This window comes from Bombus pascuorum, chromosome 16 (assembly GCF_905332965.1).
Source record: "Bombus pascuorum chromosome 16, iyBomPasc1.1, whole genome shotgun sequence".
NCBI lineage: Eukaryota > Metazoa > Arthropoda > Insecta > Hymenoptera > Apidae > Bombus > Bombus pascuorum.
In genome coordinates this window covers 4,721,443-4,793,531 of record NC_083503.1, presented here as the reverse complement: position 1 = coordinate 4,793,531, position 72,089 = coordinate 4,721,443, and the positions used below count along the sequence as shown (strand labels likewise).

Genomic DNA, 72,089 nt, shown 5'->3' with positions numbered 1-72,089 from the left:
GAAAAGTGATTGTATTGACGAAGCAATATTTATACTGAAGTTTGATTGGTTTTGTGTTGATATTTGGTTTTTCAGTTGACAGATCTTAATCCTAGTCAGTTCTATATACCAAAAATTGTTGAAAATTTGAAACGTCAAAAAATTTGGTTCTAATACAATACAGATATACCGGGATAGATATTGCTTGTGTGTATATCGATATTTGCAAAATAATATTCATCTACTAAGTGATTAAGTGCAAAACATTCTAACGTTATCTCTATTTTCTTTTAAATGAAATTAATCTCACAACCATATAAAACATACAAACGTTGTATATAAAGGTATGTTATCACGTGACCATCAAACGTTCTACATAGCAGAAGCTTATTTTTCACTGTGCATCAGTAAAATCTGTATTCCGCGAAGAAAAAAAAAAAAAAAAAAAAAGAAAAAGAAAGAAGCGAACAAATCCACATATACCAAATCAATAATAATGCCATTTGCCAAAAGCAACGAAGATAATGAAACATAGATGGAAAATAGTGAATTTCAAACTGTCGAAGAGGTCGCCACTTCTAAGAAAACTCTACATCTGGTCTTTAGTTTTCTCAAGCACTGAAGCCATTGACAGCGCATAGACAAAAGACTGCGTGGAAGGCAAACCACAAGCGATACGCATGCAACGTTGGCTTCAGGGTTTTCAGTCATAGGGTAACACTGCCAGCGTGCGGATCTGGGTCACCTCATATTCTATTCCAAACTCTGAACTTAATATTCAAAATAAATATATATTTTCTACCTTACAATTTATCCACGCGTTTCTTCGTATTCACATACATCCAATAACCTTAACACAAACGAATGACAATTGATCGAAAAGCGACAACGATGATTAAGAAGAACAAATTGGTTGACGCTTAAAGTACATATCAGTTTTTCTGGTCAGGATAAAGACAAGAGTGCGGTATTCTGCGCAGGTTAGCTTTTCCACCGGAAAACGGTTTTTCTAATGGAAAACGTGATCGACCCTTTGGTAAATGGCTCGAGCCAGGTGTTACTAAACGGCGTTCTCCTATCGTGTTTCCCATAGAATATAAAAGGTTTCCGATCAGAGCCATTGGGAAATCCACTTCGTATTGGCTAATACATGCACCACGCTTCGTCTAGCAGGGATTTACGAATATTTCGAGATGCATGGAAGCTTACAGGCTAGCGAGGAATGTGCATATTACTTTATATGAACGAAAGTACATATTACTTTGAAGCAGAATCTGCGATATTCGATCAAAGAGCCTTCTGCGTTGGTGTTCATTTTCGCTCTAGAATCTATGTTCTATGTTCCTTGGAGTGAAAGAGTCTTGTATTGGTTCCTACGTTAATTACGTGTTTATGCACTTAGATTGCACAATTCTAAAACGAGCAAAATCTCAAACAATAATAGTCATAATAATCGAAATCTTTAAAAGATCTGTTAATCGAGTAACACTAGAGCAAGGAAATACTGCTATCTTTGGTTTAAATCCAGTGAATTGATCACAACTTGGTGGAAAATTAACATGAGCAACGACAGATACTTTCTGATTAAAGCTTTAATAAATAAATGAAATTCGTACTTATTAAAAATAATTTTGTACGATTAAATACCGCGAGGTTACAAATTGCTGTTGCGATAAAAGACAAAGAATGACGTACATATTTGACTTTAAAAAATGGTATGTTCGGTTTAGAATAAATATCCATCTAGATTTATACACCAAACCACCTGAATTGGATATTTTTTTCAATTCTGTAAACATTACGTCAATTATTATTATTATTATTCTCCCAAACTCCTTTTTTTTCGTTTTACCACTCAATCGATAGACCAATTTCGAGAATTCTCATATGTTCAACGTTTCAAATAACATTGTACCATTTCTCTCGATTAAGACGAAAGAAAGGGACTATGTAGGATCTAAAGTGGCGTAAAACTCATTAACCGTTCGGGGTTGAAACATTCCCCATTAAATTAAATTGTCGAAAATAACATTTCCATTATCACCATAAATTCGTCAGAGATATTTCGATAGTGCTTTATCCTCCAGTCGACAGGAATATTCATGTTATCGCGAAACTTCTGAGTTCCATCCGAATTAACAAAGTGAAGCACACAGGTTAGCAGGTAAGTTCCTGCAAACTGTATTTGTGCAATACTTAGACTAAAACTGGTAGGTATATTCGGAAAGAATGACTCTAGTTCTATCAGAAGTCATGACAGGCGAACTTCTGATTATCAAGTTTCCTGTCTCAACCCCTTTATCTGCTATCCCCTGCTCGTATAATCCCTTACTGCTAAGTAAGTATCAGCTTTAACAGGAATACCGAGCAAAACCTTATTCCTCGAGTTCACCTTGTATGTGAATCCAACTTACACAAAATAAACAATGATTGTAGCCTGTAGTTTCATCATCAATGTTGCTTATACATGAGGTAATATCAAATTCCTTAATTTAGATATTGGTATATCAAGACGAGAAAGATCGAATATCTTCTCGTTCCTTTAATTAAAAATAACTTACATGTAAAAATTACTTTTAAACAGAATGTCCTAAGGCGAGAAATTACAGTTATGTCATTTTAACATTGAATAAAAATTAAGATAATTTCAATACGATTTTTTTCATTTTTCTATATAGGAATCTCATTGAAAGATTTTACACGAATTTCATAAGAATTAAATAAAACGCATTCAATATAATTTAACGTCACCGTATTAATATGTATTATATGAATTAAAATTTAAAAGAATTGGTTAGAAAAGCAAACGTTTGAACAAGTGTTCCACATTATATTCTTCTTTGTTTTAAATTGTAAATCAAAATCTCCTTATCTGTCAATATAGTTACTAGATAATAATCATTTCAAATGCGTATAACGAGATAATCAAAATAAAACATACCTAACCCCAAACTACACATTTCAGACGACAAAAGATATACAACGGCAGACTTCCACCACTTTGTCAACATACACGACACATACATATCGTATAATATGCTGCTTGTAAACTTATCGTTGCAAATATATCGAAATTCAATGTTATTTTTCATGATTGTGCTTTATAGCTCCATAAGTTTTTAATTTGGTATTGTTTCTTGTCATTGATTTATTCTAATTTTTAAATGTATTTTAATGGAATTAATTATCACGTAATCGTAATAAAGTTTAAACTTTGAAGTATAGTTTAATAGCTTGATATTGTATTCCAAGTAAGTGTCAACTCGTTTATTTAATCGCTTTTATCTAACTCTTTGACGTTCACTTTGCCAAAAGAACAAATTTTACGACCTCCTTCAAATCTTCTTGAATAGAAATACGAAGGTTCTTTAACATATTTCACATGTGAAACTTTTTAAGTCTACGGAGCTGTAACTTCAAAATATTCAACGATACTTCGTGTAATTTTATTCAAATTTATCGACCTTAAATTCTCGTGAATAACGAGAACATATATAATGGCTGCAAAAATGGAACGAAAAGCTCATTTCTTTCACGTTTCTCACAGGCTACTCCTTTTTTAAGCTTTAGTCTTTAATTATTTTAACTGGTCATTACACAATATTATCTTAGTTTAATATAAGAAAATTTCTAAATATATATAAGTGTAGTATCGATCAAGTATTAGTCACTTAATTATTTTTATTAGTTACTTTTCTCATTGTATTACAACTACTGTATATTACATTGAATATGCTTTAAAAAGGAGTCACATTAACTTTCTTATTTTTATTCGCTAGAAGGACTAAGGAAAAGAATATTTATATGTTAAAAAGTGTTGCTTATACTTGCATTAAACAATATTTAAATAAAATTAAATTGGACAATGTTCTAGCAATAGGGCATGATTCTTTTTCATGTTTAGTTTGTACTACCAGAATACCTGGTATGAAAGGATGTAACAGGAAAGAGAGGAACTAGGAGTTATTATTGAAACGAATAAACAGTACAAGCTAAGTCAAAGATTTCAAATAAAGGAAGGCGTGCTAAGAACACCGTAATATCTTTTATTGTATTTGCATCGGGAAATAACGGTATCAACTGAAATACAAAGTATTGATCGGAATATTCTGCCATAAATTAAGCGCAATAAAGTGCAACAAAGTTAAAATGGAATAAAATTAAAGTGTAATATACAAGAAAAGTTCTAGTAATTGCGGTCTATCAAAAACTTCTTAATTTACTTTTTCAATTTCACTTTGTTCGAAAATGCTCCTTTCTCTACGATCCTTCAATATCCCATGTAATCGTAGATTTTCATTCGCATTAACGACAGAACCATCGGTCTTCAATGAATAATTAATGAAAGATTATTACTGGACATCCACGTTTGTAACACTTAAAGACTGCGATCTGACGTCAGAGAAGGAGTGGGATACCCTAGTTTTGCTAAGACTGATTATTTTATTAACCAATCTGACATGTTACAAAATTATACTAGCTGGCATATATCTTGTAAGAACGCATCGCGTAAATAACGATTGCTAATTAATTCTGCACGTTAAAGTTTTGCTGAAGATTTGTATCTTATCAGGAATTTTAAATTGCAATTCTTTGTACGTTATCATTAATCATTGCAATTATTTACACACGCAATCAGAATGAAGCTAAATTAGTTATTCGGAATATTTATTCTCGACTTAAATATATAATTACATATATAAGCAATGTACGTATTGTAACACTGTAACGTAAAAACTTTGTCTTTATTTTTTTGAAAAAGATCGTGTAGTATAATTACTCTGGCTATTTAATTTATAATGGAATAAATAATATACATTGAAATATTATATGCATACTGTGAAATATGAACACGTATATATTCATAAAATTATTTTTATTTCGTGGTACATGTTTCATTTTGTTATGATTTATAAAAATATTTTGAATTAATGTAATTTTTTATATTCTACAACGTAATATCATAATTAGCAAGAATAGCTGTTCTTCTCAAATAAAATAAGATTGAAAACATTAAAAGAACAGATATCTGCAGATATATATGCATTATTATTATTATATACTTATTATATATATAATAAATATAAATATGTAAATACATAAAATTTAGATTTCATTTCTGAACGTAACATTTCTAAAGTTTCTATATTTTTTATTTCTACCTTAACCCTTTGGCGAAGATTCATAAGCGATTATTTAAAGTATTTCTTGCAAATATAACCGTGCAAACTTGTACAATAAACACAGCGAACATTACCTCAAAGCATTGAGATTTTTGGATTACTCTTTACTTTTAATTTTAACAAGGCGGTGTCTGCGGTTGATTGATGCATTTCTAATAAAATTACATGAGTCGATATGGTGCGCGGTATGATGTAATTAAGCCGTACATCGACTGTGTAGCGAGGGCAATTGTATCGTTTATCGCCTTTTATAGTCTTTGTTGAATCATTTCACTTCGTTACGTAATTTTTCGTTTCATTTATCACTTTCAACAAATACATCGTTGTACAATAATATTTCAGTGAAATAACCAGTATTGAATATACGATAGACGAATTCTCCATGATCATTTTATGAAACCGAGAGAGATAAAGAAATTCACGGATTTACGACATAAAGCAAATTAGAATACACATTCTATAATTTAAAATATATTATATTAAAATTCCTTTTTTAAAATCTGTATCGATGTTTAACATTTTTTAAAGAAATAGATGTCATTTGCTCTAATTATGCAGAATAATCAGAATTCTATCATTTCGGGAAACATCAAATTTCCTCTTTTTGAAGTCTATACGTTTGTATAAAGCTTTATCGAAATACATTGCCCTATATCTCTCTACTACTACTCGAACATATATATCTATATGTATCCATTTTATGTAACTATGAATCTTCAACGTTTTCTATAACAGAAAAGCAAGTGCAAATTAGTCATCGTGTTATAATTCGGGCTATCTTGTTCTTCTTCCAAGAAATCTGAAAATCCGCGTGGACGTATACAAAACACGATGCTAATCCTACTACTTATAGAGCTTTAGATATCTCAGAATTCACGAAATTGTTATAAATCTGTTTTCAGAGGCATAGAATGCACGTTGTCTATCAAAATGTGTATGTTACAAGTTGGAAAGTTTGTAAAGTGGTAAACGTGCACAGCACGTGTACCTCTGATATCATAGAGTTACACTAGATGATGTAATCACTCAAATAGATATGACACTAGTACGCTTCTTGTATGACTTGAGACAGTTGAGACACACGATGAAATTTAGTGTTGCAGGAATACACAGAATATGCATAGTATTCATATGAAAAGTCTTTTTCACAGTACCATCAGAAACTTTATTTTACATAATCGATCTTTTACAATTACATATTTCTGTTGAATCAAAAAACGTTTAAAACGTAAGAAACATCTGAAACGGAGATCTACGACTTGCCGATCGTAGCAGCTTCCATAAACATTTCGTTCATCCAATACTTTTTCAATAATTGTTGGATCGTGTTTCTGTATAATTCACGTGTAGAAGTCTAACGCGAGCAATTGAACGCGCAAATACAGGTCCTATAGCATCCAGTACGTAATTCCTGTTATTTGTCTCCAAAATTCAACAATGCTGCGTGCGTGAACAATATGGAAGAAAAAAGAAAACATCAGGCCAGAAACATTACCGTGCGCATTTTTTTCTTTTGTTTTTTCCTTTGAAACACATCGCGTTAACGATATGTAAACAGGAATTCAATAACGTCCGATATTCTGTTTCATACTCTTCTAATTCTGTCTATATCAGATTTTCTATTATGACTAGACCGTGGATGTTTATATAAATTAGTAACTTTATTTAACACTATTACAGAAATACAATTAAGGAAATTGAACTTAAATAGAAATTTCTTTCATTCAATAAAATTAAGTATCAAAACTCATTTATTACGTTAATCCTTAACGATATAACAGAAACTTTACTTTCAATATTTTCGATATCTTTGCACATTATTCTATGCAATCTATGTATTTTTACACTTTTAAATTTCCCATAAATGTACAATCTATAATTCATCGTAATGGTTCAGTTTAAATTACGTTTGTAAAATACGTATACACCTGTCACCAGAGGGCCATCAACATTAACATAGGGCCACCGATGTTAATGCTTTCTCACTAGTGGTCACATTGATTATTCATTTCAATAAATATAACTTCCAACACAACTTTTCGTATCCCAGTGTCTAAGGTATAAGTCTGCTAGGTAAGCCTTACTGAAGAGTCCTACTAGCAGATCTCGGACGAAACACTTTAACTGCCTCTCCTTTCCCTCTTTGTCTCTCCTACATCCCCCTGCTTGATCAAGTTGTTGTGTGTTGTTTAGTTTACGACTCAACAGCTGTGGACCATACATATGGCAGGCAAGATGGGTTCACGCAGAAAAACAGCAGCGGGGGGGGGGGTGTTTTACACACCGGAATGTATATTGTGTCGCAACGAACTGGTTTTGGTTTGTAAATATTACATTCTCTAGTTCCTTGAACGGCCTTTGGGAGAATAACAGTATTATATATGGCTGTGACTGTAACAAGTAGTGCTTTAAGTTAGTTTAGTTATCTATATACGGCTTCCTTCAGCCCCCCACATAAGGGCAAAAATTATACCAACGACTAGCTTTATCGTTTAATTTAAGGCTAATGATGAGATCATGTCATCTTATCTGGCGACATCTTTCCGCCGATAGTATTGTAAAATGGCGAATCCCTGTAGGTCCCTGACCTACGCGCCATTTTACTAGAATATCAATCACATATCAGCCAAAGTAAGATAAGCTATATAAAGACTGATAGAATAACTAACTACTAGCATAGCCTCTAAGTTACACTAACACCACTAACCCCAATAGTATCCCTCCGTATCTTTGAAAGCGACACTAGAACATACGGAGTAGGCCGTTCCAATAGAAAACGCGCAACAGAGGGTAGAAGTGCCGAGCTTTAGATACAGTTCAAGTCCTGCCGTGAAGAGGGAGACACCCCGGATTTCTGTATGTCTTCCCTCCCTCTTCTCCACTCACTATGTGTCTAAGGCATGAACCTGCTAGGTAAACCTTACTGATGAGTCCGCTAGCAGGTTCTGGACGAAACACACTTTTTTTTTTCTTCTTTCTTCTATACTTTTTCTTCCTTCATATGTATAAACTTTATTTCTTCCATTTTATATTTTAGGCATAGAGAGTGTTTGTTCGACAACAACTTGAAGTGTGCTTTTTGAACGAAGAACGCGGATTCGTTGTTCACACTTTTTGATAGGAAAGTGAGGGTAACGATTATATAATTATATATATAAATTCATTCTTTTCCTGAATTAAAATTCTAACTGAAATACTGAATAAATGTTCAAAACTTTGATTTCAATGACAATATCACAATTCAATCAAATAAAATTTTCCATCACAATATAAAATGTATGAAATTTAAATTAAATTGTAGTGTCGAGCGTGTAATTTTCATACTAGGAAAAAGATATATATACATTGGAAAACGGAATGTAGGGACGTTTTTTTTTTAGTTTATTTTGGTTTTTTTTTACAATTTGTCCTGAAGGACATTTGGTAAAGTGTTATATCTTATTGGTAAAAAAAATAAAATAAAAATAAATATAGCATGTGGGTGGATACCCCCAGCGGGGTTTCTTCTGCCATCTTCATGTTTGCTAGGTTATATCTTTTATGAGGTCTATTGGGTGTTTCCTTTTTAGTCTTCTTGCGATGTTTGTTGTGTTGTTCGTTTCCGCTGCCAGCTGGTTCGGGTGTGTTTCTATTCTTACTCTGTATCTTGTTGCGAGTCTGGTAATCTCTTCCTTGATCGTTGGTATTCCCAGATCCTTCCGTATGTCCTCGTTTCTAACATACCACGGGGCGTTTACCATTGTTCTAAGGATTTTGGCTTGAATTGTTTCTATTTTGTTTATATGGTCCATGTGAAGTGTGAATCTAAGTGAAGTCCAAGGTATTTGAATTGCGTTGTTTGTGTTATTTGCGTGCCGTTCAGGAAGATGTTTGGTGTTATCTGTTTTCGCAGTGTAAATGTGATGTGGTTGCTTTTGTTAGGGTTAGCTTTAATTTGTTTGTCTTCTCGCCGCTTTTCTATTTTTGTGATGTGCTCTTGCAGTATTGTGGCTGCTGTTACAGGGTTAGTGTGCCTGACTAGTACAGCTGTGTCGTCCGCGAATGTCAGTATTTTGCTATTGGTAGTTGTTGGAATGTTGCCCGTGTATAGTGTGTATAATATGGGTCCTAGGACGCTTCCTTGCGGAACCAATGCTTTGATGTCTTTGACTTCGGAGTGTGCGTCCTTGATTTTTATTGTGAAGGTTCTATTGCTTATGTACGATTTTATTGTTTGGTATATTTGTTCCCGGAATTGTTTCTTGATTGTTTGTATTAGGCTTTCGTGGTTTATTTTGTCGAATGCTTTCTCTATGTCCATGAATAGGGCTGTACAATATTGTTTGTTTTCTATTGTGTGTATTATTTCGTTGACAAGCCTGTGCATTTGTTCTATGGTGGAGTGTTTGTTTCTGAATCCAAATTGATGGTCTGGTATTAATTTTTCCTTCTCTATTATTGGTTTTAGTCGGGGGTATATTACTTTTTCTAGTATTTTGGAGAGCACGGGGAGTAGTGATATTGGTCTGTAGGATGTTGCTTCATGTGGGTCTTTGCCTGGTTTGGATAACATTATGATCTGTGCCTGTTTCCATAATTTAGGATAATATTGTATTCTTAGTATTGCATTGAATATTATAGTGATTAGTCGTATCGCTTTTGGAGGGAGGTTTTTCAATATTTTGCCATTGATTAGATCGATTCCTGGTGCTTTGTTGTTTTTTGTTTTTTCTATTATGTTTCTAATTTCTTGTGCTGTTGTTTTGGGTATGGTGTATTGCTTGTCGTTTGCAGTGCTAGTGGCTAGCGCATCGTCGTATTATTAATTTGGTATTATATCAATTACATAAAAATATCTGAATGTGTGTCTCATATTTGTGAGTAAAACACATTATTTTGCCTCTCTTATTGTTTTAATTTTGAGTAATAGCCGGGTGCCACTTGTTTTTTAATATTTATTTTCATCAATCAATAATTTCAGACCTCCTATTCTTGTTAGATTGTATGTCTGTAAATTAATAATTTTGTTTAACATCCAAGTATATGCGATCAATTTTTTTGAGTCGCTGCATATGGTGATCAACATATTTTTTAAGTCGTACTGTATAACAATTAGGACAATTGTGTACACTGTTATTTCCTCTCTCGTAGAAGCAACTACAAAGAGTTCGTCATAAATGTAGAAAATTTAATCATCAAATACATCGACATGTCTTTACTTCAAAATGGTAAGAATCTTATATTTATTTGTTATATTTGCTATATTTAGCTATAGCGATTTGTCGTTTTTCTATGTGAATAGATGATTATTAGTGTTCAATCAAAGTCACTTACATCAAGAAGCACTAATCGCATATTACTAGTATGAAATTCCTTTCCTTTTCACTCTCTTTGGACTTTTTCCTTGACAATCTAAATGCTATATTTTTTTTTTCTTTTTTTTTGATACATCGAAATATGATCATTAACAAAATATAATTCGATAAAAAGTGTTTAATTTTATATTTGTAATAATTTTACGATATTTTATTTTTACTTAGTTCATTTAAAATATATTAGCCCACACGTATTTAGTTTTTCTGGGTATTTCCGCGTTCAGTCTAACTCTTATTTTTTTGCTTCGTACATAATATCCAATTGTTAAAAACATATTTTGTTGACTTACCAGCGAACTTTCGTATTATTCTATTTCTCTATTTCTATTCTATTCTATTTACGAAAATCGTAGCTGCTATTGTTTTGCGGCAGCCGCCCTTTTCTGGCTACGTTTTCGGTCTCATTTCCCCACTTCGTTTGATTTACGTGCGTTGCTGTCCAATAATTTATCATAATCTATTTTTAAATTACTTTTCTCCCTTCGATTATTTTTTTGTAGTCACATTTGCTGGTACAATGAGTTTTCAGAAGCAACTTAACCTCAATGTTAACAATGTAACAATAATGTTTTCTCTTTATACATTTATTTTAATGCTTTAGTCTTCTTTTGTGGACGTCATTATTTGATTGCAAGGAAAAACTGGTTATTTATACTTTCGTTTCTTTTTTCTAATACATGATTCATAATATTTATTTAGTGTTTATTCTATGTACATTCCTAACAAATAACTCGTAATATTAACGAAATTAATAACAAAATTACAAATAATTTTGATTTATTAAGAGTACTAGGAAGATAGACGAAGGTGAAGATAGACAAGGTTCACTATTCCTTTTTATTTCGAATATATTTAGTTATGTTTATATATCAAACAATTTAAACGAATCTCGTTTCATTGTTTAACATTAACCTAGATTCTCTGAAGTTCTATTTAAATTAAAAATCAAAATATCTTTAACATTTCGCTACAATTTCACGAATTTTCTACGATAATAATATTATTTCACATTTTTTCAATAACCTGTATTATTTTCCAAAAGGGACGCTATCACAAACAACTGTGAACACGTTTTATGCAGTACGCTTTTTGAATATTGCTCAGGGACATTAAACTAACAAGAAAAGCGCGCCATATTTAATTAATACGAATTACATTTGAAACTCGACATTCAGACAAGACATTCAGAGTTACAATTTTTGCAAATTGGATACATTACGGAATATTTATAGACATTTAATGTTTATTACGAAATTTCTTCTAATGCATAATTATATCTTAACTATATTATGTAATATAACTACATATCTTATATTCTTCATGCAATGTTTTTGTCTTTGGTAATAATGGAAACACTGTTTATATACTCCATATGTGTGTGGTATATAAAAGATGTCTCCATTATTCTGTTTAACAATTTCACTGCCTTCAAAAATGAAAATCAGCTTATTTACACACTTTGAGATTCACTTGTAACGTTTACCTTATCTGCTAATTGAATTAGCTGGACCATTTTTTGGTTTTTTTGGTAAATCTTTAATATAATCAACAAATCTTTCGCCATCTATTTTAATTTTACTCAAGCCTCTTTTCTCATCTTTCTTTGCATTAAATTTATTCACATCTTCCCAGGTGAATAAACATTTACCTGCAGTTTTTCTTTTTCTTTTTTAGTTAAAGCAATCGAATGGCTTCACTAACCTCTTACTGTTAATCAGGAAACTGAACAACTTCTAATTTTTTTATAAAAGACTCTGCAATATTCTTTAATATAATATTTTTAGTATCCTGACATTTAATAATAGCAACTTGTTCAAGTGTCTTACTATTAGTATTTTTAGCTTAAAAAATTGTTGGTTTTATATCTCGGAATAGAGAGAGCAAACGCATGGATGAATGTATTATTCAGAAATGTTAGAAATTAGGATTTACAGTAGTTTCTATCCTATATTATAATTTAATGATAAATGGATATATTACTGTTACGACCGTTCGCGGAGAGACGCGGTCTTGAGGAACGCGTCAGCGAGAGGCGTAAATTCTCGCTACGATTCGGCTAATCGACGCCGCGAAATGGTCGCTCCCCGTGTTTCGATTACGATAACCAGAGTGGTTCAATGAATGCAACTGTATTCTACAGTTGTAGAATATATATATATATATATATATATATATATATATATATATATATTTATTATTATATATTATTATTATATATATATATATATATATATATTATTATATATATATATATATATATATATATATATATATATATTTATTTATATCAGATTAACACTTACAACTTATACAGAAAGTATTGGTTTTAATCGTATCGAAAGTTACCGCTAGAATGTTCGAGTGAGACCTTGTAAAATGCGACTGATTTGGATGCGACCGTACAGATAGAGTTTTCGAATACGACTGATCATTTAGAATGTTCGATTGCGATTGACTGTCTTAGACCGATTCTTTGTCTTTCGGGGAGACAACCCCCACTACCCTAGGATCACGCCACCGCACGCGCCAATGATCACGTAGGCCGACTTCTTCGTAAAATTAAACAGATCTCAATCGAAGTTTCTGGAACTCACGGCCAGGCGGCAACCATACACTCGTCGATACATTGTATTGATATACGACACCGGTGGACCGCTGGCGACAGTTAGAAACACGATCCATACTAAACCTCGCGGCGCATCAGCACCATCCGTAACAGAACGAATATTTCCGGAATAAACAATAAGGATGGGTCCTTGAGATTATTGAAGGCGCGCCGCGATAATGTGCGGACATCTGATTGCCAGCTTGCCCGCGGTAGGTGGTCCGGTCGAGGAGAGTGTCACTCGACGTAACAATTACAGTGGATGAACTTAATACAGTAGTATTGAATGGTCTTGACTCTTGACTCTTATAAGATAATGAAGACGGGGCAAAGCAAGGAGAAAGAGGTCGAGGGAAGGAGAAGAAGAAGAAGAGATTGAACAGGGTGCATAATGAGACCAACCAGAAGTAATGTAGTGCTGGGTTGGTTACACAATACCAGGGAAGGGGAGAATGAGGAGTTTCTAGTGGGTAGAGGCGTTTACATCTTGCCGAATCCTTGCTAACGCGCCCCCGGGTATGAGTAATTGCATTTTCCCCCTCTTTCCAAAAAAAAAAGGTATATATGTATATAATCTTTTATAACATATCATATCAAATTCTTTTTTCTTCTATTAGGCAAAAAGTAAGTTATTAATACTCATCATGGGACACCCTGGGATATTGTAAAATATCACATGACATCATGTAATGTGTAAGCATGTAAGTTAGTTGCTTTTCTTTCTCTTTTCATGACCTTAAATTGTCTGTTTAAGCTATTTATAGATTGTGTTGCTACTTTTGAATAGTATGTATATATAAGTATAAAATTCTATACTTCCTTTGCGATTATAGAATTATAGAATATTTGTAATTTCTTAGGAGACTTCAGCTTTAATTTTAATTCAAACCGCTACTATATCGAATCGATAACGTCGCATGTGATACAAAAATGGTAAGGACGTCAAGTGACCTCCAGGACGAGGAACGCGAAGAACTATTACATGCCTTGTCTTTTCTACTCTTCGCCTGTGTCACGGTGATCTCGGAATATAGAATAATCATATTTTACATACCAGTTCGCATACCATAGTCATCAAAACTACAATTAAGCAGTAACAGCATACCCGTGTGCCGGCATTCAGCGATAACCCCTCCACAGGAGCCAAACCCTTGATATAAAAATCCTCCCAAGTCAGCACTCGAAATTCCATTCCATTCCATTCCGTTCCGTTCCATTCCATTCCATTCCTATTTCTGTTCTGTTTATCTGACATACTGTACCGTTACTCTGTCAGTTTTGTAATAAATTGTGAAACAACTATCAATTATTATTAATTGGAGTACGAATCTTTCACCTTACGCGCGGAACGTGAAATAATCTCGAACCGACGCGACACCTGTAATGTTAAGCACGTGTTACCGGTATTTCATTGGCGAGGAGTTAATGCGCATATGCATGTAGATATTTTTTTAATCTTAATCAAGCAGTTTGTATACCTTGATACCAGTGTTTGATATTTGGACTCCTTTTATATTAAGAAATATCGGCAGTTTACTGATGTAAACAATACTGACGTTTTAATTATAAAATACAAGCGATGGATCATTTTACCACACAAAGTGCAAAAAATCGTATGTATTACATACTAAATATCATATTTATGATATTTCAAATAAGCTTTGATAATTTTATGTCATTTATGTCATTAAGCATACCTAAACTTACGTAAATTCAATATAATTAAAAGTTAGAAACATCATAATATGGATCAATAGTAATAAATTATTATTCTAGATTCAACTCAAATAAAAACTAAGACTAAAACAAAAAAAAGGAAAATGTTTCCTAGAAGAAATGTGTATCATAATTTACAGTATATGAAGAAAGAATTAACTATTTCTTTGTATAATACATCTTCATGTTTACCAAGTTATAAAAGTTATACAAGTTTGAAACAATGTCTTTTCAACAAGGCTGAGACTGGAAAAGAAATATATCAGTTTATTCTAGAAAGAACTATGAAAAATAATATTGTTGCTGATTATGAAGGTTCTATTCCACTTGTTTCTCCGCTTTTAGAGCAATTTAAAAAGAGACATACAAAATTTCATTATTTTAGTGTTATGAAGCATTTAACCCAGAAACAAGAATCCAGTGAAGTAACGTCAGAATGCGAATATCAGGTTAATAAGAAGCAATTAAAGTTATTTTTTGATCTTATATTCTCTAAAGTAATTCCTCTGGATCTGTTTGGAAAGTTACGGAATTTAAAAAAAATAAAACTAGCTATGTTTCACTTACTGGACACACCATGCTTTAAATCATTTAATTTGACACCTTTTATTGAAAAATTAGATGTACGTAACAGCATTCTTTTAACAAAATTAATTACATTCAATGAATTTGCAGTATGAAAATATGCTTATATGTTTTAGATCTCTAGTATTACATGGCTGCAAGGTATTAAAACTACAAGGATACAATGGTACATTATAGCAAAACTTGTAAAATGGCTTTTTGTTGGATTTCTTTTAAAGATATTATACACTTATTTTCATATGACATTAGCTTCTAAAAATAATGAAAGATTATATATTATGCGTTCAATTTGGAACTCCATTCAAAGGAAATTTATTAAGAAAGGAAAACGTTCAAATACCTTGCAACCTGATATTAACTATAAGGGATGGAAGCCACCAATAGGCAGATATGTATTGATTCCTAAAAATTCTGATGTGCGACCTATATTTAAGCCAGAGTACGTTAAACCAAAGTATGTAATCAAATTGTATTTAAACATGAGTATATTGTTTCATATTCTAGAAAGAAAATTGATTATAAAATTGTGTTGTAGATATTATACCATTGACCATAAGAATCCTGAGACAAATCATTTGAATCTAATATTTAAATTTTTAAAACAATTGCATACTACAATATATGGAAACACTAATTTTGGAAACGAATGGGAATCAATTGTTCAACATAAACGTAATGAAGGAACAACACATTTATATTTTGTGTCTTGTGATGTAACAAATGCTTTTGGTTCTATAATACAAGGTATAATTATTCCCAACTTTAAATATTTGATATATGTACAAATAGGTGCTAACATTTTTATTTTATACTATAGAGGAATTATATAACATTATAAAATCACTCTGTAAAGATCTTCCTGAAAATTTGATACTCAAGTATTATGCAGTTAAAAGTAAAAAATTTGTGGAGGAGATTGTATGTTATAAACAATATTTCTCTGATCCAAATTTATTATTACCTTTAGTACCTGGTACATTATATTCAAATACAAATATGAGATGGCAACAAGTAAAAAAAAAATGGCTATTAGAAAAAATTTCACAAGTTATTTTTCAACAAAGAGTATGAAAAACAAAATTTGATGAAAATTATGTAATTAAAATACTATAAATACTATTTAAAATTGGTGTTTAAACCTACAAAACATAATATTTTGATTTATAGGTAAAAATAAATGAAGAGGTTCATGTTATAACAAAAGGAGTTGTTCAAGGTGCAATTACATCATCAGTTTTATCAGATATATATTATAATTTTGTATTACATAAAGCAATGTCAACATACTTAACAAGTGGAAAAATTATAAAATATGTAGATGACATTTTATATGTCACTAAAAGTGAAAGTGTTGCAAGACAGTAAGATACAAAATCACTTAATAAGTTCATAATTAAAAAGTTCAAAAAAATATATTTTATTAATCATTTTATTTTGTGGAATAGATTTTTACAACTTACAAAAGAAGGAATCCCACAGTATAATTGTTACTTTAAACCGTCAAAGACTCGTACTAATGTTGTGGCTTGCGATGGAAACATAGCTGTGGACAATATTGCTTACATTGGCTATGAAATTAATTGTACTACTTTAGAAGTAGAATATAAACATTCACATACCAATTTCAGTCATGCAATAAAAGTTTCTAAAAAGGATGATTTACCTCCTCTAGTGTAAGTAATTGTGTAAACACACATATATTATGAATATTATGATAAAAAGTATACTACTACATAATTACAATATATGTATATTTTGTAGTATTTCATACAGATTTTAGCTATAAATTTTTTTCAGATATTTAAGAAAGCGGTTAAGTAATATAGCACGTTTGAAATTATCAAAATTTATTTTGAACAGAACAATTAATTCTGAAAACACTATAATGAGAATCATAAAACGAGCATGCTTATTACAGGCAGAATATACTCGCTTTTTGATAAAAGAGTTATTTGATAATAAGCCAAGAAATATCCAAGATATACTTTTAGTTATGCAAAATATTGATAAACGAATTGCAAGACACATTATAAAAACATCTTTAATAGGTAAGATATATTACACTTGATTATTAATTATTATGCGATATTACGAAATATTATTATATATAGTTACTCGTATAACCAATCAAACATTCTATAAAACAGAATAACGTTTTAAAAATTGGACCAAATGTCTTGAGTTTTTGTGAAAATTTATGAGGAATCGTTTACTAGATGATGTATGAAGAAAGTTTTGAAAACAATGCGACTGGTCGGAATCGCGAAGAAAATAGTAAAGGTTTCTTTTTACAAATTTGTATCTGGACCTGTAATGAAATTTAAACCATACGTTAGTTATATACATGTTAAATATATAATCGCAATCAATTATAGTTTCTATAAGCTATAAACGGTTAAAAGTGAAAAAACCGCAGTTTGCCGCGACTTTCGGCTCAGAATCTAAAGATACTTACATCTTTCGATGGCTGTCGCTTGTTTCCACATCAACCTATTTCGATAAAATCTTCAGCATATATGTATAGGTATGTATAGGTGTTCGGCTGCACGTGTAAAAATTTTAAGGGGTGATTCTTGAAGCTAAAATAAGATGAAAATCTACAATAAAAAAATTGCGTTTTCAGTTCCAAAAAAATTTCAAACCTCCTTACACGAACGAAAGTAGATTAACCTAAGCAGCAGGATGTTCAGGGATCCTCAAATCGAACGGTACATAGGCAGCCGTTTAGCTCGTACAAATCGTAGAGAAGAAGATTATGACATTTGAAGACGTAAACCATCTTGCGCCTTTGTAAAAAAAAAAAAAAATAAAATAAATAAAAATAATAATAAAATAAAAAAATTTCATACACACACCGTAATCGTCTCAACCAGATCACAGACACAAAAACGAACTGTTTACAGAGAAATTGTAACGAAAATAGCAATCGTTTTATACTAGAATAAACGTACAATATAGCCTGTTTTCTCACAAAGTACATGCTAAGCACGGTACATACAATACGATCTATATACATTATATATACGATCTATACGATTTATACGATTATAATACGATCTATATACACCGTACATACCCAAATCACTTGCCTTAGAACTAAATAAAAGTTTAAGAAATAACAAAGAATACAAAAGTAAAGGAAATAAATAAGTTCGAAAAACTAAAAATAAAAAGGCCCAAAAAAATCTACAGCAGAATAACTTGAACTTATATTGAATCTACAATTAACTTCAACTTTATGTTTATGCAATTCTCTTAACGTTTTTTTTTTTTTTGACTGTGGCGAAATGATTCTGTCTTTCTAGAACTGTTTTACCTTCTTACTAAATTTCTAAAATCGCCAAAACAGGTTACGTAACAACGTAGTAGTGGAGAGTCCGTTCAAAAAAAAATTACGATATTTTTCGTCCACACTTTCGTTTTTTTTGTGTGGGTGGGTATGCCTTGAGAACTGCCTTGCAAAGATAGTATCATTTCGGCAACGAAAGCAATAACTTAAAAGAGCTACTCAACGCAATAAATATAACTTTACATTTGGTTGTACATTATATTGAAGTAATTCACACTTCTAGGAAAACTCTACATCTGCTCTATTATTTAGTTTTCTTGGTCTTCGAAGCCATTAAGAGTTGTCTAGTACTAAATCAATTTGAAGGGCCTCTCAGAGTCATAGTCTTTTTTAACATGACTTATACAGATGGTGCAGCAGGGTATAAACAGGGTATTTACCCACATTTAGTAGCACATCAAGAATACTTAATGCGTATGTAATTTTTCTGTGGACATCCGCTAACGAGACGATTATGGTGCGTGTATGAAATTTGTATAAACATCGTTTATATGCTATTATTTATTATTTGTGGAGACAAAGGATTAAAGAAAACATTAATCTTCTTTACTCGAAAATTCCACGAGGCGGTTTTCGATATGCTGTTATGGATTTTAATGAATAAGCAGGTATAATGTTTAATCTACGATTTTTCTTACAAAACATCGTGCAGGATGGTTTACGTCTTTAAATGTCTTAGTTTTTTTCTCTGTGATTTGTACGAAGTAAGCTGCTGTCCATATACCATTCGATTTGAGGATCCCTGTGCACCCCGCTGTTTAGGTTGACCTACTTTCGTTCGTGTAAGGAAGATTGCTCCTGTACAGGGATATTTCGGTCAATTTTTATTTGTCAGTAACTAATAAAAAACAAAGCTGAAAACACTACTTTTTTGTTCTAGATTTTCATCTTATTTCAGCTTCAAGAATCATCCCTTAAAATTTTTACAATTACAGCCGGACACCCATACATATATACGTACAACTGACATAAATTTAAAAAATTTGTAGTTTAAATATTCATTACAATTATTTGGGCGACCTCTACTTTGTTCTTTGCGATTCCGACCGATTGCAAATTTTTTCAAAATTTTCTTTACGCGTCATCTAGTAAAGTATTCTTCCTAATTTTTCACAAAAGCTCAAGTCGTTTGGTCCAATGTCCAAAACGTTATTCTGTTTGATAGCGTGTTTAATCGGTTATGTGAGTAACTGTACATAAATATCAATGTTTATTTTAGGTGAGATAGAAACAATAGATAAATCAAGTTTCAAAAAATGGAATCACAAAATTTTACACATCTTATGGATGTCTTACAAAACAGTCTTTATGAAGGATAAAATTTTACAACCAAAATTTATTAGATACTTTTCACAACGTAAAAAAATACAAGTAAACAAATCTCATAAATTATAATATCATTCCAATATATTTATATATTCTATATTTCTATTTTTATAAAATTATATGTGCAGTATTAAATATATGAATTTACGAAATATATTAAATATATTAAACTATTACTATCCAGAATCATGCGTAAATTAGGCAGTAGGGTGCACATGAAGATTTATACGCTCCCATCGATTCTTGCGTACATCGCGTCTGCATAGGTCCAGCTCTAGATTATCAATTTGCTATCTATGACAATGTCGTCGATCATCAATAATATATTTGTCGGGTTGACGTTAGGGGCGTATAATGAATCTTCACCAGTGTTGTTCATGGTTGTCGCACAGATATTTATTACACAAGTATGGCTGATACAAGATTGACAAACGGACGCGGTAGCTGGACGCTAATGACAATGGCCCTAAGTTCGATATAGCGAATCCACGGTCAACGGGATGACGAATATACTTTGCTTCAAAGTCTAAGTCGTACTCAACTTACTACTCGTGATACTAGGAACGCTTGATTGACTCTTAGCTAATCAGATTGCCAGAAAAGAATGACTTTCCGTCGCGACGACGCTGCGGAGGAAAACTATGACGGGGTGTGCCTAAGGGCACGAGATCATCGGATTCGTCAAAGAAAGCCTCCACTCGGAGGGTGAGGGAAATAGGCGCTGCTGTTAATTGGTCAATTTCTATGTTGGCGGTTAGAAAAGGATGCTAGCCGCCCTAGAGAGAGAGTTCCTAGCAGGCAACGTCGTACGTGACCAAATCAGGCTTTCCCATAACTTCCCGCAATAGGTGACAGATTTACAGGCTGATAGAATAAAGACTGTTTGTCAATCTGAAGGACTTTAGTTAACTAAGTCCTAAGATTTGTAACGGTTCCTCAGGTTATCTGAACATAAACTGTAAACGATGCATCGGCATCTGGCGATCATCTGGCCCAAAGAATGGGGTCTGTGTGTGGCGAGCTGCGGGGCTGTTGGAATGTATTATTGTCAAGTGTCTGTACTGCCAATTCTTTAAAGGAAAGCTATGTTACTTTATATCTCTGTTAGGTGAAACGTTCATCCCGTGACCGTGGCTACGCTCGGCGACCGGTTGTCGCCTCGAGCCTAAACTCATTGTCTCAAGTTTCGAATGACTGTGTCTGGGTTATTTCGTAAATGCTACAGTATTGAGGCTTTTCCAAATAATTCCAACGGGGGGGACCCGGTGTCCTTTCATCTCCGACATATTATTATCAAATAATTATGATTATAATATATGTATTATAACTATAATTATGCTGCGTTGCTGCAACGTCCACGTGTCACGTGATAGTCTGTCTAAAATAAACAATTCCTATTGAAAAGAAAGTATCGTTTTAAGCCGACTTCGTTTGTTTCTTCGCGGAATTCTTTGACAGAGAATCGCAGCTATGTTGCAGCCCGACCACCAACCGAGCGTATATTCATGTATTTACCGACAAATACAATACATAGTACTATGCATAGTTTCGTATATGCAATTGTTCACAGGGCTTTTATTCAAATGAATTATTTCCTTATAGGAAAAATAATAAGACACACTAATGTTTAAAGCTTGATAAGTGTACCCCAAACTATATAACACTACAAGAAGTAAAAATCTAAGAATTAAGGACAGGAATTAGGGCGCTTAAATTCGATGAAAAGGTAGCACCTTTTCAGGAAGTCAGAAGGCAGGATATTATTCAAGGGAAGTATAGAGGAAGTGAGAGATGGAAGATTAAAGACAAGAAGTATTAGGGAGCGAATGAAATAGTTAAATAGGAATGGCTTCAGAGAGAAAGAGAGAGGAGAGATGAGGAAGGAAGAAGACATTTATGCAAAATTGACGAGGAGAGATAGCCAGGTGCGTGGGCACCTGCATTATAACAGATTAAATAATAGTAGGTAAGCTAGGTTAAGATGCGGTAGTGTAGAAGAAGTGGGTAGATTCTGGCTAGAAGAAAACAGAGGAAAGTGTATGTAGTAAAGTAGATAGACCGAGAGATAGCCTGGGAAGCGTAAGAGACGGAAGGTACTGCAAAGAAACAATAAATTGGCTAAGGGGTTTAGAAAAAAAAAGGAAGATAAACAAAACCAAAGATAGGGTTAGGTAATGATAAAGTAGAAATAGAGTACAATAGGTTAACTAAATAAGCAATTAGTTAACCAAGAAGCGATAGCAAAGCAGATGTGATAAGTATGGAAGGATTAATGAAAGAAGTTGTAAGTCAAATTCATTTCTAAATTGATGAGAACGAAATTAAATAAATAATAATAATAGTAAGACATGCAAAAGATCGATGTAAGTGAACGATGGCATGACGTTGTTTCCGATCTCGTGACTTGATAGCTTTATATCTTTAATTATGCAATACACGAAGATATACATGTCTTGTACAGAGTGCGAGGAAATTATATACTGCGACCACCATAGTGTGATTCTACACCCATAGTCTGGTCGAGATCACAGAACAGATCGATTCGCATCCATTGGTGTAAAGAAAAACCTGTTATCGCTCTCGTTTGTACTTCTCCATTAATGAATATATGAAGCACAACTTGAGGTGTAGGAGTGTGTCACTGGACAGTGATGTGAATAATTCGCGGAGGAGGCCTTATAGAATTCAACGCGCTCAAGCATTACAAAGGAGGAGATAGACATGTGCCATAGACAAAACGAAAAGAAAATCAGCCCCAGATAAGAATAGGATAGATTTCAAAATTTTACAAGAACAGGTATACGCTACGGGAATATCTGAATAATCCACAATGAGATTTGGGAAAATACAAGATACCAAACGAATGCAAGAAAGAATGTAATAATTTTCCTGAAGAAACTGAAAAAAAGTATTGAGATCAATAACCTTGACAGATTTCATAGGAAAGATACTGGAAAAAATTATAAACAGCAGATTAGTAGACGGGGTAGAAAGAAACAAAGTAATGGATGGAGAAACAGGGGCACAATGGAAATCTATATATCCAATTCTTCTACAAGTCCACTGATAGAAATAGAGTACAAACAGATAAACTGCACCACGCAGATCTAAGAGCAGCCATAGGTTATAGAATCATAACTCCATCAAATATAATGAACATAGAGGCTGGCATAATGGATATGGAAAGCAGGGCGGAATTTATAGCAGAAAAATATATTACAAAAAAAAAAGACTCGGCCCGAAGGTTGAAATAATAGATCTAATAAAGAAGCTAAATTAAAATTAAGCTTTACAAAATGTACAATTTAGATAGTTCATACGATAGTCTTCGACGTAATCTGAACCTTTGTACCCCGGTTACAAAAGTGATTGTATCATAGCGTGGCCGCAAATACGCTACGTACCAGATAAATGAGCGAAGGAAACAATTACACATCATTCCTCATTGATTGTTACTTGATTAGAACTAGTTTCTAAAAAAACTTTAAGGAACTATGAGAATTGTACCAAATACCAGTCTATTAACCTAATGCTATCTAATTTAACTAAACCTACTGACAGAAGGTTAATTTGGCGTCCGAAATGCCGCCGATTGAAAAATAGAAATTAATTTAAATATAGTCATGATAGATATCATTTTGTTCATAAGATTCTCGACAATCCAACTGAAACTATCTCATAACAAAGAAATAAAAAATATAAAAGCTATGTGTTTTTCTTATTTTGACTATTTATTAATAATTGTGTCATCATTGGTACGAGTCATAGGTAACACCGGGAATTGTTTCGCGCAATCAGTTCTATGGAATAACCGCGATAGCTAGCAAACCAAGTCGTTTAAAGAAATTTTGTGTTCACTAAGTGTGTATGCGTATACAAAATTACGACTTCAACAGACTTCGATAAAGTTGAACGGTCTAGATCAAGATGAAAAGAGCCGAAGGGTAGGGTTACTCCTATTTACAGTGCTGGACAAAAGTATTGGCACAGCAAGATTGTTATGATACAAATGCTTATAACTATTAAACAAATTGATTTAAACAAAAAACTTTTTGACGTATTTATTTATTATCTATCCTAGTTTATTACATAACAAGAGCAACAATATAAATAAAATAATACGCAAAATAATAACAAAAATATATTTTTTGGACATTTTATGGGTGGACAAAAGTATTGGCACAGTAGAATATTTACGCTTATAACTAATTACATAATAAACTTCTAATATTTTGTTGGCAGTCCTTTTCTTTTAAGGACTTCCTTTAATCTTCTTAATTATAACACTCGATCAGTGAAACTGGAGACTTCAGTTATTAAACAACAAAAAACCAAGAAAGAGTAATAATGTCTAGAAAAACGAAAGAAACCACAATTGAAGAAAGAAAAATAATATTAAATTTATATAAGATGAATAAATCTTACAACGAAATTGCACAAATCATAAACAGAAGTCGTTTTACTGTGCGTTCAGTCATAAAACGCTTTAAAAGTGAAGAAAATCTAGAGAATCAAATTAGGAGTGGTCGCCCTTCTAAGGTAACAATTCGAGAAAAAAGGAAAATCGTAAATATTGTAAAGAAGGATCCAAAAACTAATTCGACTGAAATTGCTTCGATGTTAAAAGCTGAGTGTGAAAAAGAAGTAAGTACCAAAACTGTACGTAGGGTATTGAAGGATGCCGGTTATTCTGCCCGTGCAGCACGAAGAAAGCCCTACATCAGTAAAATAAACCAAAAGAAAAGAGTGGAATTCGCGAAAGAGTTTGTTACGAAAGATACTGATTTTTGGGAAAAGATCATGTTTTCAGATGAAAGTAAGTTTAATATTTTTAAATCTGACGGCAGAATATTAGTATGGCGAAAACCCAACACAGAGATGGACGAACTGAATCTGCAAGCCACCATGAAACATGGGGGTGGTGGTTTAATGGTGTGGGGATGTATGGCATCATCGGGTGTAGGAGAACTTATATTCATTGATGAGATAATGGATAAATATGTATATTTAAATATACTCAAGCAAAATCTTTTGAAAAGTACTCAAAAATTAAACCTCCCCAGGGATTTCTATTTTCAGCAGGATCGAGATCCTAAACATATGGCGTATATTGTTCGTCAGTGGATAATATATAATACTGCCCACACATTAAACACACCACCTCAAAGTTCCGATATGAATCCCATTGAGCACGTGTGGAACGAATTGGAAAAAAGAATTAGGAAACATAATATCACAAGCAAGTCTGAACTGAAGAAAGTTCTTCTGCAGGAATGGAGCAATATTGTACCTGAATTCACTAAAAAATTAGTCCACTCGATGCCCAGAAGATTAAAGGAAGTCCTTAAAAGAAAAGGACTGCCAACAAAATATTAGAAGTTTATTATGTAATTAGTTATAAGCGTAAATATTCTACTGTGCCAATACTTTTGTCCACCCATAAAATGTTCAAAAAATATATTTTTGTTATTATTTTGCGTATTATTTTATTTATATTGTTGCTCTTGTTATGTAATAAACTAGGATAGATAATAAATAAATACGTCAAAAAGTTTTTTGTTTAAATCAATTTGTTTAATAGTTATAAGCATTTGTATCATAACAATCTTGCTGTGCCAATACTTTTGTCCAGCACTGTATATGTCGTAGGTATCGGCTCAAGACCGCCTGACTTTTTCCAAGTCCGTCCAATACCGAGCGGTTCGGAGGGTTCTCTATCTCTGTCTTTCTTCGGCTTCATAGTAAAGAAACGAAATAAATTTTTGAGATGAACTAAAATGCTATTATTAAATATACATTTGCAATGGAGATTGTACTATATTGTAAGTCTCATTACAATGAACAAATAATAGTAGTAATTTTATATATATTAAACTAGATCTTTTTATTACTTGAAAATGTTTTTCTTTAACTTACAATAATATTTTTTCATTTTGTGATAATAATCAATTGTAAATGTCCCATAATGCTATGTATCCATCTTTTGCAGCTGTAGCCATTATAAATTTATTATCATATGCTTTTATTCTTTCTATAGAATAACTAATATCATGTACAGTATCCTTATGTTGATTTAAAACAGCTAATGGTTTCAAAGTTTTCCAAGAATATAGTCTAATTCGACTATCCCATCCTCCTACTGCCATAATTTTAGCATCAGGTCTAATTGTAATTATAGAAGTGCCAGGATTTGTCATTGTTATTTTGTTCTTATTATGCAGTAAATGATCAACTGATAAACTAAATATCTAAAAATGTAAAATTTATATTAATATAAGAAAAACCAATTTTAGTTAGCCTTCTATTTATGAAAGTATTCAATGAAAATAAATATATTTCCAATTCAATTACTTATTATATATTTTATGCTTATTTCTTAATTTGTACCTGCATATTATTAGTGGGACCAGCAATAGCACCCTTTGATAAAGTAGTATCAAAGTCTAAAGCCATTGGACATGTCTCCACTGTTAAAGAATTTAATACTTTACTTTGTCGAACATCCCATAAGATTAACTCTCCTGCTTCATAAGCAACTAAAACTAATTTTTCATTTTTTAATGGCTTGATAGCCATTACTTCTCCCAAGTTCTTGAAATTGCAAGAATTCAATTTCAATTCTATACTAAAAGTATTTAAAGACAATATTCCAACAGTGGATTCTTTAACCGGTACGAATATTTCATTTTCAGAAAATATTTTAAACCTGTTACAGATATTTTATGAATAATTTATTTTATACAATAAGTAGAATATATATCAAGTAAATGTAACTAATTTTCCATAAAATATTACATTTAATATTTTATGTATACATATATACCTGCAATAATGACAATGTATATTAATGGATTTATATGCATTCCACTGAGTTTCTCTTTTCTTATATATTTTCATTAAACCACATTTGTGTTGTACAAGTAAGGTATCATTTCTTAAGTTTTGCAAATTTAAACAAGAATCTTCTTCTGATTTAATTTGGTATAGTTCTCTGTTTGTCTTTAACACGAAGAAGCTGCATTACAAAAATATCAGAGCAACTTTATTCTATATAGTTACCAATACATTTATGTCATAGTATCTATATCTGTCTTGTTTCAAGTTATAGCAAATTTGGAAAGTCATTTGATGAAGTGTGAGAAAAGTATCAAAGTATTTTATTTACATTTAAATTCCAGATATGAACATTGCCTTCAGCAGTGCCTGCATAGAGATGTTCCGCATTGGGCGTCATTTGAAAAAGAATACAATTCACACAATCCATATCACCCCGGAAAACATATTTTGGATCCGGTGAAGGTATCGCCATTGAAATAAGTTTTATATAAATTCCCTACTTTAATGTTTGTGATACAGTATAAATAAAGATTTTAATTACAAGTTTTATGTAGGAATATATATAAATACACAAGCCAATAAATAAATTTATCACATTACAGTAATTTTTACAAAAGGATATTTTTTAAGTTGAATGTTTATAGCAATAAACTTAGTTTATATATTGAAATAACCACATAAAAATTCATAATTTCTGGTAATGAAGAAGAGTATATTAATCACCAAGTTTTTAATTATGTGCGTGTTTCTACATTAACAATAGTAGAGACAGAGAGGAAATGAGAGTGCTCACGCTTTAGTTGTTCCCAGACTAGTGCTGCACCATGCGGCTAAATGTTAAAGGCCTTCCACGTTAGCATATACAAGAACTTATAAAGCTAGGAATCTGCCCTGTTTAATTTTACGCTAGCATGTACAATAATACATAAATACATATACTCTATATATATATATATATGTGCTTAATAATGTAATAATGTTAACAGGCATGAAAAAACGGCTTAACAATCCCAGAATACATCTAATGTTTCTATAATAATAATCCATACATTAATGTATAAATAAAAACACTGATTTATGAATTTATCTACATACACATGTATACATATCCTAACTTAAACCTTTTTAAAATTTAGTAGCTACATCTGACGATAAGATTCAACTATCATAATCTGTGTAAGAAAATATAAAAAGTGAAACTAAAACAAAGAGGAAAATAAACGTCAATTTAGTAAATCCTGAAAAAGTTAAAATTTGAACGAAACGTAAGTATGCATAGTCTAGCGCACGCTTATACTTATTAGAAATACGTATTAGAAATTGTTTCTAGGTTAGTACTAGGCATAAAAACTAGATTGCGGGTTTTTCTGCAATTTTGATAAATACAAATATACAAAAATATGCAAAGTATGCTACGTATTCAAGAATGTACGAAGTATAAAGACGAAGAATTGTATAAAACTATAATTTTGCATAAATATTAGTAGTCTAAAACTCGTCATGCATCATAATTGCTTATTTCACCGTGACACATAAAAAGAGCACGCATATGTATATGTCGGAGATGAAAGTACACCGGGCCCCCCCCCCATTGGAATTATTTGGAAAAGCCCGAATACTGTAGCATTTACGAAATAACCCAGACACAGTCATTCGAAACTTGAGACAATGAGTTTAGGCTCGAGGCGACAACCGGTCGCCGAGCGTAGCCACGGTCACGGGATGAACGTTTCACATAACAGAGACATAAAATAACATAGCTTTCCTTTAAAGAATTGGCAGTACAGACACTTGACAATAAGACATTCCAGCGGCCCCGCAGCTCGCCACGCACAGACCCCATTCTTTGGGCCAGATGATCGCCAGATGCCGATGCATCGTTTACAGTTTATGTTCAGATAGCCTGAGGAACCGTTATAAATCTTAGGACCTAGTTAACTAAAGTCCTTCAGATTGACAAACAGTCTTTGTTCCATCAGCCTGTAAATCTGTCACCTATTGCGAGAAGTTACGGGAAAGCCTGATTTGGTCACGTACGGCGTTGCCTGCTAGGAACTCTCTCTCTAGGGCGGCTAGCATCCTTTTCCAACCGCCAACATAGAAATTGACCAATTAACAGCAGCGCCTATTTCCCTCACCCTCCGAGTGGAGGCTTTCTTTGACGAATCCGATGATCTCGTGCCCTTAGGCACACCCCGTCATAGTTTTCCTCTGCAGCGTCGTCGCGACGGAAATTCATTCTTTTCTGGCAATCTGATTAGCTAATAGTCAATCAAGCGTTCCTAGTATCACGAGTAGTAAGTTGAGTACGACTTAGACTTTGAAGCAAAGTATATTCGTCATCCCGTTGACCGTGGATTCGCTATATCGAACTTAGGGCCATTGTCATTAGCGTCCAGCTACCGCGTCCGTTTGTCAATCTTGTATCAGCCATACTTGTGTAATAAATATCTGTGCGACAACCATGAACAACACTGGTGAAGATTCATTATACGCCCCTAACGTCAACCCGACATCAGAAGTGGGATCACCACCGTCTACAATTAAGGAGCAGCTTCTGGCCATCGCAAGTGAATTGAAAAAGCAAGAGGCGGGTGCGGAACCTAAGGAAGTATCACCACCGTCTACAATTTCGAAGCGGCTTCTGGCTGTCTTGAGTCAATGGGAGGAGCCAGGGGTGAGTGTGGAACATAAGGACATATCATTACCGACGTTCAATCCCGATATCGCGGGTACCGACCCTGTCGCATGGTGCTCACTTGCCAGTTGTCTCATGGAAGGAAGGCCCATGCGATATAATGAGTTACTTCGCACCGTGAGTCAAGCGCTGAAGGGCACTGCCGCGGGGTGGCTCGCGCAGGTGCCGGTCAATGCAAGCCTTACCTGGTCAAAATTTAAAGAACTTTTTCTTACGCGCTTTGGTGGTATCGAAACGACAACCGAAGCTCTAATGAAGATGGTAGCCGAACCTCGGCTGGAAGGTGAATCCATAGGGGCCTATGGTGTTCGTCTCTGTTCCCTCCTTGGGGCAAGGTGGGATCATCTGGATGCGATCGAGATAGTCCACGCCACCGTTCTTTATCACCTGAGTCTGCTCGATGAACGTGTCGAGAAACTAGCGCTTACAAGCGACATCAAGACTCGGGATCAATTTTTGATGGAAATGAAAGCTTTCCACTACGCGAAGAAGAGGCCGGCGCCTTCGTCAGGAAATCCGTCGACGGGCCCCGAAGTTAAACGGCAGAAGATACCTGACCCCCGGATCAGGTGTCGTCACTGTGGTATTCCCGGGCATAAGATAGCGGAGTGTCGTACGAGAATGAGAACCGAGAGACAGGAGAAAAGCCGACCGGCTGGATCGTCCAAGGTGTCATGCTTCAAGTGTCGCGGAGAGGGCCACATCGCATCCAACTGCCCGCTGCTGCAGAAAACAAATCGCAACCCCGTTAACGAACGTCGAGTCAACTCCTGCGTGGTTGAGTCTTCAACTGGTAACTTAAGCCATCTGGGTGAGTCGTTCTCGTTTTATTTCGATTCTGGAGCCGAATGTTCGCTAATCAAAGAGTCCATAGCCTCGAAGTTTTCCGGCAAAAGAACGACCGACGTAGTAGTAATGCGAGGGATAGGAAATCACCGTATTAATTGCACGTTTCAAATTGCATCCATAGTACGTATTAATGGTTTTGCGTTGGAGATAATTTTTCACATCCTTGCCGACGGCTATCTAAATTACGACATCATGATAGGCCGCGAAATTTTGAGCCAGGGTTTTAACGTCAATATTACCCAAAATAGCCTCAGTATTTGCAGGGCAAAAGCTGTCAATGTTTACAATATAACCGCCGAAAGTAAAATCGATATTAATGGGGTCGACACCGAGGTGTTCGGTAAAGACAAAGACCGATTGATCTCCATCCTCGAAGAATTCAAAAGTTCATTTATTACGGGTTTCCCGCGTGCACGAGTAAATACGGGACAGTTAGAGATACGTCTGATCGATCCTAATATCACCGTACAAAGAAGCCCCTACAGGCTTAGCGAGGCAGAGCGAAGCATAGTGCGCGAACGAATAAGCGAATTAATTAAGGCAGAAATTATAAGGCCTAGTAACTCACCGTTCGCGAGCCCTATGTTACTCGTAAAGAAGAAGGACGGCTCGGATAGGTTGTGCGTAGATTTTCGAGAGCTAAACAAAAATACGGTCGCGGACCGATATCCTCTACCTCTTATCGCGGATCAAATCGCGAGATTGCAAAGGGCGAAGTACTTCATTAGCCTCGACATGGCCAGCGGGTTCCATCAAATCCCCATTCATCCCAATTCGACAGAATATACAGCGTTTGTCACCCCCGACGGGCAGTACGAGTATACGACGATGCCGTTTGGATTGAAAAACGCACCGTCCGTTTTCCAGAGGGCTATCCTCAATGCCTTGGGCGGCCTCGCCCACTCGTACGTTGTTGTCTACCTGGATGACGTCCTAATCATCGCTGAATCGGTAGACCAGGCTCTAGAAAGATTACCCATCGTACTAGGTACCCTCGTAAACGCCGGGTTCTCCTTCAATTTTTCGAAGTGTTCCTTTCTCAAGACGTCTGTACTTTATCTCGGGTACGTAGTTCATAACGGAGAAGTTCGCCCAAATCCGGGTAAAATACAAGCCTTGAGTTCTCTACCGGCACCAACGACCGTCGCTCAACTTAGGCAGTTCATAGGTTTAGCCTCCTATTTCCGAAAATTCGTCCCTAAATTTTCGCAGGTAATGAAACCATTGTACGCACTTACCTCCGGTATTAAAAACCTAACTTGGACAGATAGACACGAAACCATAAGGCAAAAGATAATTTCCATCCTGACCAACGAGCCGGTGTTGATGATATTTGACCCGAATTACCCGATAGAATTACATACTGACGCTAGTTCGGACGGATACGGCGCTATTTTAATGCACAAAATCGACGGCAGAAACCGAGTAATAGAATATTACAGTAAGAGAACGAGCCCCGCGGAATCCAGATATCATTCATATGAACTAGAGACCCTGGCAGTTGTAAACGCCGTTAAACAGTTTCGCCACTATTTACACGGACGGGAATTTCTCGTTGTCACTGATTGTAACTCGTTAAAAGCAGCTCGTAATAAAGTAAGTCTAAGTGACAGGGTTCATAGGTGGTGGGCTTACTTGCAAACTTTCACTTTCGACATTATGTATCGAGAAGGCAAACGAATGGCCCACGTAGATTTCTTCTCGCGTAATCTTGTAGACACCGACCGCGCCCCACCAACAAGATCGAAGAAAAGAAAATTAATCTGGCCGAAATCTCGGAAGATTGGCTACTAGCGGAACAACGTCGCGACCCTCAAATTTCTGAAATCGTCAACAAACTGCGAAACGACGAGCTCGCGGAAGACATTGCGATTACTTACGAGTTACGATCCGGTACCCTTTACCGTAAAATACAAAGGAGAGGCAAGACCCTCTGCCTGCCCATCGTACCAAGAGGGTTTAGGTGGTCCGTCATTAACCACATACACCAGTCAATTATGCACTTAGGTTGGGATAAAACGCTCGAGAAACTGTACGAGTATTACTGGTTCGAAGGGATGGCGAAATATGTTCGCAAATTCGTAGAGAACTGTCATGCTTGTCAGATTTCTAAGGCGAATTCAGGCAAAGTGCAAGTTGAATTACATCCCATACCTAAGACTAGCATACCTTGGCATACCATTCACGTAGACATAACGGGAAAGCTGAGCGGCAAGAACGACTCGAAAGAATACGTCATTGTCCTGATCGATGCCTTTACCAAATTTGTATACTTACACCACACTCGTAAAATAGACTCACTTAGCACCGTTAAGGCACTTAAGTCCGCCATATTTCTATTCGGCAGTCCCTCTCGGATAATAGCGGATCAAGGGCGATGTTTTACCGGCAAAGAATTTCAAGATTTTTGTCGGGATAAACAAATTAAACTCCACCTAATAGCAACCGGTGCTAGTAGAGCGAATGGACAGGTAGAGCGTACTATGGGTACATTAAAGAATATGTTTACAACGGTAGAAACGACCGGGCGATCATGGCAAGACGCGATCGGCGAAATACAGTTAGCTTTAAATTGCACCACTCATCGTGTGACTAAATCGAGTCCGCTAGAATTATTAATTGGTAAAACAGCGAGACCCTACGGGTTACTACTATCTGAAAATACCGAAGAAAAGGAAATAGATATCTGCAACGTAAGACAACAGGCCATACGAAATATGGAAGATAGCGCTAAGTACGATAAGGAAAGATTCGATAAAACGAAAGCCAAAGTAGTTAAATTCAATCTCGGTGACTTTGTATTAAAGAAAAACGAGGAAAGGAACCAAACGAAACTAGATCCGAAATTTAGCGGTCCATTTGTGATAGCGGAAATTTTGGAAGGAGATAGGTACATTTTAAAAACACTAGACGGCAAACGGTCATATAAATACAGTCATGATAGGTTAAAGAAAATGCCAGATAGTCGCGTTCCTACTGAGTTGGACGTCTGCGGTGATGACGAGAACAGTGACCATGACGATGCGAGTACCTTGGTCTCAGAGGATCATTCTGACCACAGCACTTAGCAGAAAGAGTTTGCATATGCCAGTGTGGCGATATGGCAAAGGACAATGTCTTCATACATGTCCAGTGCGGTAATCAGGTGTCGGATCGAACATAGTGGCTCACATACGCCTTACGGGGGGCATACGGCTCAAACAAAGTAAGTGCGGGATCAACACACCGTTACCGAATTCAATTCAAGTATCGTTAACACTACGGAGATAACATCTAACATAGTGTTTGAATAAAAGCTCAGTGTGGTATCATGATCCAGAGAACTGAGGGTCGTCCAGGTGCGAGATCGAGAATGGTCCATCATGTCATTACGCCCAGACTGATGATTCACAAAATGCGACTAGCGCTTCGAATATCAATCGTAACGTTACGGGTTTCCACTCTCTTTTAACTCTTTCGTTATCAAACGTCCGACCAGAATTTTTGCTGTCGAACTGGACCCTTGACCTATTTTGACACTTAACTAAATTGTAAATAACGACAGTTATATCGAGTCTAACATTGGGAAAATCCAATATTCTAGATACACCCGAGGACGTGTGATAGTCAGGATGGCCGTGTCGGAGATGAAAGTACACCGGGCCCCCCCCCCATTGGAATTATTTGGAAAAGCCCGAATACTGTAGCATTTACGAAATAACCCAGACACAGTCATTCGAAACTTGAGACAATGAGTTTAGGCTCGAGGCGACAACCGGTCGCCGAGCGTAGCCACGGTCACGGGATGAACGTTTCACATAACAGAGACATAAAATAACATAGCTTTCCTTTAAAGAATTGGCAGTACAGACACTTGACAATAAGACATTCCAGCGGCCCCGCAGCTCGCCACGCACAGACCCCATTCTTTGGGCCAGATGATCGCCAGATGCCGATGCATCGTTTACAGTTTATGTTCAGATAGCCTGAGGAACCGTTATAAATCTTAGGACCTAGTTAACTAAAGTCCTTCAGATTGACAAACAGTCTTTGTTCCATCAGCCTGTAAATCTGTCACCTATTGCGAGAAGTTACGGGAAAGCCTGATTTGGTCACGTACGGCGTTGCCTGCTAGGAACTCTCTCTCTAGGGCGGCTAGCATCCTTTTCCAACCGCCAACATAGAAATTGACCAATTAACAGCAGCGCCTATTTCCCTCACCCTCCGAGTGGAGGCTTTCTTTGACGAATCCGATGATCTCGTGCCCTTAGGCACACCCCGTCATAGTTTTCCTCTGCAGCGTCGTCGCGACGGAAATTCATTCTTTTCTGGCAATCTGATTAGCTAATAGTCAATCAAGCGTTCCTAGTATCACGAGTAGTAAGTTGAGTACGACTTAGACTTTGAAGCAAAGTATATTCGTCATCCCGTTGACCGTGGATTCGCTATATCGAACTTAGGGCCATTGTCATTAGCGTCCAGCTACCGCGTCCGTTTGTCAATCTTGTATCAGCCATACTTGTGTAATAAATATCTGTGCGACAACCATGAACAACACTGGTGAAGATTCATTATACGCCCCTAACGTCAACCCGACATATATATAGAAAGATATATTATAGATTTCGTAAATTTCGTAATCTAGAATTGCTATAATGCCTGTAAGTAGAGCATCTCAGCTGCTGACCTAACCAAACCGAATCCTTACGAATTTTGTCTGTAGAGTTAAATAGACCATATCTTTCCGATGTATAGCACATGCATTTTAGATAGACCAATTTAGATATATTTTATTTATAGCTTTAGATACAATCCGAAATAATTTATCCAAAATAGACGTTTCACTGCGTAGTGCCGGATAAAAATAATCGAATATGGCATTTGTAACTTTGAAAATGTGATAAAAGTTATTAGATGGCACTAATAAATGTCCGAAAGTAATCGCATCATTAACAACATATGCGCAAAGGACTATTACTGTTTGTTCATTACGCGGATGTTCCCTATTTTTATCAACAAAATAATTAGAGCTCCGATTTATTATTATTTAGATGTTTATTATTATATTTATTATTATGTAGATTTTTATTTTTATATTTATTATTATTTAAATATCTCAGTGCTTTCTTTGACAATACATCTGACGAGATATTCTATAGCGCACATCTTTAAAGAGCACGTTAACGTTGACAATACTGCTAATTTATTGTCAATTTCTAATTGTATATTTTCATTTTCAATATCAATGTTCTATTTTTCCATTTCATTTAATGGAACATCGTCTGACGTGGACGTAGTGAATTGGGACATGATTATATCCTCCTCTAATAAAGTTGCGTCACAGTCAGTGTTACGTCGCGTGAGATGGTCCGCGCGACATCCCTCATGGTCAGGCCGCCTAGGCCTACCCATCGTCACAGTGACCCATATTAGGCCCAAGGAAACCCCATAAACCACATCTGTTAACCATTAACTATGGTCATACAAACATCGCCGGTTTATGGAGGGTCCCAAAAAATCCGTAGGTTTATTGCGCACTCTCGCTAATTACAAAGAAAGTAGATGCGCCTTGCGAAACTGCTGGGTTTTCCCCAAGAACAAGGACATCCATGAGCCATATCTGCAGGAGACTTTCTCCTCGCATTGTGTTTATTAATATTGGCCAAAACCAATGGGCATCGCGGATCGTTACCCTCACTATTCTACCGAAAAGTGTGAACAACGAATCCGCGTCCTTAGTTCAGCAAGGGTACACCCATACCGAGCTTTCCTCCTAATTAGGACGAGATGGGTCAGTCACTGTTATTATACTACGCAGACAGTCAACTACACTGTTCTAATACTCCGCATACAGTCAAGACACTGCTCTTACACTCCTCGGACAGTCAACATACTTCGGACGGTTCTTTCGCTCATCGGGCAGTCACGTTTACTAATTTAAGTCAGGATCTCGGGCTATAACGCGCTAACACCTCAACCCTCGGATAAGACATCAAAATAATATCTGTATACGGTCCACGTGTTGTAAATGGTAATAAATAAATGTATATTAGATAACTGTAGACTACAATTATTCCAACACAATCACCCCTATTATCGTAACAGAAATCAGGGAATCGCCCTGCTCGCGGTGTCGATTCGTATATCGTAACGGGAATTTACGACTCCCGTTGACGCGTCTCAAAGCGAACGCGTCTCCCCGCGACTGGACGAAAATACAGTCAGGTTGATAATTATTGTTATAAGAATTACTATTCAAATTCAACATCATTTTTCCTGATGATGGGGCGCACTGCTTTTACAAAAAGATTCCGATTGTATGTGTCACCGTGCATTCTAGGAATTGAAACAAATTTTTTTAAAACATCTGTATTGAAGTGGGAAATCATTAATAACATTACATTGTTCTTTTTTAAATCATGGCAAAGCTTACAATGGCATTTACTAATTCTTGCAATCTTAAGAAACGAAGCGGAATTTTTAATCCAGGAGATATCATTACTAACCACAATATAACCTAAACATTAGGCATATTTTGTAATTGTTGTTGATATAAATTAAAAATGCCACGCTTGTTTGAATTAAGATCACGAGGAGATCTGCTATTTAAATTATCAAACAAGTTATTGAAGGTTTCGAAAAAGCTGGCATGATGCTTGATTTTATACAATTAGTTGAACATGCAGTGAACAAAGTAAAAGAAACTCTTTTGTTGAATACTTGGAATTCGGGTTTACATTTCATTTTATCAAAATCACCTGGCTTTTTGTTTTTCGGTTAATTTATAAAATGCTCTTATAACTTTATCTCGTTCTAAATTCTATAACAATTATTCTTGGCGTTTTTAAGCAAATGTAAATAATCGAGTAAAAAGTAAATTTTTTTATTTCTAATAAAATAAGGATTTTGAATATTAACCCGTCTTTCTGTCATTCTTTGATTACTTGTATTTTACTGTGCTGTGTAAAACATCTAGAATAACATTTAATATATTTGGTAATTGATTTATTCTAATTCCATTCTTTGAAACATGGAGTGTTATTGGATGTTTTCAATTACTGCAATTAGAAAAATTGCACTTGTTTAATTATAATGTTTTCTCTTACCTTTTTGATGTTCCATTGTATCTAAAACTAGCTTATATTAACTAACAACTATTGTGAAATAAAACAAGCAAAGAGAAAGAGATTGGTTAATTAATTATAAACGAAGTAATTAACTAATTTGTAAGGAAACTAATTAAAAATTACCAGAAAATCGGGGATTTAACTTGCTTATTTCTTTGCCTGTATCTTATTGTTGTTCTGCAAATAATCTCAAATTGCCAATTATTTTGTAGATTTTTATCGTTTTAAAGTAGCTATCGTTCATGTGACAATTTGTAATTCTTACTACAGTAAGCGCCACTATCTGTTTTTGTATTCTGTTGATAACGTTGGGAGTGACACGAATATGGTAGTAACATGATGAGCATACAGCAATACAAGAATATCCTATTTTTAGTCAGTGGTAGTAGAGCTCTAGAGTTTTAGGAATTCGGGCCAAACAAATATATTGCATGATTGATCATATCTCGTCTGTACCCTAATTTTATAGGTTCTTATACATACTAATCTGTTACACGTTCGACATTTGGCTGTATGGTGCAGCACCTGCATTGTGGAACAATTAAGCAATGGATGGAAGTACTCTCATTACTCCTTTGTTAATACTTAAAATCAAACGTAAACATCAGTCGTGTGCTACTTGTAATTAGATAGAAAACAGCAAAAATGTCTGAACATTCGATATATGATATGGCCTACCGTGGCAAAACCACAGACGTTAAAAATTTATTAAATGAAAATGAAAGATTAAAAACAGCTAAAGATGGTGTAAGTGCATCGTTGTTTATATGAAATATTTTTTTAGGTTATGTTATTAATCAAATTTATTTCCTCAGAATAGTCGAATGTTAATACATTGGGCAGCACTCGGAGGACACGATGACTTAGTAAGATTTTTATTATCTCTTGATGTACCGGTAGATCCCACTGATGATGTAAGTAAAATAAGCTACTAGTAAGTAATTTGTCATATAATTTTATAGTAAACTGCAAAATTGCTTTCTTATATCTTACTAGTTTTATTCAGTGATACCTAATATTTATTTTAACGATCTATTATTTCTAAATAAGCCACGATATTTATTTACCTATTAGTATGTTACATATAATAGTACATATAATAGGTAATATTTACCTAAAGCAGGTTTTCTACTGAATTGTTTTCTGTAGAAAAATAGTAAACTAAACTAAATTATTGAATTGTTGAGGGGTTTCTTAAACTTACTATGCAGAAAGTATTTTAAAGACTTTTAAATTTTATATCATATGTTAGCTTATAGGAACTAAAATATTCTTTTCAATTTCATTGAATATATTATTTCCTTTCAAAGTGTTAATGTTATGATTTATTACATAAAAACATATTTAACCGTTTAAATCCCAGAGGTCATTGAAAAAAATAGAGTCGAAAAAATCCAGAACAGCACACTAGCGCTCATCATATTTATTACTTTATGAAATACATCTATATTATTATATATGCGTACTATTAGTTTATAATTATTTCAAGTTTTGTTCAATAAAAATTATGGAGAAGATAACAATGAGATACAAAATACTGTCAGCCGTCCGTAGCGTTCAAATGTATTGGGACTTTTCGACACAAAATCTAAACAGTGCGATCGCGCTGCTTGAGGCTCAAACGGTTAAAAACAATATTAAGAAAAAAATATCTGTTTGTATGAAATAAAATTTTAATCGTTTAAAATTAATGTTTACACTGTTAAGCAATGAAGCTTATACTCTTGTTTTATATTTATAATTGCCTTTATATTTTCTTTTCTGTGAATTTTAGTGACATGCAATTTATATAAATCTAAATTACTATACATAATTTGTAATTTATGATAGATGTTATTGTATTTTTGGAAAGTAAAAAATAATAGAAATCAACAGATATTAATCTTGTATTATTTTGTAAAATAATATTTGTTTACACCACAGTTATTTCATAAGAAGAAGAAGAAGATATAAATTTTAGGTCATTGAACTTATTTATGAAGTCAACATTTTGTCTACCATGTATAACTTTTTTTGTTAAACTAAAATTTGTGAAGAACTGTTTTGAATAACATACCTTGAAATAAATTTTTATATATTAAACTTTTGATAATGTAATAAAATTACAAACAAAGAATGATTTAGAAAATAATTATTTTTTTATTATCAAGATTTCTTGCTTTTCTAATGTCAGATACAAAAAATGCACATTTTCAACTTAGTATAAGAAATAAATAACTATTAATAATTGTTTTATGTACATATGTATATATGATGATATTTAAGACATGAAATGTATAAATAGTACATTTAATTAGCCTGAATTTTTCACGTATTACACTATGAAGTGGTTAATAAAAAGTAATTACATATTTATAAAAACAGTCGTACAATTTCTAGATTTTTATATTATCTTTTTATATAATCCTTTTTGATAAGAAAATATTTTAGGCATTATTTGAATTTAGATTATTTAGATTTTAATTAATAACAAGATTCATTTTATAACTCAAAAGATATTATAAGATCTCTGAATACAATTTGAAAGATTAAAATTTATGCTACGTACCAATGTGTATATATACATGAGACATCAGATGTCAACTTGATACTTTAAAATCTACAAGTATGACTAATATTTGTTGTCTTTTATATCTTAGACCCTAGATAAGAGATTATTTGCTACATAGGTATTTTGCGACTGTTATTATTTAGTCTGAATTAACATTTAGGAATGTAAACAAATATTTTAGTGAGAATTTCATTTATGAAATATTGCTTCATATCATAAAATATAGTAATAATAGAATATAATATTTTGTATTATATAGAAAGTACATGGAATCATAGTATAACTAAAAAAAAAGTTTCTTCGTGTAAAGTTAAAAATATAACAAAATTCTTCTTATTTCTTTAAAAAAAAATTGTAAGGTAGGCTGACATATGTTAAATACAGTTTTCTTCATTCATCTAATCTAACTATTTTTAGTTCCTGTTTGTATTTATAAACGATTTATAATAAATTATTAACTCTATTGATAATGTAATTTTACTTCAAAACCTAAAAAATCAATTTCGTATCAAATATATCATAAATAATAGTTTAGAAATATTCAAAACTAGGTATTACATATTATTTTTAGTTTTTCAAGTCCTATCATTGTCCAAAGGCTTATAAAACATTGTAGGGTAGCACCTAGCATCAACTCATTTTTACATGAGGAATCATCTACTCTCTAATTGCATCATGATCGCATAAAGCTTTATATTTCATTGGATACAAAAAATACTAGGGAAGCTCCAATCAAATTTATATTCTACCTTATGAATTTCTATATTTAAGTTTGTCATATTATAAGTTATATGCTAATATAACTAATATCATGAAAATTATTTTGCATATTTTTTTATATGTACTTTAGTTTAAGAAATATTTTATTATTATACTTTCTTTTTATTGTTATTATCATAAATAATATATTGTTAAATTAAATATTTTAATTGTGTTGTTTAGATGGATATGACACCATTAATTTTGGCAGCATCAGCTGGTCGTGAGAAAGTTGTTAATATCTTACTAACTGAAGGTGCAAATGTTAATGCCAAAACTCAAGAAGGTCATTCAGCATTGCAATATGCGGCATCAAAAAACTGGAAATCTATTTGTGCTGCATTACTAGAAAAAGATGCCTATATTAATATTACCGACAAACGTGGTGCTACACCACTACATAGAGCCGCATCTAAGGGCAATATTGCTATTGTGAAACTTCTCATAGAATGTGGACGAAATTTAGATATCGGTAGATTTTTACATTAAAATCTTTGTTTAATGAACACCTATTTCATCTAATTTTCTAATAATCTTTAAATAGATGCTTTCATCTAAAAATAGTAAGCTTTCAGCGGCTTAATTTCTTAACAATTATGAAGATTATTATTCTACATTTCTTTGAACATCAATTTAAATGTAATATTTTAAACTTCGTGTTGTGGTTTTTAAGTAAATGTAATTAAATTTATTTTTTGAATTATTGGATAATAATTTGTATGAGTTATAAATATTAGTTCTATGATGTATATATTTTACCTATGAAACTTTTTTTCTAGATAGTAAAGATGTTGATGGCAATAGTGCATTACATTTAGCATGCGAGGAGAATCGTGTTGATGAAGCTAAGTTATTAGTGAAAAATGGTGCTAGCACAACACTGATGAATAAACAAAAGAAAACGCCTTTGGATTTAGCAAGTCCAGGATTAGTACGGCAATTGAAAGAACTACAGGGAAATTGACCTTTAATAGTAAAATAAAGCATCAATGTCATTGGCTCAGTGATGTTCAATCTGCATTTTTTTAGCGTTAATGCAAATTTAATATTTTATAACATAAAAGATGTGTTATGTTAATTTATTCATACAAATTCATACAAATAATTTTGTTACGTTAAAGATAATACAGATATGAGATATATATGAATGAATTCCTATATAGTTTTTAAATAACAAGTACGCAAAAAGAGGAAGAAACAGGAACCTACATTAATTATAGTTAGCATCTCAATGTACAATAATTTTTATAATTGTAAGAGATACAAAATGAATGAAAATAGCATTAATGTTTTCTCCAACTTGAAGATACAGCATTCTTCCATATTACATGAAAATGTTATCAAAGCAAATTGTTTATATGGGATTATGTTCAAAATGCCAATATTCAAAATAATATATGGCATATAACTAGAAACTATCTTACAAGATTGCATTAATTAATTTGCAAACAAAATTTAACAAAATCATTTAATTCAAAACCATTCAAACTATTTCATCGACTCAATGTTCTTATATCAACAAATTTCTCTGAAGTTCAACTAATCTTTTAAATTATATTTTTTTTAAAAGGATGCTAACAATAATATAAAATTGTAAAGAAATAATATATCAATCATTAATTAAATAACTGATTGAAAATCACTGACCATAACACTTCCTTGTTATTTTCAGTTTTGAGCATTTATTATGCTTTCTTTTTAACATACTTAAGTGTTATTAATATTTGATTTATACCTATATAAAATGTATCAAAAAGATTCATTATTTAGCTGGTCAAATCCTATTATCGCTGTCTCTCATTTTTTACTCTTCCAGTTAATTTATTTTTCCATACTTATCTGTTTCAACCCCATCGGGATTCATACTCTTAAATAGAGATAACATTTCCAATTCCAAAGTTAATTGCTTAAATAAAATGCACCACAGTTGAAAATTATTTTCTGTGCTTATTTACACGAATTCACAGCAGTTCACAGATAACATTAGATGGTCTAGATTTCTTTTTCCTTCAGAGAAATTTTGGATGGTTTATAAAAAATATGTTATTAAGTTTTTAGTTTATTTTTATATATAAACTTTTTAATAATTTGTTATCTTAGATAAATAATTTGATATAAACAAATTTTCAATTTAAAAAGTATATACATATTATAATTTCTCCTACTAATTCTATATTAAATTTACACACAAATTAGAAACAAATAAGATAATAAGAGTCTATCTTGAAATATTAATTCTTTTCAAAATGTTGAATATATTACTTGAACATCTTTGATAATGGAATATCAGAAAATTTGGTATTTTTAGAAGATATATATATATATAAGTATATTAAGAATAAGAAATAAAATTCTGATTTTACTAAGTATCGTAAATTCATTTCAATAATTGAAAAAGGAAATGAAGGAAAAATTAACAAAATTTTTATTATGGCTATATTGGAGATATTTTAGTATAATTGTTATGTTGATTGAATTCCTTTTACATCATTTATTTATTATTATATCTCTATTCATTATTTATAATAAAAATAATAATTATTATTATTGTGGTGTGATTTTGCACAATTAGAGATGTATATTTTTTACAATCATCCAAATTTCCATCAAAAAGAAATGCATTTGATGAAAAGGTTGTCAACGTTTCAGTGTTCTGTATTCAAGCTTTCTATACTTTATAAAAGATCCTGAGGCTCAGAGTTTTCACCTACGTTTCCAGACCTAAAAAAAGTACAAATATGTATATGTATCTTTTTACATTTCATTTTTGCATTCTACTCACACATCGTCGACATTTCTATTCAATAGATATAATTGAATACATTGATTCTTTTTACGTGTGAAATTATAATTTATTTCTTATTAAGTAAATTCGTCGAAAATGTGTATAAGTTTATTAATTTAATCAAAAGATTTTCAAATTTAATTGATCATCGTTATGTGGAGAATATAGTCCACGATGGTGTGAAATGGCAGTTCAATTGCGAATTTGAAAAGCCCGCCTAAAAAATCACTAGAAAGTTGTTTAATGTAAAAAACAGGCCGGTTCCGTCCAGACACCAATCACTTTGCCATATCAAAAAATAGAATATTCCGGACATATATATAAAGTATGCAATAAAGTATGTTGCACTTAGGAAATAGTATTTTTATACAAAGTATATTTTGTTTTTGCTCCAGTATCGGTTAAGAAGTAATCTAGTTGTTTTCAATATCGAAATTGATAGTACACGTTATATCTTAGGTACTTTTATCGCAAAAAATACATATCTATTAAGCTTTTTTTTATGTTTAATTGAAGAATGAAGTAAATCCGTAGAAAATAAATTGATCAAGTAGTATCATTCAATTTTTTGTAATAATTGTTTTCGGTATAAGACTTGTTTACCAAATACCCCATACTTTACGATACTCTGTATACGTATACATATGTACGTGTAATACATATGGTCGCTCATTAACCTCCTTTTATCTTTCATTCCGGGTTGTAAATACCTTTAAGAATAGTTATCTGTGTAATCAAATAATGAATATCTCAAGATAACAGGAAAAAGTATATCCCAAGTACATATAAAGTCGTTTGCCTGCTTTAAATTCTTTTTTTTGTTTAAATCTTTACAAAAGGAGGTTAAAAATGCGTTTTTTCTAATGCATGAGAAATGCACATGTCGTAAAAAATGCATATATAAAAACATTGCTGGCTTTCTCTTCTTCCTTTTTTAAATTTTGTTTTGTGATTTTCGACGATTCAATTTTAAATGCATAAAGAAATTCATTAGAACATTGCTTTTCTACCTAAAAACATTACTGGTAGAAGTAAAGTAGTTCTTCGAAACTGTTTGAAAAAGTTTAATATGTATATATAGCTGTAAAAAATTGACGTTTATTAGTATGATATTTATAAGTTCATGCAGATGGTAAAACAATGATATGAAAACATACATCGACTTTTCGATGCATTTAAAATTGAATAATACGAAACGAAAAAGTTCTCGATCTACGATCGACCCTAAGTACCAATTGATAACTCTCGATCGTCGATTTCTAGTTCGTTCCGTCAGACGAGTTGGAAACAAAAAAATTGACTATACAATGATTATTTGAAAGAAATCAAGAAGAGCAATTATTAACACATTCGACCGAAACATAAAGAATAAAATTTTTCTTAAAAATAATAATACTACTTTTCTTCGCTTTGAAATTCGATATCCGAATAAGATATCTTTTTCTTTGCAAAGTATTTAGACATAAAAAAGCAAGTTTTCTTAGACGTTCTTTAGCTTTCGATCGTTTCAATCTACTTTAATTTCCTTTAGAACCGTCCTTAAACTTCTGTGAAACATAAAAGCAATTTTTCTTCAGAAGTTTTAAATTTACTTTTTATTCGTTTGATTCGATGCTGTTAGTATATTATTTAAAAAATAGTTTCTTTAAACACTTTGATTAACAAAAAGTAAGTTTCAGCCTTTCGAAAATTCTATTAATCTCACATCTTTCGGAACGATGCTAGAATCGTCCGTCATTGGCTTGATTATTAAAAATAATTACAAGTAACATATTACGATATTTTTCGCGATAAAAATAAAAACTGCGGCAATATAATAATTAATAATAATAATAATAATAACTATAATATAATTATAATAGATATTAATGCTGCCTAAATGCGGTGTTAATTCGTTATCGATTATGCAGCCCCAATAATATATTTCTAGTCTGAATCTTACCCGACTATGTGGTAGCATTTTCCAAAAAAATGACGAACATCTTCATTGTAAGATATAATCGAAAGAATGTCAAATATGAAGTGTGTATGGCATTCAAGTACTGTTAATGCATTATAGCATTAATATACATGTTTCATAAGCGTATGTCTTGCACATTGAATTTATCGAAAAAAAGTTCGATTAAATTTACTTGTACAACCTTCTTTTGCTGTTTGCTTATTAACATTGAAAAATACGAATAAGCTTGTTATAAAATATATAAGAAAGACTCGCTCATATCAAGTTGACCAGAGAAAATTCGTCATTTTCTGTGGAGTTCCGGAAGAAACGGAGATAAAATACTACTTAATACGGCCCTGTCGGGTTTCTTATGTACAGAAGAAAGCCGCCGCCCTCGTGTAATGGCATCGTTGGGTGCACTGGAATCGACTTCTGAACTCATACAAAGGAGTTCTCCGATTCGAACTTAGCTTTGATCGAAACGGATCTTGCACACACTTCTTGGACCTGGATATTTTTATGAGTTTCCTGCGTTGTGAGGGTTCAATAAGTGGTGTGTTTTCTTGTTCAGTTGACAGTTTCCTCACCATCGATGCTTTCATCCTGTGTCGTCGAATCGTCGCCGGATCCGCCGGTTTGAACAGAGCCGCGTTTCAGACGCGTCGAACTAAGGCTTATTGGAGGACCACCTCGTCTGTGCAGACATTTCATACAGTTTTAATCAAATACCCTGCTATCTAAGAAAGACGATGAATAGTTTCATAAAAATAAACAAAACGATTTTCAAATTATCAAAATTAAATGTCGTTTTTCAATCTACAGATGCTTGGTATACCCTTTTCCCAGTCAACCAATTATATACGCAAAACTAACAAAGTAATAACAAATTATATGGTAAGCATTTAAAAATAACTATTTTAAAGTCTCTTATTATGTTTAAAGATGTTTGAAATTACATAAAGAAACAGAAAACAAACAAGTAAAGTTAATAAGAATGTAACTAAAATTATATATGTAATACACATGTATAAGATTAGTGATATATCTTTAAGAGAGAAAATAGATTTTGGGATAAAAGAATCGTTAATAAAATTAATCAAATAGTCAGGAAGGAAGGATGCATTACAAAATAATATACAATTAATAAAATAAATAAATGAAAAGTAGTAATAGTCACAACTCACATAGTATAATGGAGAAAAAAGGAAGTAACAAGACAAAGGAGAAAATATTTGAAATATTTGCAAGAAATATTCTATATAATTGAATATTTTATAGTTCAAAAATATTTCTAAACTATATGCATATGTATAAATGACATGATTCGATATTAAAAGTAATTTAATTTATAGACTAACCAAGACTCGAGGAATGCTTGAGACTTGAAGAAATTCCGCTTTTTTCACGTGGGGTATGAACTATTCTTTTTCCCTCGACGCCTAAATATTTTAATATGTATAGTCATTTCTTATTTTCAAACCAATTTCCAGTAATTTAAATAAAAAGCAAAGAATTAGAACCTTTTGTCTATTAAATATCTTGACATATTTATCTTTCTCATAAGAAATAAATTATATAATAAAATTTTGCAACAAGTGCAGAGAATTTACTATTGTTTATAAATATCAAACGGTTTTTATACAATCGATATATGTTTATTTATATTTGAGTTCAAGTTTATATGAATACCAGAGAGTAAACACCTCACATTCTATTTAAATTCTATTCTATTATAAACATAAAACGAATAAAACGAAAGATATAAATATTTAAAAAATTGAACGACTAAAACTTACCTTAATTTATTTTTAAGATTTGCAACCTCCCTGGTTAGCTCTTCTTGAGATTCAAGCATATCATCCATTTCTCTTTGCGCTTTCCTTTTCATTGCTTTATGCCTACTAATTTCTTCTTCAGCTTCATCAAGCTGTCTCTTCAAAGCTTTCATTCTAGCATTTACTTTTTCTGCTTGTTCTTTATACTGATCTGAATTTCTCCTTTCGTCTTCTAACTGTAAACTTAATTCCTTTAGCTTTTTCTCCAATTTTCTATTAATCTTCTGCTGTGCAAATCTTTCTTTTGCTTCAGTTTCTAATTGTTCATCAAGATTATTAATCTTCGACTCTAATTGTTGAATGGTAGCTTTGGTCTTTGCTCTTTGAGCAGTTTCTAATTCTGTGAGTTTCGCCTTCAACTCCTTATTTTGCCTTTCTAATAACAATTTGTGCGATTCCAATTTCTGTGTAGTTGATCTCTCAGTCGTTAAATCATTTGTTAGTTGTTCGATAGTTATTTGCGCTTTTCTAGCTCTATCCATTAGCAGTTCACCATTTGATTGTTCTTCTTCTAACTCTTCTTCCAATGTTGCTATTCTAGCTTCCAATCTACGTTTTTCATCCAACATTAATGTACCCTTATTAGCATTATTATTGAGTTCTTCCTGTAATTCGTCTCTTTCGTTCTCAGCAGCTCTTCTAGCTCGTTCACTGCTAGCATAATCTTCAGTTAATTGCATCAAGTCTGCTTCTAAACTCTTTACCTTTCTCTCGGTTTCTTTAGCACTTGCTGCAAGTTCATCTCTGGCAGCTCTAGCTTCCTCAGTTTCTCTAGTGCAATCTTTTATTTGGGCTTGAAGTTTCTTCAATTGTTTCAATGCATCTTCTTTTACCTTATTGTGCATTTCCAATTGCTGTTCAATATCTTTATAGTCTGCTTCCATTTTTTTACGTTGTGCAATAGCAGCAGCTCTTTGTTTTCTTTCATCTTCTAATTCCGCTTCGAGATCGCGCAATTGTTTCACCAATCCTCTTCGTTTCTCCTCAGCTTGTTCTTCCTTAGCTTGCAAGTCTCGCTCGAATTGGGCTCTTAGAGCTTGCATATTTACTTCTAGACGCAACTTTGCATCTTCTGTAAATTGTAACTCATCCTCGAGCTCTTCTACTTGAGAACGTTGCTCCGCCAATTGTGACTCAAGAGCACGTTTTGCTTTTTCTAGTTCATGCACATTTTTATCTGCTGTTCCTTGATTATTTACGAGTTCGTCCAATTCTGATTGGAGACCTCGACGAATTCGTTCGAGTTCTTCAACTTTCTCATTCATTTCGTCAAGTTCTCGAGTTAAGGATAAGACACGAGTTTCTTTTTCACGAGCCTCACGTTCGGCAGCATCACGTTGCTCTGCATACTGTTCAGAGACCGCTTTTTCTTCAGCCAGCACCTTAAAGATAATAATAATACTAAGAGAAAGAGAAGTTTTAAAATTGATCATACTAATTCTACTATTACTTTTGAAACGTATTAAATGTTTATTATATCTAAATGTAACGTAAAAATGAATGATATTTATATTACTGGTAATTAACATCTTATAGACCATGAATAATCTGTGAGAAGCGTGTAAAAAATCATACAGACGATTACACATTGTGCTTTAATAAACATCGTTGTGGAAGTGGAACTTTTGAAGTCGTATAATGTTATAATAAATTATATAGTAATAATCATGATTTATAATTATAAATAGAATTATTAGATAATATATACAAATAATTATATGCGATTAAAAGTTTGTACATAAATGGTCCATAAGATATTCAATATTGCGTAAAAATAAAAAATGGTTCAGTGTAAATAATTTTTATATTATTATTAGATACCAAATTTTCTACAGTAAATATTATGAATCATTAATAATGATAATTGAAAAACTCACAGAAAGTTCCCCAAACTATTGTTAATAATTAAAAAGAAGTAACAATTCTATTAATTGCAAATTAATATAGAATTAAAGAATAAAAATTAGTAATAGAATAATAGAATAAGAATATATCTAATTATTCAGATATCGTTAATAAAAGAAACAAATAATCAGTATAATATGAATATTAACAATTTATTTGCTTCTGCAAACATTCAAATCAAAACTAATAAAACTAATAAGTTGGAATTTATTGTATTGTATATAAACTAAAAATTATTAGTATTAAATTAAATATAAATTAAGAATTTCAATTTTATATTTTTCTAATTAATAATCAAAACTGCACCCACAGTTACCTTATCGAAATTTTTCTGTTTCTTCTCCAATTCCAGCACCTTTGCCCTTTGCGCTTCGAGCTCAATGATACTATCTTCTAATTCTGCTTGAATCTTTTTCTTTGATTTGTCTAATTTATCATTAGCAGCTTGTAGTTCTTCAACTTGTCTTTGAAGTGCTTCAATGTCTTTCATGCACCGCTTTCTTGCTTCTTCCAATGCTGTAGCGGCTTCAGTTTCTTCCTCAACTCTTTTCTTTGCTTCAGCCAATTGTACAGTTAAGCCCATAACCTATTTTAAAAAAACAAAGCTGATAAATGAAGGTTTCATTTTTGTGATTTTTTAAAAGCATACAAAATTTTTTTGATTAACGCCCAGATATTGAAAATAACGAACTTTATAATAATTACAATTAAAGTTAGTTGAGTGAACCTACATTTAAAAAGTTTTAAATCATCAGTTAATTAAATGATTAGACATCATACCTGTTTATCTAAGCATCTCTTTGCCTCCTCTTCTTCTTCTAATTGATCATGCAAACTTTCCTTTTCACTTTCTAACGCTCTCAATTTTGAACTTAAAGCTAATTTTTGTCTTGTTTCCTCTTCAAGTTGTTGCTGAAGTTCTGTAAATTGAGATTCGCAAGTTGCTGAAGCTTTCAAGGCTGCAGAAGCTTTCAACTCTGCTGCCTCTAATTGTTGCATAATACTCTCAGATTCTTGTTGTAATTTTGTTACTCTTTCTATCAGTTCCTGCCTGTTTCTTTCCACCTCTGCAAGTTTTGCATTTACTTCAGCAAGTTGTTGTTCAGCTTGTTTTCTTCTTCTATCTGATTCTTGCCTGCTCGCACCAACAGACCTAAGTTCTGTAGCTAAATCAGCATTTTCAGCCTCCAACGTTCCCTTCGCTTTTTCTAAAACAGCTTTAGTTTTCTTCAATGCATCCATTTGTTCGTTCAAAGCAGTCAATTCCTGCGTGTGCTTATGACGCATATCCGCCAATGTTGCTTCGTGTATTGATGTTTCTTCTTCTAAATTCTTCTTTAATGTTGCTAATTCCTGTTCTCGTTTGCTTCTTAATTCTTGTTGTGCAGCAGTTGTATCTAAAGAATCTAATAATTCATTTTTCAATGCTTCTAATTCCTCATTTAAGTCTCGTTTTAGTTTTTCTGCTTTTCCCCTAGCAGCCTTTTCAGCTTCTAAGTCTTCTTGAAGTTCAGCCAATTGAGACTCTAATTCACGAAGTGCTTTTTGAGCTTGAGCTTTAGCTGCTCCTTCTTCATCCATTTTTGCCATTACTTGATTTAATTCTTCTTCACGTTTACCAAGTTGCAGTTGAAGTTCTTCTACCTGTAAAAATTTATATTATTGCTATTGTTTTATACATCTTAAAAATATATTTCTTACTTCAGAGTAAAATTATTCTTACCTTTTTCTAATGTACTTTTATTGACAGAAAATAGGAAAACAGAACTTATAAAAATCACTATACCTGTGTCTTCCTTTCTGCAAGTTGTTCCTTCAAATCTGATACTTCAGTTTCTATTTTCCGTTTTGATCTATCTACTTCCTGTCTTTGTTGATGATCTTTCAACAATCTTTCTTCAAGATCTGCAATCGTTGCTTCATGTTTTGCTTTTAATTTGGATAAGTGCTTCGCTTTTTCTTCTTCCTCAGCAAGTGTCTGAGATAAATCATTTGCTCTTTCTTCGAGGATCTTTTTCTCCTTCAATAATTTTTGATTTGTATCCTCAGAAAGTGCAAGGTCTTCCTCAAGTTTTTTGATTTTTGCATCACATTGTACTTTCTCTAACTGTAATTTCTGTCTAGCAGCTTCCTCCTCCTCTAACTGCTCTTCAAGATCACTTATATTTAATTGCAATTTCTTTTTTTCTTGAGTTAATCCTGCACTTCGTTCTTCTTCCTCTTCAATTCTTGTTTCCAAATCATGAAGAATCTCTTCTAGTTCTTGCTTTCTGGCGGCTAATCTCGCTCGCATTTCTTCTGCTTCTGCACATAATTCGACTTCAGCTTGTAATTGTTCTGCTAACATAGTTTTTTCTTCCATAGCTTGTTGATATTTTCGTTCATATTCTTGTGCAGAATGTAATTGCATCTCTAACTTGTCCCGTACTTGTTTCAATTCATCTTCTTTTTGAGTCAATTTTTCCTCTTGTTTTGTCACTTCCAGAAGTGGTTTCACCTTCGTATACAAACGCCACCATTGCCAATTTCTAAGTTTTAAGTAAGCAGCACAATTTCTTTGAATAATTCTAATAGCATTTAACTGTTGCAAACGTTTCTGATAATTTCTGCGAGCAAGAAAACCACGACAGAATGCTTGGAAATTAACAATTATATCAGTAATTTTATAATCACGTTCTTCTTCAAGATGAGCCAAAACTCCAGCACGGAAGAAAATTTTTGATTGACCAACGCGATAAAGATTAGGGTCAAGTTCAAGAGCTTGAATCTGAAATATAGATTTTGTGAAATTACATATACATATATGTTTTAAATTTCTAGAACGATTAAGAGCAAATAATAAATTATATTATGTATATATATATATATATGTACATATAAATTTTAAATCAATATAATCAATATTTTACCAATTATAATATTTTATTAATATTAAATATTGTATTCCATCATTATTATTATTGTGATATTCATTCGTAGTAAAAAATTCAATATATAAACAAGATTACACTTACCATTTTCTCACAAGCTTTCTTTCCATCCATAAACCCTTTAGGAATAGCATTTGGTGTTAGAAGTTCGTATCTTTGTCTGAATTCTTGAAATGGTATTCTATTTGGAAATCCTTGTCGACAAATTCGAATTCCTTCTAAAACTCCATTACATCTCAATTGATCTAGTACCAATGGTGCATCAATTTTTCCAGCCTTCTTTTCATGATTTGGTATGATGCATCTTACAAAATTAGGATTTGTGTTTCTTAAAGTAACCATTAATTTTGCTAATTGTTCCTTGTACAATTGAGAAACTGTTCTGAACATGCCTTTCCTTGTTCTTGCACCAAATTGTGTATCAGTTAATGCTTGTTGAGCCATTCCAACAATTTCTGCATCTTTCCAAATATGACAAACGAAAGGATCTTGTGAATTTTGTAAAAGGCTAACAACATTTTCATTCAAAGGATCCATATTTTTCATCAACCATTTGGCAGCTGAATAATCAACTTTTCCAGCATAATGTATGATAGCAAAATCTGCCACACCTCTGAAGTCTGTTTTCATGAATTTTGGATGTACACTATGTGCACCTACTAATTTTTCAACAAATGTTTTATCTGTTGCTTTAGGGAACCAACATTCTTCATCCAGTAAAGCCATGATGCCTGTTTTGAATTAAAATTTGCTTAAGTTATTGAAGAAGCATTGACGATAAATAAACATAATTTGTAAATAACAAAGTTTCCAATAGAAACATTAAGTAATTCAATTTTAAAACGCCAAAAAGGTAATATTAAAATGTATACAATGTATTATTTAAATTCACTAGCATGTTACTTTGACCGAGTGATTTCAGAAAGAAAATGTGGAATATAGATATATATTAAATGTATAAGCTACATTAAAGAGGAGGATTAAGCAATTCGAACGTACCCATCGGTTTGTCAATCAAATCAATAGTTGGTTGCAAATCTAATCCAAAATCAATAAACTTCCATTCAATTCCTTCCCTTTGATATTCTTCTTGTTCCAAAATGAACATGGTATGGTTGAATAATTGTTGTAACTTCTCGTTAGTATAATTAATGCATAACTGTTCGAAACTATTCAACTCGAATATTTCAAAACCAGCCATATCTAAGATACCGATAAAACTTGCTCCTTGTCTTTTTGTCCGATCCAATGATCGGTTGATTCGGTTTACAAGCCATCTAAACATTCTTTCATAGCAAGCTTTTGAAATTGCTTCTACGGCAAATTCAACTTGCTCTTTTGTTTGTGCTTTCGTTACGAAGTCTCTACCCACTTTAATTCTTGGTTTTAAAAATGCTTTTGTCATTTCTGTTACGCTCAAACCGAGTAAATGAGAAATTTTTTGAGCAACAGTATTGTCCGGTAACGTAGCTTGATCCGAGTTCCTTTCTTGACGGAACTGCATAGAACCAAATAGCATTACCGCAGACACGATACGAAAGATCGAAGAAAAATCTTCATTTGTCATGCCCATGATATGCATGGACTTCACGGTTGAGAAGAACTCAGCTGAATCGTCCACTCCTGGAACTGGTAATGCGCCATTGGAAAGGAATGGATAGTGTTTCGGATCCTCCAAGATAAATTCCTCTGAAATTTTTTAAATACTGAATCATTTTTGTGTTCTTTTTTTAAATATATTAAAGGAATAATTGTAGAGTATGAAAGAAAAAATAACTGTTATTTACTATCTTTAATGAACTTAATGAACTACTATTTTCTAACTATAATGAAACATACAATATGGTAATATTTAGTATTTCCTTTTTTTGACATATATTCATTTTGACTTACAATAGAAAATTCCATTTATACGAACTGGTTGAGGGACGAATAACTTATATCATTGAAATTGATATAATAGAAGTCTACTGTTTCTTTTCTCTACTTATGATTTTTTGCTCATAAAGAAAGAGTTCATGCTCAAGTAAGTGCACTAAACTGACAAGAGTATTTGATCTACTGACAACAATTTTGTTAAAATAAATAAAGTTCATAAAAACGGAATTCTACTATACTTTAGTTTGCTCTTTAACAACAATAAGCATGACAAATTATTTATCCCATGATCTTGTATAACCGAGATCTAGTATTATTGGAACTTATCAAGAATGAAATATATAATTGAATATAATTGCATTTATTCTGAACTTATGCGAACTCGTGCTTATGAACTCGTAAACGAATAAAGATCAAAATTTAAAGCCTGAATGTATACTCAAATCTGTATTTACAAAATTAATTTTTTATTTCAATTTCTCCCTTTACTAGAAATTAAATTATTGCCGAATTAAATTGATTTACGTTGTTTCATTTTAGAGAAGCAGTGCGAATGATTCATCAAAATATGTCATTTTCATCTTCCATCTGTAGTGTTGTCCTAAAGTGCGCAGTGAACGGAGTACAGCTGAGCTTTACAGAATGGATGATACACTCATAGTGAAACACCACTGACAAGTACATATAAACGCATGTTGAATGCATAATCGAACAATCAGTTCGCATTTCTATGATACACATCGTACAAAATAAATATGGAAATGAATGCGGATAAATCAGAATTTTGATTTTTTGCAAATTAGTGAATATAATTATTATGGGTATTTGCTTATACAAAATATTTTGCTACGAGTAAAGGAAACTTTGAAAGTTATTTTGTGGTGTTATTCTAAGTATAAAATATCTAATAAGCATATCATTACTCCTAGTGTGCTAAAAATGCCTCTTAATGCAATAAAACTAATTATTTATCCGCAGTGCTCATTTGGAGTCTTCATCTGAAGCATTCATCCAGTGAAGTTATCTAAATACTCTGGCTTTAATCCTTCATTTTCTTTGTAGACAAATTATCGCCACATTTCTCCAATGTGAAACAGTGTAAATTCGGTTTTATTACAATTTAGCCATTTGTATTTTGTCTCGTACACAATTAAATTTCATAATCGTTCTATTTTGTACGTGACTTCCATATTGCATCAATTCCATTTGGGATAATATATTCTTCCAACTTTTAAGACAGAGATTTATATATTCTGCCATTTCATAAAGAGAAATTTAAACAGGAAATGGAGAACAAGGACGTTCTAAATTTGTATTTTGACGAATGAAGAAACTGATGCATTCATCATAGCGTTACGTTATTAAACGACGTCCAAAATGATTCGTTGGCTGACATTCCACGCATAAATAATTGAACTTCAAGTCAGGTAGCAGCTGAGTCATCTATGAAGAAGGTTGTTTCAAATCGTTCGTATCCTGAAAGAACAGGCTTAATCGGAGAATAGATTCGGCTATGGATCAAAATAACCTAACAAGTACAACACATAATGGGCGGAAACGTTCAGTGTCTCGAAGCGGGAATATCGATTCACTTCTCCGTTGCGAATAGTAATAAACAGTACGTCCTATGGGCTTGGCCTGAGTCAATAACATTGTACACGGCATAAACGTGCACAGAATAAACCTATATAAGACAAGTTGAACTGATAATGAAGTGATAACATATATCATCATTTCCATGAATCTCAACCTCATATTGTTATTAAACCAATAAATTTTAAAATACTTCTTGCAATCTATTTACGAAGTTATTCGTGGCAATGAAGCTTTTTCCTCAAATATCGTTTATCCTTACAGTTAACATATTAAAGCGAAAGAACTGAAAGAAATTTGTGTCATAAAAGAAAAATTATGAAAAGTGTAAATGATTTTTTTATTACCAATGATAAATGTCGACTTACTTTTTTGATCAGCGGAGGCACCCGCCAGAAGTTGATAAAATATGTGGAAGGTTCTCTCATCTTTCGCTTGTCGAATTGCTCTTGACTTTTCCAGAAGATAAGTCTCTATGTTTGCGCCGGCAATGTAACCCGAGGCATCGAAGTTTATTCGAATAAATTTACCCTATTTCATAAATTGTCAGTTATTAACATCATTAATCATAATTAAGGCAAATTGCTTTTTAGGTACAATTAACAATGCACTACTTAATATTTTCTACTTTTAGATTCTTATTAGAAAAAAAAATATATAGATATATTTTAATAAAATATATATTATATTATAAATAATATAATATATAATTAGATAATTAATAAAACAACAATAACAAATAAAAAATATAATTTATATAATATATATTTAATAATAAAATAAAAAAATAATATATATATACGTGTGCATATTTTTTCCATTTTCTGAAGCACAGTAGAAAATATTAATCTCATTGTATTATATCTGTTAATAAATACTTATAAAAAATATTTGTAACAAAAGTAATTGTTTTTTATTATACAACTTTAGAACAGTATATGCAATCAATTTATAGAAAAAATTAATTAATAGTGTACTCTGTTTTTTAAAGTAAATATTTTACCTGAAGAAACAAAAACGTTCTTGTCGCATAAAATGTTTCAAGAGTTTCATAAAAGGTTTAACTGAAGAGGAATATCAATTTTGAGAAAATATTATAAGGAAAAAGAACAATATTTCTTGAACTTACAAATCGGGATGAGTTGTCATTTTTCACTGTTTTAGCATTCCCAAAAGCTTCTAAAATTGGATTCGCTTGTAAGAGTTGCTGTTCCAATTCACCCTATCATAAAAAATTAATTACATTAGTAAACATAAAAATTGTTAATTTATCTCGCAACGTATGTATCTGTTTATGTATTGTTTTTGCAAAATTATATTCTCTGAATTTATATTGTCAAACGCATTTCATAATATTTGAAAAGTTCGGTGGAGAAGTTATAAAATATAGACGTATCTAATCTACAAAATTACTGTTAACTGACATTGATAGAAATAGAAAAAAAGCATGTCCTTCAAATGGATCTGCAAATAATAGTAAAACCGTAAAATGTAAAAATGCTTTCAAAGTACTTGTAGAATTGTAGATAATTTGTAAAGATAGTTATAATTTTATTATATAAGCAATAAACGCTTCTTACAAGTTAGTAATATTTAAATAAATAATACGTCGTTAAACAAATTTACAGCACGTGCGCAAATACAATAAATTTTTAATAGAACAACAAATTCATTTATGTATACTTTAGGAAATTTGCAAAATAATTGCGATAAATAAAACATGAGCAATGCATGAAATGCAACAAGAATTATGATATAAACAGATATTTTTTAAAGAAATATTATATCATCGTTTATTTCACTTCAACTATACATGTTGCTAATTAGCTAGTAATTGTCTCATCTAAATCACCAAACAACCAAAATAATAATGATTATTTCAGAACAATTAATAATGTAAAAGCGTAATTCATTACCCATTGTATCTAAAGGATACAAAACGTTGTATATTATCTTAAATTGAAGAGTGCTTGGAAAAAATACAGTGTTTCTAAGAAACAAGTATTTTCAGGAGGATAAGAAAAGTTATGCATTAACGTGGACTAAATTTATGAAAAAGAAAAGCGTATCTGTAAGAAAACCTATGTGTGCCACTTTTTAGTTGTAAAGAAACTCAATGTTTAATTGAATTAGACAAATGGCATAGACAAAAGCTAAGAAACAATTAACTAATGTTTACTGGCACTTATATCTCTTTCTGTAAAGGAGACGTTGTGACACCATCTTCTAGCATTATTAATAATTATTTAGTAAAGGAAATTGCACCTAAATTCTATGCTATGGCTTTCTCATTGGTATGTGAAACATTTTCCAATAAAAAAATCAAAGTTTCTCAATCTTGGCACTTACAGTACTTTTTACAGGCACTTTTCAATTAAATAACAGAATTTATAAGTTTCTATTTAACTTAAGAATCAATATGAACTTTTTAATAAATATAGCAATCAATAGGAAAAAATGGCAAGAAGCTAATTTCTCAGCTTGATTTATCTATTTATGAAATCTATGTAATGAAAGCAATAGCTGATAAAATGGCTAAATTAGTTATAATCGTGTTTACTGTTTAATACAAAGAAAACATTGATTTCCGATATTTACCATTTCCATTATTATAAAACAAAGAATATCGTTACGTTATTTAAAACTTTATACGATTAAGCGCAAAGTAAAATAAATATGTGGCAAGCATACAGCACACGCACACACATACATAAACACGACAGCGAATATATTAATAAATAATTTAATCAATCGACTCTCACGTTAATTACCGCAAATTTATCCGAAACATTTCCGGAACCCTGAATCCAGCGAGCAGCAGTAAAAAAAAAGAAAAAAAAAAAAAAGTAAGAAGAACATGTTAGAACTTCGAAATACTTTGTTTCTTAATCGACTAAAAAGCTATCGTGTTAAAGACAATATTTTAAAATTAATTTTTAATTAACTCTGCACTTTATTAGTACGTAGAATAAAATACGAAGGAGGAGAGAAGGACGAAAGGGAAGAGATGGTGAAAGAGAGAATAAGCCAGATTACGTTTCTATTAAGATTGGTAATATTAAATATAGTTAATTTACATATATCATTAGAGAGAAATAAGTATTAAAAATATGCGAAAAATAGATGAAACGAAGACGCAGTAACATACATATATTTTTACGTGCATAGAATATACGAAGAAGTTAAGAAAGTAATGGGAAGAAAATTTCCAAAACCTGGGGATACAAACTGTTAGTGTTAACCAAAGCTAAAAACAAATAGATATTACAAAACAGAAAGCAAAAAGAAAAATAAGAAGGAAATATAAAGAAGGCGGACAGTAGCGTATATATCGCGTGAGCGGAATGTTGATCATTTTGTTGTTGACTTACTATGATTAATGCCGGACTTGGTGTCTAGGTATGTTGTAGCCGCCGAAAGTCAGCACCGGGAATGAAAGAATTTATAAAATTAAATTCACGAGCCTTAGTTCACGAATCTAATTTTCATTCGAAGTTTTGGCAAACTCAAACAACTGAAACACCAGCAAATGTATATCCAGAATCGCTCGGAGTGAATCAGTGAAATCCGAGTAAAATTCTAAATATTTGAAAGTTCGTCACGAGTAAGATTACGCAAAAAAAAAAAGAAAAAAGAAAAAGAAGGAAAAAATCCTGTTTCCATTTGTAATTACTTGTTTGATACGTGTCATTGAAGGTAACTCGAGTTTGATTCACAACAAGTATAACGTGGATTTTTTTTCTACGTTCGTAGAACGCCATACACAAGCTATTTTGAACATAATTTACGTTAAATGAGAATATTCAATTCTTCAACTAAATATTCTGACTGTGGCGTGTCACGCATTATAAAACCTGTCGGGACTCTTTCTTAATGATTTTGCAGTTTAAACAAGATTCGTGGCGTTGTTAATGTCGAATTATGAAACACGTGAAAAGGGAACGACGATAGTTTTTTCCTATATAAGAACACAAGTTTCGAAGCATACGGTGACTCAGAACAGTCCGACGAGAATGAGTCAAAGCCGAGTTAGGCCGATAAGTGGATCGTTTCACTGAAAAAGGAAAGATCCTTCGAGAGCCTGTGATCTACGATGGCCTATCATTATCTATCGCGATCGCAAAACAGTCGTATAGTATTCGATGATCGAGTTTTTAAATAGTTCACGTAACCCTTGCACAATTAACATTTAATGTACGTTTTGTCCTTTATTTCGTTTTCTTTTTTTTTTCTTTACTATATCACGTGTAACAACATGTTGACATTTTCAGTAAATCACGTTCGTTTGATTATACAATTATGTATATACAACTATGTATGTACTGAATTCTTAGTACTATATATAATACATTCTTATTATATGTAAGATTATTTTGAACGAAACATATCTCTGAGTAAATATTGTTTATGAAAGTTGTTTACATTATGTAATCAAACTGGTCAATGTTCTATTTTCTACAATTCATTAATCGGTTGTTCAATAAAGATAACCTCCAATTTAATCGACAGTACTAAAAATATATCTCTCCACATACCAAAATATCACAGTGCTTTCCTTGCTTTAGGAAGTTCGGTATATTTTATCTTCGTAGTCAAATTTTATCTACTATAACTGCGGAAACTGAGGCAGAATTTCCTTCCTGTGTCATTGTTCATGATATCATACATGTATTAATTTGCACAAAATTCTAAGATTATTACGATTATGTTGATATTTTTTAATTTTAATTAAAAAAATGTACAAAATACGATTATTGGAGAAAATTTTAATATTTTTAATATTTACATTTTTATTTACTGGAAAAATTTAATAATTCATCATTCGGGTAACATTAAGGGTCAATTTTAAAATAACTTGTTATATTATTTTAAAATAAATGTTTGAGATAAATAACAATTTTTTGAATAATTGATAAAAGCTTGACCTACGTATTAACACATGGATTGACATAATTTTTATTTCAATTGCTTAATAATAATTTAATTGAGCTGAGAGATTTCAAACTTCTATATATATGTAAATATTATTTTTGTATTATATAAATTTCCTTTTGTATAATTTGATTTGATATGTGCATTACGTATTTGTTTATATTCGTATGAAATTTACGAAGCATCATGCACGAAAAAAGAAGAGGAAGAGTATTTACAGAAACTTTCATGCACCGGGTGAAATTTACAATGCTCTCAATTACTATTTAAATAAACTCTTTCTAAATTTGAGTCCTTTTTAAAAACATTCATTGGAATATATGGAAGTCAGTTACTTTCCTATATAATCCAAACAACTGCATAACAAATTTCAAAATAAACCGTCTATCTAATATAGAATCATTATTCCAGGATATATATTCAAATTATGAAACTGAAAGTAAAATTATTATTGAAATATTCACCTATAAAACCAAGATAAGAGTTCCATACATGTGCTGATGATATAAATTTTGTAATTACAAGTACTGAATGGAGGAAATAACTGACATGGACAATCGATTATTTGTAATCATTTGCTATTGATATATATTTCATAACTAATTTTAACATTATGATTTTTGTTTTAAAAGAAAAGATATAACAATGTACTTGCATGTTCTCAATAATTAGTTTCAAAGAAAGTAAATGTGAGAATATTTATATCATATACACAGTAAACAATATGTTTATAAAATAATAATTACATACTACTTTATATATATATATATATATAAATATATATTATGGATATATATATATATATATATATATATATGTGTGTGTGAAATCTTTTATCTCAATAAACTCTCTTTCATGGAACATTTCATACTTTTAAATTGACATAAAGAATTTAATTATATTACTATCAACTTCTAAGTAACATGTAAACATCATACAAAGATATGACATAAATTCCAATAAGCTTATAAAACAATTTTCACTGTCCACGATATTAAAGATTAAATAAAAAAAATAAACAGATTGACTTTGTAATATCAAGTGTATTGTCAATTGTGATGTTATAAAGTTAAATGTGTATACATATATACTGAAACAAAAGGACACAAGAAAGTAAAGATTATGTTCCATATGTTGAATGTTGAATGAAATAGTATTTAAACGTAACAAAAAGATTCACAAGTCTATCAGTTTGTCAGTTCGTAAGTTGCAAGAAGTTATTTAGAATGATAGATATAAACATATCTATTTCTTTTAAGACTATAAAGATATCATTGAAGACAAAAGTATACAATCTAAGATATAAAATATAACAACATGTGCGATAATGTGTACTTTGAAATATCTTTTGTAGAGTTTTCATAATCATTAATATTTTTGTACAAACTCAATTAAATAAAAAATAATCCTAGTAAAAAAACATCAGTTTATACTTATAACGTATAATTTAATTAATATTACAATTATTATTAAGACTACAATATTTTGCTCGATATTACGCACTGAAGTTCTTTAAATTTTTAAGGATGTAAAAAAGAGGAAATATATAATCTCATTTAAGAAAAATTGAATAATTTAAGAGAGTTGCGAACTAAACGAGTACCTGTAAACGATTTCCCTCCAATACCTATTATTCCCTTTTATCACCAGCAAAACAGTATGTATTCTTGCAGTAACAAAAATATCTAACATCTTAATGCTAACATTGAAATGCTGTACATTACAATAGGTTTCGTTTATTCTACATAAACATAATAAAAAAGATCAGTGTACAGAGAAGAATGTATCCCTTCTATCAGTATACAACATATATACAGTTATTTATTTTATTTTGTCTTTACTGGAATATTTTAAGTGCCGAAAAATTCTTTTCATATCGAATCTCACCAAACATCGAGATATTCAGTTATTAACTTACCGCATTTGACTTTGGTTTCGAGGCAGCGACGTATGCCAGGTATTGAATTACTTTTTTCGTGTTCTCAGTTTTACCAGCGCCGGATTCACCGGTGCATAGAATGGATTGATCTTCGCGATCTATAAACAAGAATATGTACAAAAGATCTGGTATTTCGAAGAAATAATAAACAAATACGTCTTACCTTCAAATTCAATAACAAAGCATAATCAATTACATACATTTTATTTTATGAGCTGACCAGTAAAAACATTTAAAAGATCATAATATACAATTACCGATTAATTACAAATAATTAAATAGAAGACTAAATGAAATATCAAACAACCAGATGTCTCGATAACGCTTAATGACTAAATAAATTAGTGGATGACTGGACAAATAAGAAAACTAATTACCTTGAAGCATAGAACGATATGCAGTGTCCGTAATAGCAAAAACATGAGGTGGGACCTCGTGTCTCTTGATACCCTTATACCTCTCCATTATCTTTTCCGTGTAAATTGGCAGCCTCTTGTATGGATTTACTACCACGCAGAATAGTCCTGAGTATGTCTGCAATCATACCAACGAATCGATGAGTGGCCTGGCTACGAATCACAGAAAACGAATTTCAATCACGTTGATTTCTACCTCGAATATCTTGAAAATCGAATAACACCGTCCCAACAATATACTTCACAGACAAAAGCTACAGACAGCAGCATAAGTGCAATTTGTAACTGAATAATTGACTTTTTTTTACAGCCTAAGGGAATTTATAAAATTTAAAATAATATGTTTATAATTCCAATGAAAACTTTTTAACGTTTTCTACAAGAGTTATATTTTACGTATTTGTATTACGTACGTAAGAAAATTTAATCGGTGAAATTTGTAAATAAAAGCTACCAATGAGTAATATTTTCTGCTGTGTAATTCGCGTAAGAAATTTCTTTATAAATCACATTTAACGTGCTGGTTTAAGGTAAGAGTGATTTGGTGCGTTGGTGAATTATAAAATGAAACTGCAGTTACACTGTTCCTCCCTCAGCCAGACATTTCTGTTTAATTCCAAGCGAGTAGCATTTCTCTTGCATTTTTTACGTAACGAGTTCAAGGTTAACAAGCAGGCACATATAAATTATTACTTAGAGAATATACTATAAAAAATATTTCTCTTTCTCTCTTTCAAGTTTTTAACGTGATCTAAAATATACAATGGAAATTAAGAGCTTCAGTACTTTTTCTGTGCGTCGTTTATCGTGAGAATATTCTCTCTGCGGGAAAATATTTCTCACGCCTTTTAAACAGCAGTGTTTAGTCGTTATTTATACAAAAAATGGACAAAATTGCTATTGTGATTTTTTGTTTAACGTATCAGACGAAAGAAACTGACGATCGAGAAATCGACGAAACGTAAAAATAAAATAGCACGAGGGGAAGAAACCAGTTGCAACTAGTTTAACGAGAATAGTATCGCGTTAAAGTTTATTTGGAATTCGATTATCAATTAACGAGAAAATCACACGCAATGAGCTAATCAATAGATTCCGCTGGCGTTAATAATTCACGTAACGAACGTAATATATAAATCGCAGTTATACCGCAGTCTAACGTATAATCAATAACACAAGAATTTCGCTAATCCACTGATATCGACGTCTTAGTTTAATTTTCATCAAATATTAGCTCTTTTGTTCCAACAACTGCTTAAGCGTTCAATTACAATGCATGTAATTCATGCGCCAGACACTTCTAGAACTTACGTAGCGTACAAACTTGAAGCGATTTGCTACGCACGTGTTGTACTTTAACCATCAATAACCCCATAAATTGATAAACGGCTACACTATGTAAGCAGAGAAACGAACGGAATATCGATTTACATACATTTTGTTGAAAAATCTGACCAGGCTAGTGTAGTGGAAAATGTGACTTGTATTCGAAAAAGGGCTGAATTATAAACTACATTTTGCAGTACGTTCATGCATTTGGTAATAGTTTCCTTTTGATGAATAATTTACAAGTTAAACGGAACGAGAAGCTGAAGGTATGCGTCACCATTCGGGAAAGATGAGCAAGCGGGTCGGTTTACACTTTCCACAAGTTCATACCGATGTGTAATCATGAAAAAATGTCAAGTAGGAAAGGATCTTGGAGATTTTTGTGGCCAGACTTAAAACTTTAACTTTCTATATCTTGCCAATTCGTTTTTCCATTATTCTCGTATAATAGAGATACATAGAACGAAAAACTATATTCGAATGAAGCTGTCTATGTTAACGAAAATGTTGCAACAACTCATTTTACGATATAATAGTACCGGTAGTTGTTCGATAAGAGGTTAAATAACTTTGCTCTGTTTCAGTATCGTTGATAAGAGGATGGCGGTATATTTGCGGTACATTCACTGAAATAATGAGACGATGACCTAATAATCGATACAAACAATCGTATTGTTATGTAATATGAGTCAGACAAAAAATCATATAATAAAAATCGCAGGCTTAAAGGATTTTCGAGAAAAGAAATTAAAAACTTTGAGCTAAGAACATATACATTGTCAATACATTGTATTAAAATAAATTTTTAATTTAAATTCTGCAGATTTCCAATTTAAATTTTTCTATTGAAGAAGGAAGAAAAAAGAATGATTCCAAATGTTTAAAATCATAATGAAGAAAGGCATATCCTTTTTTAAATATTTTATATTTAAATATATAATATATCTGTATTATAAAAACCTAGACTTTGTCTCATCATTATTTATTCATTAAATGTTGAAAGTAAAACGTTCATCGGACATTAATGAATTAGTAGCAAGAGCAATGTTAATAATAACATCCACTTTGTTAGAACGTTTGCAATCCTTAATTCTGTTCAACAAATGTAAAGCTTTTCGCGCATAAAACATTGTACATTAAATTTTATTATCCTCTTCTTTATTGTTGAAATTGTATTCTTATAAATTCATTACTTTCCAGTCTTCACATTTTTTCTAACAATTTTACAGCCTACAAGCTGCAACTTCATATTTATAATGTTCATTAAGATCAATTGCAGAAAAACATTTATAGTCTTTCCTTTTTTTTCTTCAACACAGATGAACCTAAACGAGGTCGAACAAAGTCTCAATGCAAAGTAAGGATCCACGGCTATTTTGTTCTCTTTTTTTTTTTAACAGAACTCTCTCCTCGAAGGTCTCCAAAACCGGTCTTTGAGAGTATCGTGTCGTCGACCTGCCTAACATTCCTGGTTATCGCTCACTAACAACCACTGACTCTAACTCCCTCTAAAGGAAAATTGCATGTCTTTCTTGACTAGGTGACGTAGGATAAAGCTAACATCAGTTTTCATATCAATTCAGAAGAAATGAATCATTCACATTGATCTTCTTTGAAGCAGCACGAGGTGATCACGCTGTTCCACTTTGTCTTTCGTTAATAGCTGACTTTTTTATTTTTCTCGCTTTTAATAAAAAAATTTTGCCAAAAAAGAAAAAAGAGAAAGAAACCAAACAAATATGAAGACTGGAAAAACCTCGGTAAACCATGGAAAAACCATGGTAAAAAAAACCTTTTTACCATGTAAAAATTGCACAACTAATAAAAAGGGAATGTTCTTTGTTATGCTCTTTTATGTGCGGTATATATATTATTTAATTATAATTATTACTATATTTATAAACGAACATATTTATAAAAATACAAAAAGAATATTTAGATATTAAGAAATATATTATGGAAGTAATTCTGCATTCATTTTGTTGATGCATATAAGAAAACATAATAGTGCTGTGTTTTCATATAATTAATAGTCATCAAGCTCTCAAGTTGTTGACTATTAAAATTGGTTGCGCGTGCAGAAATCTGTAGTAATTGAAGCATATTAAAGTGCGCCGTTTTCTGCACAATTTATCACGAGTTTTAGACACACGCATCAAGATCACGACACAATGCTATTATACGCGTATACAGATTGCCACGAGAAAAAGAAACGTATTTATTATATTTTCGCTATTACGTGTCACTTTTACTATCAGAATCATCGACGAACATATCATGCACTTTTTATTTCCTAAAGCTTCGCAGAACTGTAACGCATAATAAGCATGTATGCTTATAATTATAATAACGCATGATAATAATACATAATATGTTTCATACGCAGTCGTACGAAAACCGCGCATTAAAATCAGACTCGTACATATTTCAAAACTATATTTTCAACCATTCTCCTTTTTAAACTCGTTAAAGTTCAGAATAGAAGAAAGGATTAGAGTTAAAGTTCAGATAAAAATAAAAATAAAAAGAAAAAAAAAATAGAAGAAGCGATGCTGTTCACATGTAAACAATTTTGAAATAAAATAAAAATCAATTTAATGTTCCATTATACGAACTTCCATTATACAAAGTTGCCTGTCTGAAAATAAAGTATCCCGGTTTTCAATACGCCCCAAATTAGTAGACACGTAGGCATTTTTTTGGTATGACTTTCCGATTTATATTCGAGTAGAAGAGAGTGAAAAAGAAGAGGGAAACAGACGAAAATCAGAGAGAGGGGAAGAAAGATATAAAGGAGTGCGGTCATAAAAAAGAAGAAGGAGAAAGAGCAGGAGGAAGAGAAGGAGAAGGAGAAGAAGGAGAAGGAGAAAGAGGAGGAGGAGGAGAAGGAAGAGAGGAGGACAAGGGTATATGACGAAGCGACATGTTTAATCAATCCCGGAATCTGTACGGTTTCATCAGAGTTCGGTTTCTTTCCTAAGAAGACCGAAACTGCGTCTTGACTATAAAAGGCACGAAATCTTCAGCGAAACTGGCTCTTTCTCTTTTCCTCTTTAACTCGTCACTGGTATATTACATCGGGACGTTTACGGTACCGCGAGGAAGCAGGTTAAGGACACTCGTCCTTATAAGGACTCCTCCCTGATCGTTCTCTTTCTCTTTTCTCCTTTCCTAAATTCGATAGAGAAGAAACACCAATGCTTGATATATAAATTTCCTTTCTCGCTCGGTCCTATGTTAATAGCTTTTACCACGGTATACTTCAATTTACTATCCTTTTATGGGAATTACATGAAAATATGACCAAAGCACATATAAACAGGATCGAACGTTCCAACAGCGAACGAATGTTTCCAATAGCACTAACAAGTATTTAAGAGCCAGACGAAATTACGGCTCAGTTTGGTACATGGATTCGTTCGAATTCTTATATTATACCATAGATGTTGATAACAGATCTTATTTATTGCGCAAGGAATAGAATTTCTTGCTTTAGTAGCAGTACGACGATTACGATCGATTATGAACTGAAAGATTTTGATGATTTTCGGAACGTTGCACGGAATGTAATATACCGTGGATTGAAAGAAGAAAAATCAGCACGTACGAGGCACATGCATGACGTCATTCTCTCGTGTCCTAGAATGCTTGCCATACGTAAGCAGATATTTCTATATCGTAAGGCCCAATAAAAACCGCAATTTTTTTAATTAATATCGACCGATAAAAGCTAGCACGATCTTCAGTTACGATTCCGTTGAACTGTTTATCGAATTATTAACGAAGAGAAAATTTGAGCGGAAATGCCTACAATTTGCATACGTTTACGTCTATGTCATCTATGGGGAAACAATTTTTTAAATTTACTTGCCGAATTTTTATTGAAATATAAAACGCAAAATGTTTCTTGTCTTTTGCTTTATTTTTCTGTTCTAATTATTCGAAAATTTCCTATTTGTCAATACTGCGAATGACAAGTAATTAATCTTACACTTAACAAGCGGAAACATTCGTAATATAAAATTAAAGGATCATATTATCCATTAATTTGTATAAATCGGTTCACATTTTTCTTCTTTTGATTTTACAACTTGGTTTCACGAAATTTTGAACGCAACCTTCAAAGTATGCTAAAAATTACGGTGAGTCAATGTGCCACACGTACGTGAAAATGAGGTATGGCTGTTATCAGCTTCAGATAAGAGTCAAGAATGAACTACAGTTGTGCTATCTATTAACATTGGAGTTCCAGCCTTCTTTGAAGTTTCGAGATCCTATAGCTCTCTCTATGTCGATTAAATTATTATTTTCCAATTTTACTGAGTTTATTCTTTATTTCTGTATAATACCAAAATGAATAAAACCACATATGGGGATTATTTTTTCTTTCATATTAATAATTTGATAATGACAGTAAATAAAGAAATATTATTTACACTGGTTCAATAAACGTTATATATAGATAAAATTCAATGTAAAATAAAACGATTATTCTTCTAAGTTTTTATGTATTAGAATATTGTCCATTTTATATTATAAATGAAATAATGTACGAATCAACGGTATGTTTTACCATAAAACGGTAATAAGTTATTAAATAAGCAAATGTATCTTTAATTATACTGTCTATAATTTCTTCTGATTTACTTTCATAAAAAATTTTATTGTGATAAATATTCTCGCACAAATATTTTTCAGTAAAGTTCACTCTTTTGAAAAGCAAATTATGCAATCATTTATACAGAGGAATATTTATAAAACATTTCAATTTACCACTTATTTACGAATAAAGAAAAAATCTTCAAAGATTTTCGACGATTTTATCAGCTTAATACCTTTTTTTAATTATTCTGTTTTTATATCATGTGTTCCTTTATAATTAAGTTTTTCTAAAATAGTAATGTTAATTCATATATATTTATTATTTTGAGCACGAAATTTGAGAGAAAAGTAAATACAACGGTTCAATGAGAGTAATCTCAGAAATAGAATACTTTTGTTTATTGTTAGAAACGTACGAGAAAAAGCTTGATCACAACACTGTGAGATAATCAAATTCAGCGAGAGCCTTGGGTTAGGTCAGTGTTACGTTTACAAATCCGTTTGATCTATTTTGGATGTTTAGCTCCGTAATACAACAACAAAAAAACAAAACGATCGAATGTAACATTAAAATTTGATAATAACAATTACTCGCGTTAACTTTAAATCAAAATGAATGTTTGAATTGATTTTCGTATTCTTCCGGTTCATACAAGAAATTTGTTAACTGACTTGTACTAACTAAATTAGATAGCAAAAACATAATTAAAAGAAGCTTTAGCCATTTATGGCTTATAAATATTTGTTCGAATTCGAAAGATAAAAATATTGTAAAAAATAAATATTTGTTATAAAGAAATTAAATTTTGATATTTTGATAATTATATATTTGTATAACTGTTTATAATAGTACTAGTATACGTATAATGACATCACATGATTTATATTAAAATAATCACAATTCTTAGTATAGACTACATATTACTAATTCAACATAATGTTTCCAGGTAATATTTCATTATAGTTCAATGCATATAACTTATATTATATACTAAATATTTGCATATATATAAGAATATTATAATATTCAAAGACTAGAATTACTTTAGAATTACTTTAGACATAAAGTATTATATATCCAACTATATAATTGACATAAAAATATTGGGCTACACTATAAAATTAATTAAAGAATTAATATTAAAAAACCAAAATTTATGTATATGAAAATACATAAATTAATGTGATTGTAATTTATATCAGATAATACTAAATGTATATAACTGTTGCACAGGCCATAGTCTTACAAATTTCTGTCCAATAATCCATACACAAATTTGTGTGTGTGTTTGTGAAATATATTAATATTTATAATTAATTTATATACTTATATAAAACAAAATGAAAATTATGCATTCTTATTATTTGCCTTAGCTGTACATTCCAGTTCAATTTTTTTAAATCAAAGCAGAAAAGTCTTACAAAAATCAGTTCTAGTTTAAATTTAAAAGTATTATGCTAACTTTATATTTTGTATGCATGTAAATGTGTGTGCATATGTGTGTGTATATATATATATGCTTAATTCTTTGTTTATCCACCTAGGTGATAAAGAAAGAAATACTTTTTTAATTTAAATAAAATCTACTGAATAGTATCAAGATAATGATAACTTAATTTTGATATCTGATACAATTAATTTTTCTTTTTTACCATTGATATTAATCTAGTGAACAAGTGATTGATAAGATATTTATAAAAAGAAATATAGAAATTAATTAATATCAGAAGCAAATCATAAAGAATTAATTATAAGCATATTTGCATTTGGAAAGAATGTTACTTACCATATAATTCAGAATAATTATTCTTTTTATATTATTGTTATAAAAAACAAATATATATTTATAAATTAAATAAATAATTTGTAAACAAATAAAGATTGCATAATAATAAAATAAAATTTTACTAAAAGCGTTTATACACTGACAGACTGCATGCAAAAAAATAAATATAGCATTTATAGTAGCTCTACAATTAGTACACAGTAATTTAATAGTAAAAAATTAATGTTATCAATAATTATAGAATTGGTTTCTTTGTAATTGATCTTAATTTCTGCTCCATTTGAAACAAAAGGATGAGAAAGAAAAATTTATCACTAAGGCTTATTACCAATCTTTTATGATCTATTTGTTATATTCCCCTCAAGAAAACTAATCAAAAAATGAATCATTGGCTTTTGTTTGACAGTATTAGTAATGGAAAAGGATAAAATCTATCAAACTCACGTAAATGAGGCCGGAGTAGTATCTGTCTTTGAGGTTATGCAGTACCGAAGCTTCATTTAGGCACGTTAATTCAGCCATGTCTTCAACTTTATCAAATTTCGGTGGATTCATCTTCTGAATATCATCTTTCGCGACAAGGACCCGTTTTCCAGTTTCGGCAATCTCCACTTCGACCTCATCACCCCGTTCACCCTTTATCCCGGCTGCAACGAAACCCTGAGTTTCGTGAGGCACCCAAACCAGCTTTTTCTGCGTCCATTCCGCCTGAGTTGCAGGATCATTGAAATTATTCCTGTCAACGGAAAGGAACCGCAATTCGGGATCCGAATGATCCACCCTCGAGTCGACGTCCGCCATTTTTGTTTTCGAGATCACTAGCTCCTCGAGCCGGCTTCAGGGACGAGCGATTCCAAGGACGATCCTCGACAGACTGACCTCTTCGTAACAAGGACACACATGTAACTATTCAACACTCGTTTTCCCGTACTTTCCGAGTGTCTATTGTCTAGTGGTAGTTAAGATAATCTGAAGTTGGAGAGTTTTGGACGATTCGTAGTTCGTTCTCCTTCGAGGCACCGTGTTCTTCTACCACCTTTAACGCTCTTCGAGATTGTTTTCTTTCTCGCTCCTCGCGGCCATCTTCTTTTCTCCTTACCACAAAATGATGGTGGGGCTCTGTTTTCAAGGTAGGCTGCGTAGTAGCGCTCATGTCGCTATATGACGCGTCTCAATAGAAAATTGATTGGTTAGCAGGTAAATATACTAATACAGCAACCAATCAGAAATATTTCGTATACCATGAAAAAGAGTATTGGTTTAGACCATAAGTGAGGTACCTTATTTCATTCTTTTCTATGTCCTGATTTTAAATATAC

The 72,089-nt window shown here is 32.1% G+C and overlaps 4 protein-coding genes and 1 long non-coding RNA gene across 17 annotated transcripts; 2 read left to right on the top strand and 3 right to left on the bottom strand.

Moving 5' to 3' along the window:
* The first annotated feature begins 13,693 nt into the window (after window positions 1-13,693).
* On the top strand, window positions 13,694-20,251 carry LOC132915371 (telomerase reverse transcriptase-like). 3 transcript variants are annotated; one of them, XM_060975174.1, is made up of 9 exons: window positions 13,694-13,822; window positions 14,898-15,460; window positions 15,539-15,876; window positions 15,958-16,166; window positions 16,240-16,487; window positions 16,590-16,783; window positions 16,868-17,095; window positions 17,220-17,470; window positions 19,991-20,251. In XM_060975174.1, the coding sequence occupies exons 2-9, from the start codon at window positions 14,942-14,944 to the stop codon at window positions 20,164-20,166; spliced, it is 2,163 nt and encodes a 720-aa protein (XP_060831157.1). In that variant the 5' UTR covers window positions 13,694-13,822; window positions 14,898-14,941; the 3' UTR covers window positions 20,167-20,251. The 3 variants fall into 3 exon arrangements, with proteins under 3 accessions (XP_060831157.1, XP_060831158.1, XP_060831156.1); XM_060975173.1 differs by lacking the exon at window positions 13,694-13,822 and adding an exon at window positions 14,509-14,734; XM_060975175.1 differs by lacking the exon at window positions 14,898-15,460 and having other exon boundaries at window positions 13,696-13,822.
* Window positions 17,370-18,395, bottom strand: LOC132915372 (uncharacterized). Its single transcript, XR_009659840.1, has 3 exons — window positions 18,073-18,395; window positions 17,878-18,001; window positions 17,370-17,730 (listed from the first exon to the last, which is right to left on the bottom strand). It is a non-coding gene; the product is annotated as an uncharacterized LOC132915372 (long non-coding RNA).
* Window positions 20,252-25,783: 5,532 nt separating the features above from the next.
* Window positions 25,784-27,659, bottom strand: LOC132915250 (guanine nucleotide-binding protein subunit beta-like protein 1). 2 transcript variants are annotated; one of them, XM_060975058.1, is made up of 5 exons: window positions 27,263-27,659; window positions 26,921-27,096; window positions 26,485-26,803; window positions 26,014-26,345; window positions 25,784-25,869 (listed from the first exon to the last, which is right to left on the bottom strand). In XM_060975058.1, exons 1-4 carry the CDS (start codon window positions 27,404-27,406, stop codon window positions 26,043-26,045), a joined length of 942 nt encoding a protein of 313 aa, XP_060831041.1. In that variant the 5' UTR covers window positions 27,407-27,659; the 3' UTR covers window positions 25,784-25,869; window positions 26,014-26,042. The 2 variants fall into 2 exon arrangements, with proteins under 2 accessions (XP_060831041.1, XP_060831039.1); XM_060975056.1 differs by lacking the exon at window positions 25,784-25,869 and having other exon boundaries at window positions 25,967-26,345.
* A 10,374-nt stretch (window positions 27,660-38,033) lies between these two features.
* LOC132915257 (26S proteasome non-ATPase regulatory subunit 10-like) lies at window positions 38,034-42,095 on the top strand. The gene is made up of 4 exons (XM_060975072.1): window positions 38,034-38,334; window positions 38,403-38,501; window positions 41,081-41,369; window positions 41,677-42,095. Exons 1-4 carry the CDS (start codon window positions 38,233-38,235, stop codon window positions 41,859-41,861), a joined length of 675 nt encoding a protein of 224 aa, XP_060831055.1. The 5' UTR covers window positions 38,034-38,232; the 3' UTR covers window positions 41,862-42,095.
* A 461-nt stretch (window positions 42,096-42,556) lies between these two features.
* Window positions 42,557-71,872, bottom strand: LOC132915222 (myosin heavy chain, non-muscle). 10 transcript variants are annotated; one of them, XM_060974968.1, is made up of 16 exons: window positions 71,215-71,872; window positions 63,014-63,170; window positions 62,616-62,734; window positions 59,137-59,160; window positions 58,528-58,566; window positions 56,895-56,987; window positions 56,134-56,296; window positions 53,294-53,983; window positions 52,379-53,025; window positions 51,151-52,131; window positions 50,145-51,008; window positions 49,681-49,950; window positions 49,337-49,351; window positions 47,421-48,841; window positions 46,212-46,318; window positions 42,557-46,152 (listed from the first exon to the last, which is right to left on the bottom strand). In XM_060974968.1, the coding sequence occupies exons 1-16, from the start codon at window positions 71,569-71,571 to the stop codon at window positions 46,142-46,144; spliced, it is 5,958 nt and encodes a 1,985-aa protein (XP_060830951.1). In that variant the 5' UTR covers window positions 71,572-71,872; the 3' UTR covers window positions 42,557-46,141. The 10 variants fall into 10 exon arrangements, with proteins under 10 accessions (XP_060830951.1, XP_060830949.1, XP_060830950.1 ...); XM_060974974.1 differs by lacking the exon at window positions 42,557-46,152 and adding an exon at window positions 46,983-47,063 and having other exon boundaries at window positions 46,214-46,318; XM_060974966.1 differs by having other exon boundaries at window positions 42,557-46,318.
* Window positions 71,873-72,089: the final 217 nt, after the last annotated feature.

Coding starts and splice junctions, on each gene's coding strand:
- LOC132915371 (XM_060975173.1), top strand. CDS start 14,701: ATGGATCATTTTACCACACAAAGTGCAAAAAATC. Junction 16,167..16,239: donor TTTTGGTTCTATAATACAAG/GTATAATTATTC, acceptor TTTATACTATAG/AGGAATTATATAACATTATA. Junction 16,488..16,589: donor AAGTTATTTTTCAACAAAGA/GTATGAAAAACA, acceptor TTTGATTTATAG/GTAAAAATAAATGAAGAGGT.
- LOC132915250 (XM_060975058.1), bottom strand. CDS start 27,406: ATGGCGATACCTTCACCGGATCCAAAATATGTTTTCCGGGGTGATATG. Junction 27,097..27,262: donor TTCATATCTGGAATTTAAAT/GTAAATAAAATA, acceptor TTCGTGTTAAAG/ACAAACAGAGAACTATACCA. Junction 26,804..26,920: donor ATACATTGTCATTATTGCAG/GTATATATGTAT, acceptor TATCTGTAACAG/GTTTAAAATATTTTCTGAAA.
- LOC132915257 (XM_060975072.1), top strand. CDS start 38,233: ATGTCTGAACATTCGATATATGATATGGCCTACCGTGGCAAAACCACA. Junction 38,502..41,080: donor CGGTAGATCCCACTGATGAT/GTAAGTAAAATA, acceptor TGTGTTGTTTAG/ATGGATATGACACCATTAAT. Junction 41,370..41,676: donor TGGACGAAATTTAGATATCG/GTAGATTTTTAC, acceptor CTTTTTTTCTAG/ATAGTAAAGATGTTGATGGC.
- LOC132915222 (XM_060974966.1), bottom strand. CDS start 71,571: ATGGCGGACGTCGACTCGAGGGTGGATCATTCGGATCCCGAATTGCGG. Junction 56,988..58,527: donor ATAAATTTGCGGTAATTAAC/GTGAGAGTCGAT, acceptor TTTTTATGATAG/GGTGAATTGGAACAGCAACT. Junction 53,026..53,293: donor TTTGATTGACAAACCGATGG/GTACGTTCGAAT, acceptor AATTCAAAACAG/GCATCATGGCTTTACTGGAT.